At 35.0% G+C, this 72,089-nt stretch overlaps 1 protein-coding gene across 4 annotated transcripts; it reads left to right on the forward strand.

The window, feature by feature from the left end:
• The first annotated feature begins 14,525 nt into the window (after nt 1-14,525).
• On the forward strand, nt 14,526-49,781 carry LOC149532115 (bifunctional protein FolD 2-like). Of its 4 annotated transcripts, XM_089811502.1 has the most exons (7): nt 14,583-14,708; nt 14,833-14,934; nt 26,251-26,515; nt 43,698-44,017; nt 48,441-48,677; nt 48,864-49,031; nt 49,117-49,781. In XM_089811502.1, exons 3-7 carry the CDS (start codon nt 26,326-26,328, stop codon nt 49,285-49,287), a joined length of 1,086 nt encoding a protein of 361 aa, XP_089667628.1. In that variant the 5' UTR covers nt 14,583-14,708; nt 14,833-14,934; nt 26,251-26,325; the 3' UTR covers nt 49,288-49,781. The 4 variants fall into 4 exon arrangements, with proteins under 4 accessions (XP_089667626.1, XP_089667627.1, XP_089667628.1 ...); XM_089811500.1 differs by having other exon boundaries at nt 14,526-14,934; XM_089811501.1 differs by having other exon boundaries at nt 14,551-14,884.
• Nucleotides 49,782-72,089: the final 22,308 nt, after the last annotated feature.

Below are 72,089 nucleotides of genomic sequence, written 5' to 3' on the forward strand. Positions count from 1 at the left end.
GGAGTAGAAGATGAAAGTAAGAAGGATAGCTCTAGTAGCAAGTCTTAATAGGAAAAGAATGAGGAAGGTAAGGATCGAGAAGCTGACAAGTTGACTAAGGTGGCAAGTGTGGAAGCGAAGAAAGGGACGGATATGGAGGAACACCCAAAGATAGATGATCTAATGAATTCCCCAGTAGTGGGAGAGGGTATTGTCAACCATGCTCTAGAGGAGGGAAAAATTGGAACCCCTAGTGGTGACCACAAGGAGGAGGAAATTGCTGGCAATGCTTCTACTGAGGGTCAAGTGTGCCTGACTAGGAAGCCTTTGGAGACCCCAAGTTCCCTAGCTAGGAAATATACCACAATGTTGGTGACTCTTGCTAAGAACTCCTTACCACTAATGGAGGTCGGAGGGGGTCCTAATAATGGTGAACCTAATACGTTAGGTCACTGGGAGAGTTTTACCCCAAAAAGACTCAAATTGGTGTCTCCTAAGGAAGCGATGTCTAAAGTCATAAGAAGCATTAAGGAGGCTGAGGGAAGGATGGCTTTCTCAACCCCATCCTCCCCCCCCAAATGAGTTTTATAGGTGAGTGAGAATTTCCAAAGAGGAAAACTAGGGGTGGCAAGAGGCCAGATGTGGGGGTAGCTAATACAGTGGGTCATCCTAACAACATAATGACTCAAATGAAGCAAGAAACAAGGGGGGTTGCCAATAGAAGATAGCTTACACTGGAGACGATTAAGAAAGGTAAGAAATGAAATTCCTCTCTTGGAATATAAGGGGGTTGAACAATGCCCAGAAACAATATGCTCTTTGACAATGTATCCTTTTTGAAAGGATTGACTGTATCCTCATTCAAAAACTAAGATGACCAACCAAAACTTTACTAAGTTGGCTGATAAGTTATGGCCTAGGGTTGCTCTCTTTCATTCAAAAGCAGAAGGAACTTCAGGGGGCCTAGCAACTATGTGGAACCCCAATGTCCTAATGGGCAAGGAGGTCCATAAAGAAAATAACTTCATGATTATTGAGTTCAGCAATGACAGAATGGTGTGAAATTTGGTAAACATTTATGCCCCGAATACTAGGGTAGGAAGAAGTAAAGTATGGGAATGGGTTGGAAGAGAGGTGGGAAATATGAAGGACAAAAGCTTTATGTGTATGGGGAACTTTAAACACCCCCCTATACCCTTCGAAAAAAGCTCAGGGTGGGGGGGATCAATGACTTCTCAGAGAGTATGCAAGATCTTTTGGATTTCATTAACACCTGTGATCTCATGGATGTGGACCTACAAGGTAACCCCTTTACTTGGTCCAACAATAGGAAAGGCTAGGACTTGATCCAAGTCAGGTTGGTCTGACTCCTGGTTTCAAGGGACTGGCCTCACATCATCCCCTCCTCCCTGGTCAATCTTTCAAGAACTATTCTAACTACTCTCTAATTTTGTTCAATTGGGAGAATGAACTTGTGAGTGGGCCTAAACTCTTTAGATATAAAATCATGTGGTGATCCCATCCTGACTCCAGGAATAAAGTGGAAGAATGGTGGAATATCCAAGTGGATGGGACTGCTATGTTCCAACTGACTTAGAAACTAGATAATGTAAGGAGGAATGCTAAGGATTGGGCTAAGATATCCTTTGGGGATGGTGTTTAAAATCAAAAAAGAGTTAGAGGAGGAGCTCAAAAGGATGCAAAGAACCATGGCATCAAGAGATTACACTAAGGCTACCACTCTAGAGGAAGAGAACTACATGAAGAAGTGGAAGGATACTATTAATGAGGAGATCTTTTGGAAGCAAAGGTCTCACATTTCCTGGTTGACTGAAGTTGATAGGAATACCTCCTTTTTCCATAGATCTGCTTCAAAATGCCAAAAAACAAAATACCATTACCTCTCTGGAAGAGGAAGGACCCTGAAGGAGTAGGAGGAAATGTGAAGACATGTGGTGGAGTTCTTCATAGATGCTTATAAAAAAGAGGACAAGAGGAGCAACAATTTAATCAAGAGAAGTATGCTCAATAACATCCCAACAGTCTTGGAGGATGAGGAAAATGATAAGCTCAAGGAGAAAGTATCAGAAGAGGAAGTGAAGAATGCTATGTTCTCTATGAAAGCCTTAAAGGCTTCAGGCCTTGACGGCTTCCCACCAGCCTTCTTCCAACACTTCTAGGAAGTGATAGAAAATGAACTTATTTGGGCCACTAGAGACATGATCAGAAATGGGAGGATGCTAAGGAGGATCAATAAAACCTTTATTATCCTTGTGCCTAAGATCCAAACACTAAGAACCATAAGGGATTTTAGGCCAACCAACCTCTGCAATACCATCTATAAGGTCTTCTTCAAGGTGTTGGTCAACAAGATTAAACCCTTTCTGGATATGGTTATTGGAAGCCCTTAGAAGGGGTTTGTCCTAGGTTGTCAAATTATGGACATTGTGATTACCACTCATGAAATCATCCACTCCATGGAGAAAATTGGAAGACTAGGTATGGACCTTAAACTTGATATTTCTAAGGCCTATGATAGAGTTAATTGGACCTTCCTTTATGATGCACTGGAACAAGTGGGGTTCAATAAGGACAATGTGAATATCATAAAAATTGCGGTAGAAACCACACAATTTGAGGTACTACTTAACATGACCGATTGGGGAAACTTTGATGCCGGTAGAGATCTAAGAAAAGGTGACCCTCTATCCCCTTACCTTTTCATTATCATGGTTGAAATGTTAGGAAGGTCGATTACCAGACTGACTATTTTGAGCAACTTGAAAGGTATCTAGCTAACTACTACAATGACACTTGAGGTTATTCAACAATTTGTGGATGACACTTTTATTTTCGGTGATTCCTTTATCTAGGAAGCTTGAGCTTGGAGGACCATCCTCATCAATTATGAGAGTTGTTTAGGTCAAAAAATTAACCTTGTAAAAAGTAAGATCTATTTTTTAATACACCTAACATTTTATAGGTTAAGGTTAAAAATATTCTTGGATGCCAGTTAGAGAACCTCCCAGACACCTACCTTGGTCTTCCCTTGACTATCAAGGAGGTCTCTACCACCTTTTGGAACACTATCCTCGAGAGAATGCAAAAAAATCTTGTTGAGTGGAAGGTAAATTACTGAATAATGTGAGAAAACTACAACTCCTAGTAGCAGCTCTACAGGGAATACCAATCTACTTCCTCTCATTATTCAAGATTAACCAAAATATGATGAACAAATTTGAAAGACTGCAAAGGAACTTACTTTGGTCTGGCACAGAGGAGAGAAACAAATGGAGCCTCGTCAATTGGGAGACTGTGTGCAAACCCAAAGATAAAGGGGAGTTGGGAATAAGAAGAATTGCTAATATGAATAAGGCACTACTCACTAAGGTGGGGTGGAGACTGGTTGAAAATAAGATTGGTTGGGGAAGAATCATGAGGGATAAATACCTAGCCAACACTCACTTTAGTTATAACCTCCTTAATAATGATCTCCCCAGTGGCTTTAAGATCTGGAACAACATCCTCAAAAGTAGACCCCTTCTATAGAAGGGTGTGAGATGGCTAGTTGGGAATGGTAAAAGAATAAGATTCTGGAAGGACAACTAGATAGGGGGGGAACCACTCATCTACAACAAATGCAGTGGCCTCCAAGAACCTTTTAAAAGAAGGCTGGGAATGAAGGTGGAGGACTATATTGATGATCAAAGGAAATGGAAGTGTTTATCCACTTTGGATATTCCTAATAGAAAGGATCCTCTGATTAAAGAATTGGAGGATATGATTTGCCACCATACTCTTCCTATGCATACCCAGTTAGATCAAGTGATTTGGGATAGGAGGACTAATGGCCGGTTCTCGGTTAATTCTGCCTACCAACTTATTTTTGAGAAAGATCAGACCTTAATCAACTAGTGTAAGATATGAAATAGTCAATTATTGCTAAAAATAAATTTCTTCTAGTGGAGTGTCATGCATGACAAGATCCTTACTACTGACAACCTCTGAAGGAGAGGTATACCAATTACCAGTCGATGCTACCTCTACAAGGAGGAAGATGAAATTATTTTTCACCTCTTTTTGGAGTGCCCCTATACATTAAAGGTATAGTCCTACATCTGGAATAAATTCCCATTGGTTTGGGTCATGAACAAAGGTATGGAAAAATTCATGGGGAACTGGAGCTGCCCCTTCTTCCACCCATGCCTCAAAGTCCTATGGAATCTCTTCTCCCCACATGTTTTCTGGAGTGTTTGGAAGGAGAGAAATAACTAGGCCTTTTGGGAGGAGAAAAGGGGTGAGGAGGTGGTGGGAGAGATTTTGGGAAAGTTCATTGCAAATAATTTTATGGTGGCTAAATTCATGGTGCCATAGGAAATGGAATATTCTCCCTGACTTCCAAAATTTTGACAATTCAAAAATGGTAGCTAGAAAAAATACCCTTTGGATCCCCCCGCTAGGTCCACAATCAAACTTTGATGGTGTTAGGGGGGCAGGGGGTGGGGGTTAGGTGGCAGTTGGAGGTGTGCTGGGAAATGAAAAGGGTGATGTACTAGTAGCCTACTCAGGATGCTTGGGATTAGGGAACCAATAATGTGGCAGAGACCACTGCCTTACTTTGGCGGCTAAAATTTGTTATGGAAATAAAGGTTAGAAGACTAACCATAGAAGGGGACTCTAAACTCATCATCGACTCTATTTAAGGGTGTACTCAACCAAGTTGGGCCCTACAATACATATTGGGTGACATATGACATTACCTCATGACCCTTGATCATTATGACTTACAACACACTTACAGGGAAGGCAATGCGGTGGCTAACGCCTTGGCAGGATTGGGGTTTGATTTCAAGAACATAAAAAGCTAGAAGAGTGCTGAAATGTTGCTTAACTATATAAATTACCTCATTAGTATGGAAAAGACTCCTCTAAATCAGGTTTGATGACATTCTAATTTTGGAGAATGGGCGATTTTGGCGGCATCGCTATCCTTATGATAGTTAAGATTGTCTTGATTTTGACAAGATGTTTTACAAGGATTAATTATGTGGATCGCTTCACGAAAGGGCACATAGAAGGGGATGCAATAAATAATACCAACTTTATAATTAGCACCATCATTATTCAGCCTTATGGCAGGATTACAAAAATAATTCACATTATTATTAAGGCCAGATCATTAATGTGTTACATGCAAATTTTTCATACTCCATGTAATGATATTTTAAACTGGTTAGTACATTCTGGAATTCATAGTCTCATGAAGCATAAGAAAGAAAGCATCTCAACCATTGGTTACTTCATTTTTAGCCTTGCCTTGGTGATTTTTTGGGTATAAATGAGAACTAATGAGATTGAGGAAGGAGATATCATTGAGGAAGTTGTTTACATGGGTGGGGACCTTAATAGATTGGAGCCCACAAAGATGAAGGATTTCTCCAAAAGGCAGGCCACTTTGATTTTGTTGAAGGAAGGAGGGTTTTGTTAGTTTGTGGTGACTGATTAGGAAAGTACTCTACATAAAAAAAATTTGGGTCATGGCCGACGTATGGCCGACATATGGCCAACATGTTGTAACCCTAAAGCAGCATAAAATTACTTGTATAAAAGGGCTTAGGGTTAGGGATTGTTTCATAGTGGTGATGCAAAAATTGGTTCTTGTGGTGGTATTGAGCTATAAGGGATTACAGATTGTAATCAGGTTGTAATCATTGGATCGTAATAATATTGGACTTGCTATTTGGTGAATGTAACCCAGGGATTAGGTGAACCACGTTAAATTTTGGTGTCTTGTGTTCTTTTATGTGTGATATATTATTTTCTGTTATTAGTTGTATTTGCATGTAATTGTTATTTCTATCCATGGTTTAATCCTAACAAGTTTGTCCCCTAAATGTAGGCTATGGCAGGCTATGACGAGAATTGTTTGTAATAATTTGTTGCTAGCTGGAAGGATAGGCAGGTGACTATTAATGGCATTATGTTTTAGGTGAATGAGGAGTCCATTTCCATGGCGATGAGCTTGGACATTATGGGCAGGAAACGACAGAAGATTATGAAGGTGGTAGATGAAGCTAGTCTAGCTAGTTTCTTTAGAGGCAATGAGGCCTTAGACCAATACCACAGTGGTTTTAGGAGGGATAAGCTTTCAAAGCCCTAAAATGATGTGCGTTTGATGATTATGAAATACTTGATGTTGGAGGGTAGACATGATGTGTATTAATTTTACCATTTCCCTCTACTTAACCATTTTTGTAATAAGGAGTTAGTTTGCATTCCCTTCTTCCTGATGCACATCCTTAAAGAGACCGTGATGCATGTTAGAGAGAAAAGGAAGAAAGGGGCCAACTTCAGTATCCTTCACCAAGGGCTCATATTTCATCTTTTTTAGTTTCACCTGGCCCTTTGCCCTCCTCATGTGATTGTCATTGACAATGTCCTCCCCTTTGCCCCCCCCTGCGTTTAGAGTTTGCGGGTGCCAACTATGCCCCTACCCCTCAGCCCTCCCCTAGCCAAACCCCTATTAAGGGTAGAAAGAACAAGAATCTAGCCCTAAAACTGACTGCTAATAAAAGAATTAAAATGGATAGGAGGGTGGAGGTGGAAATTGGGGATTCAGATGAGGAAATTGGAGGCTTGGCAATCGGAATGATGGTAAATTAGAACACAAACTTTTCATTAACTGGGTCAATAATCAAGTTGATAAAATGTTGAAGCCAGTATTTCTGATTTGGGCAGCCATTATTGAAGCTATTTCATCTATTTTTTCTTATGTGTTTTTCTTTCCCCTTGTAGATGGGAATGAGCAGTGCATTGGAGACATTATGTGGGCAGGCTTTTGGTATATGGTATATTCATATGTTGAGTGTGTATATGCAAAGATCTTGGATTGTTTCCATAGCCACGATAATTACACTTACTCCTCTTTACATATTTGTTGGGCCAATACTCAAGGCATTTGGACAATCTGAAGAGATTTCTCAAGTTACCCAGAAATTTTGCATTTGGATGCTTCCCCAATTCCTCACATTTGCAATTTATTTCCCAGTCCAGAAGTTTCTTCAGGCACAGAGCAAAGTGGTGGCCATGGCATGGATCTCTCTAATTAGCTTGATCCTCCACATTTTTCTCTATTGGATATTCATAGTAAAATTGGGTTGGGGGTTAGTGGGAGCAGCAGTGGCGCTGAACATATCATGGTCGATAATAATAACATTATGGACATTTCTTCAATCATTAGTACTGGAACCAACTAATATACATGATGTTGAATACGAGAATGACATAGAAAGAAAAAATGTAGAAGGAAGGCAGAACCAACAATATAATGTATTACATGTAAAAATTTATATTTAAAAAATAAAAATTTGACAAGTCAAAGTTTCAAAAAAATGTAGAGGGAAGATAGAACTAACAATATAATTTTTTTGACCATTTTACACCCCTCTTTAACTACAACCTTCTACATGGTTGCCCCTCTTCTAAACTCAGCTCATTGATTCAAATTAAAAGCTTAGCTTTTTCCTACACTTAATTTGATCAATGCTTGACCTATATATATGAATTCAAGCCCTTCCTTCATAGGGAAGATTCATCACAAGAACTTTTGTGAAAGTAGAAGGCCAGCCCAACGACTGAACCTGAGAGCTTTATAGTTTAGCCCACTCCGTCTACCGAACATATTACACCATCAACGAGGGGTTGCTACTCCTATGACAAGAAGAAAATGGGGGCCGGGTAATACTCCAATCATTATGACTTGACTCTAGTAACTTTCCTTCGCTTGAATTAATTTAACCCACAATACGCGTCAGGACTACTGTTGACGTCTTTGTCCTTGCATATTTATCTATATTGGTTGATACATTATAATTTGTAGATTGTTTTCAGAGGTTTGAATTTGTGTGCAAACCTCTATATTGCGTTCTCATATAGTTTGCTTGGTTAAAACTTAAACACAATAAGTTTTTTTTTGCAGGAGTTTATGAAATATCTATTTTAGTAAAGAAATCTGGCAAACTGGCAAGACAAAATCATTTCTAGTTTTCTTTGTTTTAATACTCTTACATGGCTTGAATTACCTATTACATGTTGGCAGAATTAATTTCTTCAATAGCAAGCCGTTAATAGTAGACAATAGCTACCCATATTCTATGTAATATATTAATATATTAATAATATTATTATATATTTAGTCAATAGACTATTATAGGTGGACATTCCATTTAAACCTATTTAACACTTAAAAACAAGTAATGGTTTTTCTAAGTGGTTTACAATTTTCATTAAATGTAGCATCGAACACATGCAACTATTTAATCTGATTGTAGTAAATGCTAGAGATCTTGTATCGTATCTATACTTAAATGTGTACTTTGTGCCTAATTGGACTGCCTCATAGGTCTGAACCCTCCATAAAAAAATGTGTACATTATAAAACTGTTGAAAGCATAAGTTAGGATGATGGGGAGACTAATCAGAGTGTTACTTTTGGCATTTGACGTTGATCATTTTAGCAAGGAGATGTGGAAGAATCTCACTTTGGACTCTTGAGCATGCTCATGTTTCATTGTTTCTATTATAGCATGCGACTATCATGTAATACTGGAAGTGGTCGGTAAATATTTGCTTGGTGGAATTCTCTGGCTGCAATATAATAGTCATGTGTACTATAATATATGCTTCCTTTTCTCTGTGCTCCTTTCTATTTTGTACCATGATTCCTCCCTTATCGTTCATTGTTGGTTCTATATTCCTTCTACATTTTTTCCTTTCTATGCCATTCTCTTATTCAACATCATTTATATTAGTTGGTTCCAGTACTAATGATTTCTTTTATAGAAATCTCTTTCAGTTCTTACTTTTAATCATTAAATGTTAATGCTTTTAGCAAATTGATGGAGTTCTGTTCAATATAAATTGTTGCATATATTTATCCATTGTTGAGTAGATGGACTTGATTCACGTGGATGGCTACATTTTGTTTTGTTCATAATCTCCCTTGCTGCATTTGTTATATGAAGTCTATAATTTATGGATGCCCAATCCAATGAATATCATTTATCTCTACATCCTTACACATTGTTTCTATTCTTATATATGTCTGAACAGAGCAGATATGACATGGGAAGTGAATAAGAATAAAGTATTCAATCTCAGTCCCCATTTCTTAATTTTACAAATCCTTTTATAGTTGAGAAGTCACATAAAGAAACACACATCCCAAAACTACCTATCATCTTTGCTCGTACCTTTTTAAGATTAAATAAAGTGGTTTCTAGACTTTTTATCATGTTTGGAATTGAGTACATATTACTACCTTATAATCAATTTCTATTATTCATTATTATTTAATTATTTTTAATAATTCTTTATTATTATTATTTTCCTAAAATTTGGAATTAGTTAATTGTAATATCTTTGTTTATAATGATATATATTATGTTAGAAAATTATCATATTCATTAATAATTTTATTTTGTATATTATTCCTTTCTAATCTTAATAATATAGTTTAAAGTATATAATATTTGATTAATATTATTTTTATTTATTAAATTATGTTTATTAGTTATTATTAAATTTTATTCTAACAGAAGGGGACATTACAAGAATCTTTTAGATATTTTAGACTATGTAAAAAACAAGCAAAAAGGAAAATTGTATTTGATTTTATAAGTTATAAAATATTGAATAGTAGTTTGAATCGCTTTTAAATCTTTTATCTATTTAATAAGATTAGAAATTAGATTTCCACCATGTAATACAAGGTAATTTAGACAAGAATAGGATGAAGGTAGTTATTCATTCCTTTTCTTTTGGATTGGTTTAATTAGGAGGACTTATTGTACTTGTCATAGACAATGTACTATTGTATTCAGTTTGAACAATTTTTGAATTAGTTTTGAACATACCAACCAATCAAATTCAATTATTTTTAATTGATTTCATTTTTTCTTAAGTTTGCATATTTTATATCAATTAAATTTATCATGAAAAATGATTTATCTTCATTATAATTGGTTCACTTTTTTGGGTGTTATAGGACCCCTTTTTTCGGACCTCCCTTCATATTCCATTTTTAACGGCAAGATTAAAGGAAATTTATGTATAAATAAAGATATGTACATATTGAAATTAAATATTGTTACTTGATTGCCTTAAATTTTTCTACATCCTCCATATTGCTCTGAGATTTTGGTCTATTTTAATGTTTAAAAATATTTATCTTATCAATATTCATTTCATATGATGAAAATATTTATGACTAAAATTAAAATTATTACTTAATTATTATGATCTACCTAAATTATTCAAGTAACTAGATTCTATAGACTAAGCTTCCTCAAATTTTAAATTTTATCTAAGTTATATTAATTTAACTATGTTCTTACACAAAAATATCATTGAACAACTACCATATTAAAATACTCAAACTAAAAGTTGGAAGTTAGAAATATATTCTTGTGATATCAATATAATTTTTAATTAAAATATAAATAATTGCATATTCATTAAATAAAAAAAATTTAATATTTTAATTAAATTGAATATACATTGACAATTGTACAAGAAACATATATGAAGAAATGTATCCAAACTTATCTTCTAATCACTTAATTTTTTTATAAGCATTTGAGTGATGGGAAAATTTCTTAAAAGACACTACAAAACTATTTAATTATTTATAAAATATGACAATGTTAGTTATTATCAATAAAACTAAAACTATAACGACAAGTACTAGCCACTATGTGGCACTTGTTTTATTTGGAGAAGAAATTTGATAGTAAGTAAAAATTCTTGTTATTATTAAGGATTTTGAGATGATTAGTGTAAATGTCTAATATTTTAATATTGTGTTGGGATGGGTGATCTTTTGGGAAGACCTAATTCTTCACCTTTGTCAGCACCACCTAGATGCAAATAAGTGCTAAGTGTTACATTCATTCTTTTGAGAGATGGGGTTTTCCAAACCATTACTCATGAAAGAAGAGCCAATGAATTTTACTTGACATTGATCAATATAGCTATAAAAAGATTAGAATTTACTTATGTAAATATAGAAATTTTATATTTTAATCATATTATCATTTATATGATTTTTAATTTATTATTAATGCTAATGTAAAAGAAATAAAAGAAACTCCAAGTCATAAATCATCCAAACCAAACTGTGCATTAATTGGCTTAACACTTCCATATTGCTAAAGCAACCTCATAAGGTAAATCAAATAGGTTGTTCATTAAGAGCTCATGTAAACTAGATTTATAGATGTAAAACATGACATTATTTGCTTTCATGTGGGGATTTATGTTGAAACTCATATTGATTCAAATAATAAATCAACTATTTTATTTGGACTACATGGCATATATATAAAAATAGAAATAAGTTATATTAGAATTATAATTAAAATAACACATGATACCCATGTTTATTATTTGAGTAGGAAAATAGTGTATAAAACCAAACATACCGTTTTTGTAGCTACAAGAACATATTAAATATAATTTGGCTTGATTGAAGAAATCATTCCTAATGACAAAAGAACAATTATGTTGTATTTGGGCATTTGAACAACCACAACTTATCAAGACAAGGTTTATGTGTAGAATGTTGAATACATAAAAAAAACTATGAAAATTACACATTTATACGTGTAGTATAAAATTCTGCAAAGATCAAAAACTACCAAGAGTAGACCACTTCAACATAATTATAGACAAAAAGTAATGAAAAGTTGTCGCATGGTTGTAACAAAAGCTTTTGTTTAGTTTAGACTATATAAAAAATAATCAAAAGGAAAATTGTATTTGATTTTATAAGTTATGAAATATTGAATAGTAGTTTGAATGACTTTTTAAGAACCTTTAAATCTTTTGTCTATTTGATAAGATTAGAAATTAGATTTCCACCAATACAAGGTAATTTAGAAAGGAATGGGGCGAAGGTAGTTATTCATTACTTTTTTGGATTGGTTTATTTAGGAGGATTTCTTTTATTTGGAGAAGAAATTTGATAGTAAGTAAAATTTATGGTTATTGTTAAGGATGTTGATATTATTATTGTAAATGTCTAATATTTTAATATTGTGTTGAGATGGATGATCTTTTGGGAAGGCCTAATTCTTCACCTTTGTCAGCACCACCTAGATGCAATAAGTGCTAAGTGTTACATTCATTATTTTGAGAGATGGGTTTTTCCAAACCATTGCTCATGAAAGAAAAGCCAATGAATTTTACTTGACATTGATCAATATAACTATAAAAAGATTAGAATTTACTTATGTAACATTTATATGATTTTAATTTATTATTAATGCTAATGTAAAATAAATAAAAGAAACTCCAAGTCTCATAAATCATCCAAACCAAACTATGTATTAGTTGGCTCAACACTTCCATATCACTAAAGCAACCTCATAAGGTAAATCAAATAGATTGTTCATTAAGAGCCCATGTAAACTAGATTTATAGATGTAAAACATGACATTGTTTTCTTTCATGTGGGGATTTATGTTGAAACTCATATTGATTCAAATAATAAATCAACTATTTTATTTGGACAACATGAATATATATAAAAATATAAATAGGTTATATTAGAATTATAGTTAAAATAACACATGATACCCATGTTTATTATTTGAGTAGGAAAATAGTGTATAAAACAAAACATACCATGTTTGTAGGTACAAGAACATATTAAATACAATTTGGCTTGTTTGAAGAAATCATGCCTAATGACAAAAGAACAATTATGTTGTATTTAGTCATTTGAACAACCACAAGTTATCAAGACAAAGTTTTGTGTAGAATGTTGAATGAATCCTCGTAGGATTCATCCTTTGTTTAATATTCTTGAAACTCATTTTGAATCTACTTCTAGAAAATTAATCTCAGTTCAAATGGATGAGTTTTATCTTACATGGGCTGAGGGTGGCTGAGGATACAAGCACCAACTTATTGGAAACCTAAAGAAAGGAAACTGGTTGTGATTCACAATCAAAATGACTTTATTTTGTACTTTCATTTGAATGGTTTACTTAATTAATCTTCATCCCTCATTTTTATCGATTTGTGACTTGGTTTCCAAGCAATTCTATCATTTCAAGGCCTTAGATTGTCTATAGTAAACTAAGTCTTCATGATGTTAGGAATAGTTGCAAATACAGTAAACAAATTATAAAACCATCTTATGCAAATCTTTTTTTTTTTTGGGCAGGTGGGTGCGGGAGGGGGGGGGGGGGGGGGGGGGGGGATGGTCATTCTGAATGCTTCAATAAAAAAACATGTTAATAAGGAATCTATTTGGTAATGTTGACCATAAACCTTCGTAACAAGTATATGACTTGCCAAATAATATATTCTAAATAATTTGGAGCGATTTGAAATTTTTACATAAGATCTTAGAAGTGTGAAATTAGGATGCTCAACTACTAGGTTGTCTCCCTATCCCATAGTCTATCTTTACCTTCACAAACCTTAGAACAAAATTATTTCTTAAAGAGAAAATTAAATAGGCCTAAACTAAATCTAAAGAGCACATCAACTACAATTTTATGTAATCTAGAGTTAAATCACTACACAACCTTCATATAGAACCACCATGGTCCTTTGGTCTATATTCAAGAATGAAAAATAATCTACATATACAATTATCAGACAAAAGGAAGAGTCTTGATTGCAACAACTCTAACTATAGTGCAAAAAATTACATAACTCATCCTTTCCCTTATTATACACGAATCTAGGTATTTTTCCTTCATCGCTATTTAATTGGATACATTTAATCATTTCAATGTCCTCTATCCCTTTTGAATAAAGTTGTTTTGTTTTTCATTATCCCACTACAAATCATGTTTCTACGAAATCCATTTTTTCATGTTCCAGAAACAATCTAGCCATTAACTTGTTCTGCATACAATAGATTAAACTTGCAAACAAAAAAGTGTCTACTATTTTTCCTCCCATATAGTTTAGTTCGTGGGAAAAACACAAACCAATTGAACTATCTTTATTTTGTGTATTCCTCTTTTACATTTCTTTTAGTTTTATAATAAATGTACATATGAATTTAAGAATGCCTAAATTAGCCTATTTCAAATTAACAATGTTTAATTTTATTTTCAAGCTTTTTCAGTTTACTTCGCTTTGTATTAAATGCCTAACAATGTGTGTGTAGACAACTTTTTTATATAGAATTGTGCCTTTTGTCACTATCAACGAACCCCTTGCTCCTTTTAGTGCAAGTGCTAGTAATACCATTAAGATATCAATTTTAGTGTCTAATTGTCCAATTGAAAGATAATTGTGACATGTTTAAATTCAAAGATATATATAAAATATTTGTAGTATATGTATTAAAATTCAATGTATTGATCAATCAAAATTCCTTTCTAATCCATTAATTAATTATATCTTATGATCCGCCTAACCATTACGCCTCCTCCTTCGAAACAAATGCTAGTTCATAAATTATAAACTAATTTGTAATTCCCTGATATCCGTAAATTTGAAGCCTCACACAATGATAATGGTTTGTTTTTATTGTATTTCTGGTATATAAAACTGAACGTAATCTAATAAAAAAACAGTTTGGGAAGAATCCTGTTTCGAATATTTGGAATATCTACTTATACTGAATAATTTTGAATATCTACCAGAAACTTTGGAGGTTCTCCATGAAATCTTTTATTATTTTGGTATTACTGTCACACGTTGGAGTATGTTGCTCTCTCTGAGACCATGATAAAATCCGTTGGAAAAAATGGGGAATGTTGCCCGGTTTTGTAGAAAAAGAAGATTTTGTGGTTTCCTAATAGATCAGACTCTTGGGCTCTGTTGCAGGTTTTGAAGACTTTTATCAGTAAATTGAAGGATTGTTTACAGAACAATACAAGTAAGAGCATACCGAACGTACTCTGCAATTTGTCAGGAACGAAGAAACAAGCTAAGCACCTTCTTTAACATTTTTCTCTTCATTCTTACTAGATTAACCTCTTTAACTTTCAAAAGTGGACGCTGCTTAGGAAGTTGTAAAGTTATTTGTAGGGAAATCTCTCCCAGGCAATGAACATTTTTTATTCCGTAAAATTCGAACTGCAAACTTTTAGTCAGACCTCTTGGCATTTTACGTAGGGCATTTATCCTGTTTGTGTTTCATAGACTGAAACTTTTCATGGGATTGCTCCACAGGATAAATAGAAACTGTATCTTCCTTCATGGAGTTTGATTCCGTAAAAGGACTCCTTAATTTGCAGCTTCAAGAAAATTTAAGATTTATGCGTCACTTGAGTTGGAGCAGTAGCCGATTCCATGGAATCCGTTTCCAACGAAAGGACTCATAAATATTCTTTCTGCGTTACATCTAATATTTAGCAGCTGTTATCAGCGTTGGCCTAATGACAAATGCGATTTTCCTGTTGTAGTACAATTAAGTTACTGCTAATTTCCAAATTATCTCAGTGGGTATTACAATCCTTCAGACCCTCTCTCAAAAGCTTGGCTGCTGGATTTTAATCTTTTATGGAACCACCTGCATATTAAAATAGGAGCAGCATCACCTTGAATGAGACTGCAGCTTATGTCTATTCAAAACCTGCAAACATGGTTATAAATCACACTTTTCAAACTTGGTGAGTTCTCGCTAAACTAACAAACGTGGCTAGAAACTTCTGAGTCAAATCCATCAGAGAATCTCGAGAATTTCTTGGCGAGATTTGCTTGAAACTCATGAGATTTCTTGGCAGACTTGTTTACCAAAACTATATGCTGACTAGTGATATAAACACTGATATCTTTTTCATCGTATAGTCTTCAGCGATTAGGATCTCAGTGGCATGAGTTAGTTGCGTGGTGATTAATAGGATTTATTAACGGCTGGTTAATAGAAAATAATGAAAAATGACATGTTCCATAAAATTTAAAACATTTTCGGAGGTTCTGGATATGACTCTGTGAGCAATTTGTTATCAATACATTAACGCCATTAACACATTTTACAATACTGTTAAAACAATTATGCAAGTGATAAGAATATTCACACATAAACACATGAGAACGCCAGATTTATGTGGAAACCCAAAAAGGAAAAACCACGGCAAGAAAAGCTGCTTGGAACTTTTGTCGCAATCCAAGCTCACAAAATTATAAGGAACTTACAACAATTTTGCAAGCACCAAGCATAGGAGTTTCAACCTAAGAAGGAGACACCAATCCCCAATCAGCTTTGCAGGCAACAACCTATAAGAGATACCAAACCCTAATCCAAAGAACTGAGCACTAACTGAAATTACGAGGCACCAATATTAATCACAAAGAAGATACAAGAAATATAAAAGATATGTCAGCTGGACCTTCCAAACTCAACATTCATCATCTGTCTGATTTGATTTGCTTCAGAACACTCTCATAATGTATCTGGAATATGCATCAAGTTTGCACACTTCATTTCATATGAACTTCTCTTAATGGAGTATATAGTTTGCACAACTTCTGTTATTACAACCAAACATTGGAATGGAACTAATTGGTCTTATACATGCATTCCTATAATATTTACGTCTTCATGTGGGCCTAGAATCCAATTACAATGTCTCTAAGTCGGCCAAGGATAAATTCCTGAAATCAAACATATAGTTGGCTCAGTCGTCAAGCCAATGCGTTCCACTAGGAGTGGGATCACACTATGCAAGCAGCAATACCCAACATGAACTCAACTGATCCCAAACTACCTTCACATGCTTCCTTTAGCTGGTGCACATTTTCTTTTCTCTGGTGCATCCAACATAAACTCTTGAATGGTCAACAAGCTTACATAGTATTCACACTGTCTCTTCTAACTTTCTATCTGCTTGACCAAATCCTCTGAAACTTGGATATAATTCCAGGCTGCAAGCCATAACTGTCAACTATGGTAGAATGCAGTGCCAAACTATGACAATGCAACATAATACAAATATTGTCTTTGAGCAATATAACTCAAAAACTTACCGCAAACAGTTCCAAACATCTGCAAATACACTGGACAATTAGGAGCAATTAATTCTGGCACACATCGATACATTAAGAGAGCTATCCAAACATTATTAGACTGTATTTTAGCGTTCTCAGATACTCTGACATACTACCGCCCTCTAGTGCTACTATTGCCATTTATGCAATTTTATTTGTGTAATTTGCTTGCTGGGCTCTTCCTATGTTTCCCGTTGTTTTGATTTCCGAGCATTGTCTATATGACTCGTGAGGGGTGTGGTAGACCTTGAAAATTTCCATGTCAAATTACAAATTTTCAATTTCTCCTTAAAAAATACCCTGGTAGACATCTTTTCGCCATTTCGGAGGAAGAGATTAGAGGTACCCTCGAAATAGCAAAATTTTGCTATTTCGGGTGACACAAGAAGAGCACCTTGTGAAGGAGTGAGTTATTGCTGTTTTAAACAACTAAGGATTAAAAGCCTGCGAAGTAGCGATTTTCGCAAGATTGCACATACCGATACAAGGTGACCACTAAGCAGCAAATTTCATTGTTTCGGAGATATACTTGAGAGGGGAGTGCGAAGTAGCAACTTTTGCCGTTTTGGAAGGGGAAGATGAACAGTATAGTGAAGTTACGAAAAGGGATTAATAAACATTTAAAAGGGTGAAATAAGTCATTTTATGTACATCAAAGTACGAGTCATTAATGATAGAATGTTTGAAATGATGGATGAGTGAAATAGAGAAGTGGCCACTTATGTGAAATGTTTGAAATCATAAATGAAGAATTAAAAGGTGAATAAAGGTAACTTATCTAAAGTAAGAAGCCATTCTCTATGAATACCATTCTAAGCTGCAGAAGGATATGAAGAACGAGTGAAGGAGCTGTGAAACTGCATTGTCAAGCCTCAAAAATCCGTAAGTTAAATTCTCTCTCTAAATTTGAATTCCTGCTCAAATGACACCTAAGAAAGAAGCTACCACTAAGAAGGAAGTAACTATTAAGAGAGACAAAGGTGAGAACATAGAAACAACCATACAGAAGACAATCCTAGAGTTATTTCCCGACTCTTCAGCTACTGATACTATGTCTATATTCTCTGATGAATTCAGTGTGTGTATGGATGCAACTTTGCCAATTTTATCGTAGGTCGTTGTTCTGGTATTTTTATGCAAATAAGGATGAAAAGGAACCTAGGAACAATGCTTGGCGGCTTGACCTAGGAAAAATCATTGTTCCGGATGTATATGTGGACATAGAACTCATTAATATCTAAGTTGAATGTTCTGAACCAGCTACAAGAACAGTCAGAAAGCCAGATGGGATGACCCTGCTGGTCATAACTAGGTCTCATATTGAGGATTGTTTCGGATTGAGCACACAAGCCTAATTAAGATAGACAGGACCCAGTTCAGTGTTGATTATGAGAGGACAATGAAATTTAGGCTGATCAAAATCGCACACTGAATAGGGGCCAAAACAACAGATTAATGCCGGTTGAGAAAATGGGTCCTCATTCCATTGACAGGTTTATGATTTTTTTTCAAAAACACTTATTATGAGTGGGCTCAACTGTTTGGAGAGGATTCTAAAGATAAATTTCCCTTTGATGACATGTACGTGACCATGAGAATTCAAAACCCTCATTCCTATTTAGAGTTTGATTTTGCTAGTGAGATTGAGAGAACCCTTCATACACAGTTGGCTAGTTGGAAAACTGCTAAATCATTCAAGAATTACTCTCTGTTGTGCCATCTCTTGCTATTCCAAAATGCTGACCAATTTAGGAGTTCTCCAAAGCTCACTACCACTAATTACCAAGGAAATCCATTACCCATTTAGATGTGGTGCAAGGCCTGGACAAACATGGGGATTTCAAGACATTTAGGGATGTGTTTGTTGTATGGATTACTAGATTGCTTGGAGGTTCCATCACCAGAATCCTCAAACAAATCAAGGTAATGCTGAGGTCAAAGGAATACCTACCTGATGGAAAATATGAGTTCAATTTTGGGGACTAGATATGCAAACCTAATTTCAAATTGATTAGGTCGTATGGATGTAGGCAGCAGCCCCACATGCCACCTCAGTTTGTGTTTGAGAGGGTAGGTTTCCTTGAGTTTATTTGGCAACTGATGTGGATTGAAAAGGATGTTGCACAACCTACGAAAAAGGGGAAAAACAAGCCCCATTTTATGAAATTTGATGGTTTCATAATAGGATAGTCAAACATAAAGGAAGTTCAAGAGCATATTATGAATAATATTGGTTTCCAAAGTGCAAAGGCAAGGCAATATGATCCTAAAGGACATAACAAGTCTTTTGTTGCAAGACACAATTATCAATTCAATTTTGAGGAAGACATTATAAGGAATTGTGATCATATTCCCGAGATTATGCAGATGATGAAGAAGTGGGGTATTTTGTTAAACATTGAGAAGCAAAGGTTAAGTGCAGGATTTCCCCATTTTTACGATGAAATTGAATTAGAGGCCATCACAGTTGATATGTATTTAAAACTTTGATGAGATACATCAGGAGTATATGAAACAGAAAAAGGGAAAGGAGGTTGAGCCACCTCAAGACTCACCCGCTCAAAAGAAGAGGAAATTGTTAGCAGGGAGTTCATCTTCAGAACCCAAGACAAGTGTGTCTGAGGAGAGTAGCACCCCACTGGTCACTTATGAAGATTCAGATGATGGAGGGTTAGAGGAAGTTGCCCATATACTGAAAATTTTGAAAGAAAGTACCACAGTTAAAGAACCGGAGCCTGCACCAGTGTTCAAAGAGGAGATGCATGGGTATCATGCATTAACAATGGAGAATGACACACCAATTGACACTGAGGATGAGAGGGAGGGAATTTCTCAACAGTTCATTGAACAAGAAGACTTCACTAAGACACAAGAGTTTAAGGACTTCTGGATCAAGTACAAAATGAAGGACTTTGATGGAAACAAGAAAAAGCCGGAAGGGATTGATGAATCCCAACATTCTACTGTGATCCAACATATGCTAGATGAATTGCATCTCGATGACATGAACTGCTGAAGAAGAAGCCTGAGAGATCATACACAAGAGTGATATCCTCATTGTGCCTGGCCTGACACTTAAGGAATGTTCTTGTTGGACCAAGTAAGGAAGCAGGATGACACTACATTTGCCACTGAAATTGAAACTTTGGAGAAAATAGAAGGGTCAGGATTTGATCCAAAAACTGAAACCTTGGCCACTTGGGTCACCTCTAAAGGTGATAAGCCCAAGTTAATTGACATCTCCAAGGGACACGGGGAATGACAGTTGTCCAGACTATAGATAATACTAATCCTTTAGTCCCTGCAAATGAATTTATGCATAAAGCCATCTTCAACAGGGCAGAAATAAAGCACATGAAGGAGAGAATTGAGGAATTGCAGATAAGAGAAATGGACATGAATGCAATTATTAATAAAATGCACACAAAAGCAAGAAGGTTGGAGAGTCAGCTTAATAGCATGAGAACCCTTCCAACACCTGAAGCCATTGTTGTTCACTAACCCACAGTACCCACCATTGAAATAAAACAAAAGCATATTGAGGAAATCAGAGATTAGGACATACACAGAGAATGCACTTATAGGAACCTTGAGGATATCTTGGCATTCGGGATCAAGATGATTATGGGAAAATGCAATGAAGTGTATGAGGGGTTTCAATTCTTGAATAATATGATTGATTTCTTAAAAAACAACAAGGATGTATTGCTGGAATTGGAAGCCTTCACAGTTCGAGTTGGACAGATTATATGAGGTAACCAAGAGGGATCCAGATGCTCCCTGACTGATTAAGGATATAGTAGATGTGTTGGAAGCTATACAAAAGAACTTGGCATATTTGGAATAGGAGCAGTAGAAAACCAAATAGAGGGTAGTGCTCATCTCCTGTGTTGAGCATTGCATCATACCTTCTCTATTGGACAGTGATGGACATACCAAAAGCTTGGAGGAATGAAAGGGTGAAATGATGACATTGCCACAAAGGGCTATAAATTGCTTCAAGGAGAAGGAAAGCTTCCAAATAAATGATTTCCATGCTCTATTGGATAAGATCATTATTCCAGAAAGCAAGTTTACTAAATTTCAAACTGATATCCAAGTTACTACAGGGAAGCAGTGGCAAGACATACAAAGATTCATCCCCGAGGTCTCCAGATTCACATGGCCTACTTATGCATAGATCTCTAAGTGGATCAATGACTACATGACAGTACCTGAACCAATGCAAGTGGAGACAACAACTAATGAAGAGGAAGAGGCCGCCGCTGCTGCAGAATGAACAACAAACAACCCTTGTTAAGTTAATCTCTAGTTTATATGCATTAGTGCTTAGTTAGTTATGGATAGTTATGAAATGAAAAGATCCAAAGCTTTGTTGCACCCTTTCATATTGTATAAGAAAGGGTACTAGGATCTTATAGAATAATATAAGAAGATACACGATACATACAAATTTTTTATACAGTTCGACATTTTGGATATATTCCCATCTTTATGCAATATTATAAAGTAGTTTGAACTTTAATGTTTGATGCAATTTCAAGATCTATGCAATCTTCACTGTTTTACTGTTGTTCCTTATTTCATATAGCAGTATAAGATACTTTCCTTTGATACTCTATTCGGATATTTGGATGTTCAATAACTCATCTTTTAGTATAGTCCTCTTGAATCTATGTTATTGTTGATGGATTGAATTCTATATATATCTTTGATTATCAAATGTTTCATGCTATGTAATATTTGTCTAATTGGTCTCCATCACTGGGGTTAAATTCACTTAGGCTTGGGTCCATATTCCATAAAGTTCTCTGTCCAATAATTGATGGCGTGCACGCTGTCTTCAAGGGTTTGATGATACTTTGAATTTTTGTTTACTCTATTTAGTATTTACCCAGTGGCAAAGGACTGGTCTAGCTATTGTTAAGTTGATCAACAATTATAATTAGTAAGGTTCTCTATTTGATTACCAGCATCACATTAAGTTACTGTTACCGTCTCCATCGTATTTCACAACTAAAACATTTATCTTAGCAATCAAAGTATTTTACCTTAAATTACTGATTTCTCTGTGGGAATAACTTGCTATCCCAAGAGTATCAAGCAATAAAATCTGCATAAGCTATATCAGAAAGTTTGCATTAGGTATACCCACCTCGGTTAGTAGATCCTAAAGTGAAGAGGGTTTGGTCTCTTAGTTCAAATCCTAGTTGTTGGCCAAATTGTGTTGGATTTCCCAGCATTGAGCAAGCAAGGCTCATAGGTTTTCCAACCAACGATTTGAGGAACCAATAGGGTATTTTGTGAATAGTGTATTATTTTATTTTAATAGAAATAGACACGCTATTCATGAAAAAAAAAACTTAATCTTTTTGACATCAATGACAAGACTATGTGCAACATAATTCCACTTGTGAGCTTTCAATTCCTAATATTGTTAAAATTTTACACTCCAGGCTTTAATTTTAAGATCATGCTCAAAAGTATATAAACATTGCCAATTCACCTAATGATATATGGTTGGAAGCTAAGAAGTAAAGCCTATTTTTCATTTGCTCCACTTTAACTGCTGTATTGTATTAGGAATCTGAATAGAGAAGCAAACATCATTATATGTGTTGTGCTTAGAAGGAAATTCTATGCTTAGTGTAGACACCTATATCTCATTACATTACTAGGTAATCGTATTTAGTTATCTCCTAGGACATTATTGATTAAATATTTATCATTTAATTAATTAATCGTCATCCCCTAGTTAATTAATTAATTAAATTAACTATAGTCCAATTGATAAAATCAAATGATAACCCAAAATCAATTTATTAATTAAATCCCTATTCCTTTATTAAATTAAATAAATTCTCAAATCTATTTAATTTAATCCCATATCCCCATTTTATTAAATAAATCATTTAATAAAATATCTAAACCCTAAAAGCATCCTTAAACCCTATCCTAACCCCTAATCCAACCCATTCGCCCATACTAACCTTACTTAGCCACCTAACTAACCCATCCTATCAAAGCTAAACCACTTAAACCCTAACCCCCTTTCTAAGCTAATCCTAATCCCCCTCCTAAACATATGCACAACCTTAAGCAAGGGTTAATACTTGCTAACCCAAGCTAAAGTCAACAAACTCATCCTCACTCTCACCCTCCAACATTTATGACTCTTAGATCCCCATTTATGACTCTTACAAAGCAATTATGAGCATTTATGGAGCCCTTATCTCTTGAGCCTCCTTTGTTGACCATCCACCTTGCCCTTCCCTTTATCCAATCACCCTGTGACATGTGTCACTTCCCTATTAGCCGTAAACAAGCACAATCCATGTGCTTCCTTTTGAGTGCATCTTGACGCTCCTTCACCATTTTGTCATCTTTGCATCCTGACCATCCATCTCTCTACCCCTTAGCCTATAAATGGAACTCTCTCCCTTCACAAGTATCATCCACCTTTCATGCAATGTTATAATGCTATTTTGAGAGCTTGAAAACTACCAAAATACCATTATAATGCTAAAATCCATCTCCACCTCCATTGTTGAATCCTCCATTTGCCCTCATACTCGATAATGACTCATCCATTGGAAGCTCGAGCACATCGTGAGCATACATCCGCTATCCATCAGGTACATAGCTTTGTCATTGTGGGAAACACTTGAGGAGCTTACCATTTTTGGTCTGCTTTCCTCCATGGTGTCTTCTTTGGTTCAATCTAAGTGTTAGCTTTGTTTAGTATTGAGAATGCTTGTAATAGATTAGTATTCAATTTGCACTACTAGATAATAGGTGATACACTTAGTAGATGCTATGTGAATTTATGTAATGTCCCCACTATTAGGGTTGATTTGAAATACTAATACCTTCAAAATAAATGTTAGATTTAAATACTAACAATTATAGATGTATTATTCTTGCCATAGTTTTGGCCATTATCTCATTCTCATCTAGCCATTTATACAAGGTTACTCATCTCTCGCACTGGCACGATATCCATTTATATGAGGATCTCACTTTTTGCACTGGCACTATAAGATTCCATCAATCCCCATCTTAGCCATTTATATAAAGACGACTCTTGACTCTATACTGGTACGAAGCCATTTATATAGGCAAGCAATGTCCTTATACTGACACTATGGGTTCTTAATCATTTTGTAAGAAATATATGTACTAAATAATTAATTAACTTATATTCATATATATAAATAAATTTATAAATATAATTAAATAAATATAATCTATAAACATACCTTTCTTACCTTATTCTTAGTCGGCCTTTCAATTAATTATTCCTTCTAGATTATCTCAACTCTATATTTACTTTCCAAAACTCTTCATTTTCTAATTATAAGGAAATGAAAAAATATACTTTTTCATTTCTTCTTTTCCAAGAGTCACAACCTTTCATAATACAAATCCTTTGAAAAGTCACAACTTCATAGTTATAACCGTTTTGAAAAGTCACAACACCTCATAACTAAAATCCTTTGGAAAAGTCCCAATACTTTATAATCAAAATATTTTTGAAGAGTCACAACTGTTCATAATTATGACCCTTTCAAAAGGTTCGCATCCTTTTAATATCATTGATACTTTTTCAGAAAGTCATTTATTTTTTTCATATTACTTTCCTCTTCCGTTTTCCCTTTTTGAACTCCTCTCCTCTTCTCTTCCCTTTTTTTTCCTTTTTCTCTCTAAAATAAACTCTCCTCCCTTTTATATCTTAATTTTAAGGAGTCATGTCTATTTGTTAAACGTCTCTTGACTTTTCATTAGATTTAGTTAATTTATATTATTCTATGTTATATTATTTATTTACTTACTTATTTGTGTTTATTTTATTTATTATTAAATTCTATTTAGGAAGTTAACATACTTTCTACAATATTGTCTCTTGTATTTTATTTTATTTCTTTCTTTACTCATTAATTTTTTTTTTTAATAATTATTTAAAGTATCATACTAAATATTATTTTATTAATAATATAGATTAAATAATTATTATTTCCTTGTTTTATATTTTAGTATTAGTTCTAATATAACTTTATTATTTATTTAATAACATTATATTATCTAATTATTATTAAAATTCTATCCTAAAATGGGGATATGACAATTTATTTTGCAAAGGTGAAGAATTGTTCAGCAATTATACACTTTTATAGTTTGTTGAAGTATTAGTGGAATCGAATATTTTGTGTGACAGTCTCTATTGATGTATTTTAAAGACAGTTGATCTTCGATCTAGCAAGTTCATATGATGAGTACACGATAATACATTCTCTTGTTTTCCAATCCACATCACCATCCAGTTTGTATGTATGGGAATCATGATTTGCTAACGATAAAGTGAAGTTGATTGAGTTGTGTGTTGGTAAATAAGATCTCTTGTGAATGCCCCAGTCTTGCTGGATCTAATCTGTTCTAGTTTCTTCCAGTTGTATGTAAACTTTAAATGGAGTGTTCTTGCCACCTATCAGGGGTGTTATTTTTATAGATGAAACACAACCTAAATGGCTGAGAAAGTAGCTAAATTTCAGTTATATTTAGCATAGACTTCTAGCTGGACATGGATGCTAATTCTGGAACAATCAAAATGTTTCGATGGTTTATGCAGTAGAAATGTAGACTGGCTTTAATTTCACGTATTTCACCTTATTTTTTCACATTCTTTTGGAGTGTTAGTTCATTAGAAAGTGGGATTATAGCCCTTTTATGAGGGTTGTTTGGAATAGCAAATTCTGAGATAGTCTTCTATAATTCTGTAGACAGCCATGCACACTCATTGGTCATGAGAGATTAAACTAATTCAGTTAGAGGCACTTTGTAACTTGGTTTATGGTTGTTTGAATTTAAAGTCTTATTGATTGCCTTAAGCTTTTGTGCTTGTCGTGATGCAATTAGGGGCTTTAAAAATGGTGGCAGACAAAATTTAAAAGTTACGAAATTTGACTTGCATGGTAAGGCCTCATAAAGTTAAACCCTAAACCTTTACCAATTGAGTTGCCAAAAATTGATTCCAATGAAAAAGATACCTTTGTAAGATTTTTTGTTTACTTCACAATCTTAAATAGAAAGAAAACATTTGTCTTCGTCTCAAAATACACCTTAACAAGCTTAGTTGCTTCTTTAGTTGCATTGCATCTTGAAATGAGACTTCCCATGTAGATTTTTAAATGTTTAAAAACAGTTGAATTTACATCAGTATTCTAGAGACATGAAGATATATTTTATTTGATGTAGGTTTGGAGCAGTGGAATGCTGTCATGATAGAGTATGGATGAGTTACTTCTTAAGCTTACATAGCATTTAGAGTGGATGCACTTTCCATTGTGGAGGAGATCAGCAGTTGCAGCAATGAGAGTGCTCTCACGGAGTGTGACTGCATTCCTGATGGCACCACGTTTTCTTCCTACAGCAGCACTCAAGCAGATATTACTTTCTGATTCTCCTAACAGCAGGGTCACATGGGGAAGCAGAGGAACAGCTACAACTTCTGAAAAAACAGGTTGTGTACCCTTTCTGGAATGTAATAGTCCTAATAAGTGAGCTAGCCGTCTCAGCTTCCTCCTGTCTTACATTAAAACTTAAACTAACTTTGTTTAATCTTTATTGTCCCTGGAACCCTTCTTATGTGGATCAAGGGTTCAGTTCCATATTTCTTTCCGAGCTTAAAATATAAGCTCTCTTTCTATATACAGATGCATATGCAAATACATACATAGATATGTACATTAGTATACACACATATCCAAGCATTCAAACATATGTACATATAATATCAGAAGGCAATGGCTTTTTAAGGTTCAAGTGTAGACCACAGGGAATTTGTTTTGTTGTAATGGCCTTTTCAATCCATCCACACCCTCAAGCTGATCCATTAACATCCCCACGGTAGATGGATTGGACTAAGTGTTGTTTGATAAGGATGGATTGTTGGAATTTAATGCTCCAACAGGTTGGAAAAGGGATCAAATGAAATTTGTAGATCTTTGCGTTAGCTGTCACAGTCTCCAGGTAACTGTCAATTGGTTCATTTAGTTTTCAATCGTATCTAGTTTATTGTCATTTTTATTAGCATAATTATAAGATCTCGTGGGAGTCAAATGGATCTGTATATTTTTATTCTCCAATGATGAATAACTAGCTGTGAATTTGATGTTTTGTTTTATGTTTGTTCTTCATTTTTCTGCATGCAACTATTTTTAATATGGTATCAGACCCTGTTGATCTGCATCAGCTGTTGTAGTCATAGTCTGAGTGGTGGAAGGGAAACAAGGAGGTTTTCCTGCAAATAGAAGCATTGATTAAGAAAAAATACTGTCAAATGAGGTCTGCAGAAAACCCACAAAATATTGAGAGTTTCATTGAGGATGAGGGCATTTGTTTTATTTTGAAGAGCCCAACACTTTGAAGACAGGGAAGGATGTAGTAGAAGATTTAGATGCTTAATAGTTTGAGGTGCTAATTGTAGAAACGATACCTCATTGGGATTATGAGACATACATGTGAGGATTGAAGTCCAATAGTTCTGTGGAGATCTGAACATCTGGCCTTTACTAGGGTAATAAGACACTTCATGTACATATAGTGTTCATTGATTTTGGGAGCTTGGATTGTAGTTGTATGACCACACCTATAGCTGGGGAGCAGCTTGCAGAAGTTTCACTTGTCCAAGAATTACCCTTAAAGAAAAGTTTGTGCATAAGTAATTTTATCTTAATTTAAGTTGAATGTCAGTTTGATATTGTAGAATTAAGAGGGGGTGTTGGAATTTTATACTCCCAACAATTAGAGTTTGAAAAGGATTCCACCATGCACAAAATCTTTTTCACTTCAAAACTTTCCAAAACTACACCTCCTTCATCACCTTGATTTTTGCTTCACACCTAGACATTTTAATCACCATCAAAATTGAGGCAATCGTGCGGGGTGGAAATTCCTGAGTTAGAGGAATTTCCATGGCGGAAATCCTCTTATCAGAGAAATTCTGCCAGAATTCTTGGCACTTAAAACCTTCCCAAACTTCCTAGTCATCCAAACTTCACCCATATCTTTCAAATTTGATCCTTTCCCAAACCCAAGGACTTAGATTGTACCAAGCCTTTTAGAGATTCCTAAAATAGAGAAATTTCCATGTCGGAATTCCGCTAATTAGAGGAATTCTGGCAGAATTCTCTATGTACGTAATCACCCCCTTCTCTTAGATTTAGTTGTTTTTTCTCTCAAGTTTTGCCCAATGCTATGGCTGGAAACAAGGCTATGGATTGGGCCTGAGTGTATATTCTTTTCATTCTTAAGACGAAGCCAAATTGCCCCCCAGCTGCCCTCCTCTTTATCTGATCGTCCATCCCCCTCATGACTTAAACTCTAAAACCCAACTGCTTCAAGCTTTCCCACCTTGACTCCACTCTACCTCCTACTAAGGCCTAAAGACCTAAAATTGTTGCTATTTTAAAACCCTAATACCACCAAAGCCTATTGGCAAAGCAAAAAGAGGAGTCCCCATTTGCAATGGGGCAATGGTGTAGAAACTGTACAACAAGCTTTACAAATGGACTTGGGCAGACTTTGGGCAAATTTGTTGCCCAATGGCAAAACTGGGCTGACTTTAGGCTCAAAACATTTTTTTTTGACTTTAGTTAAAGTGTTTTTTCTCTAGTTTGGACTATTTGATCCTCCAACCCTAAAAGAGACCACTAAAAAAGCCAAAATGGTCGTTATATATGCCATTTGCGCATTTGTGAACGAAAAAGAAAATTTCTTGCCTCTATTGCTAAACTTCATGCCACAACCAGATGATGATCTTTGATGATATGTGATCAGTGATGGCTGATTGTTAATGTTGACAAAAATTGAACATAGATATGATGGTGTATTTTGGCATTTTGTATGTCAGTTGGACTAAAACATTAATATATATGGTGGTGTATTTTATTGTGTTGCTTTACTATTAGCATATTGGTGTATGAAATTATTTGTTGCTGCTATATATATATATATATATAATAAAATTATATATATTTTCGTACAAACGAACCCATAATGAATTCGAACCCAGTCCCTAAAATATTTGATTGAATTTCAAACCCAAACTTGAACTCGAATTTGAACTAGCAACTTAGACTAATACCTTAAAATACCTAGCAAAATGAATAAATAAAATTTATTACACTTTGAAAAAGATGCTTGAATTAGGCTCCCTAAAATCATTTGCAGCTGAAAATCACAAAGAAAAGACAACATAAATAAATAAAATATATTTTGGTGATGCAAGATTGGAATACACCCTTGGATGCTCTGCATCAAACACTTAGGGTAAGTGAAATGTATTAGGATTATTTAGACAAAAAATAATAGTTACATGCAAATATAACCAATAACACAAAAGAATTTAACACACAAATGGAATAGAAGACACAATGATTTGAAATGGTTCACCCAATCCTAGACTACGTTCACCAAACAAAATCCAATATTATTATCCAGTAACTTCAACTTGCTACAATTTGCAACCTCCTTTACAACTCAATACCATTGGAAGAAGCTATATATTCTCTTTGGAAAACTGTAACCCTAAGCCAATATTACATGACTTATGTCGGCTTAACAAGTTAACCTTAGACATACTTGACGAGTCAACCTTGGGAAATTCTTGACGAGTCAACTCAAAAATGCTTGATGAGTTAACCAGTTCTTTTCTTTTTGGACCGTTGGCCTGAACCCCACGCCTTATGAAAAGTGTATTGTACTTGCCTGATTAGTCACCACAAATCAATCATCTCCCACTTGGGGATTGATCAGGCTCCACACGGAACCATCTCCCACTTCTAGATTTGTCCTGTAGCCACACCACTACCCTTGAAGCTCCCATTGGATTGATGCACCCTGGACTTTGTTGTTCTTTTATTATGTTTAGTCTAGAAGACCAATCGAAGCTTAGAAGACCAATCGAAGCTAAAGAGGAGTTTAGCTTCTCCGTTGGCACCACTTTGTAAGCATATTTGCTTGATTGTCATCTATATGGATCTTTTCCAGCTTTAATTGCTCATCATCCAAAATTGACCAAAAGAAATGGTACCACAACTATATGTGTTATGTCTTTGAATGTAAAGCAAAATTCTTAGCAATATGAATGACACTTTGGTTGTCTGTATACAAATAATTTCTAGTTTGTTAGTGTCCCAACTCTTCCATGAAAGATTGTAGCCATATCATCACCTTGGCTACATCTGTAGTAGCAACATACTCTACCTCTATTGTGGATAAAACATATAACTTCTGTAATCGAGAAATCCAACACACTACTCTCCCACCAACAGTAAATACATATCATGTAGTACTCCGCTTGGTATCTAGATCTCTTGCCAAATCTGAGCCAACATAGCCTTGTAAATTAGTAGTAGATCCCCCAAAATGTAAACATTTGTTAGATGTAGCTATTAGAGTGGGGTTGCCATTGCACCAAAAAACAGATTTGTCAATGCCCAATACAACCACTCAACTTATAGTACACAGGATGCGGTTAAGCCCTTGTCACAAATCCCGAGGGGAGCATTGAACAAATTTTTAATGATCTCCCTCTTAGCGTTACTCGAGGGTTTGAGGATTCAAACTTGTGACCAAGCTCTGATACCACTTGTTAGAGTGGGGTTGCCTTTGCACCAAAAGACCAATCTGTCAATGCCCGATACAACCATTCAACTTATAGTACACAGGAGGCGGTTAAGCCCTTGTCACGAATCGTGAGGGGAGCGTTGAACAAATTTCTAATAGTACCTCTCAAGTATCTAAGAATCCATTTGACTATATTCCAATGCTCAATTCTAGGATGATTCATATACCTTCTAACGAATCCCACAACATGTGCAATATTTGGTCTAGTGCATACCGTGGCATATATTAAACTACCTAGTACTGAAGCATAAGGTACCTTAGACATTTTATCTTCTGCTTCTTGTGTCTTGAGACAAATCTCCGTAGTCAATTTCAAATGACTATGCAAAGGTGTGCTCACAGCTTTTGCATTCTCCGTATAAAATCTCTGTAACACCTTTTCAACATAATCAACCTAAGATAGAGTCAATTTCTTGTTCATTCTATCCAAGGATTTGTTTTGCCGCCCCAAATCCTTAATTGCAAAAAAAATTACTAACTGTTATTTCAACCGCTTAATATGATCCATGCTAGACCCTGTGACAAGCATATCATCAACATATAAACATAAAATAATGTAGCTATCATCATCCAACCTCTTAAAAGAAACACAATGGTTTGAATACCATTGATTGTATCCATGCTCAGTTATAAAACTATCAATTTTAATACACCACTCCCAAGGTGTTTACTTTAAGCCATATAAACGCTTCTTCAATCTGCACATTAAATTCTCCTTACCCTTGACCTCAAATCCCCGTGGCTGTTCCATATATTTCTCCTTCCAAACCACAATAGAGAAAAACTGTTTTAACTTCAAGTTGTTCTAGATGCAAACCTTAAGTAGCCACAATACAAATAGAAGTCATTTAACAACTAGAGAAATGACATCAAAATCAATGCCCTTTTTCTGTTCAAATCCTTTTACAACTAACTCAACTTTAAATCTTTTCTTATCTCCATCCTCTTCTTTCAGCCTATAAACCTATTTAATTTGTAAAGCCCTTTTACCTACACAACTTATTTAATGCCCAAGTCTGATTTTTCAGCAAGGAGTTCATTTCTTCTATCATTACACCCACCTGCATAGCTTCATCATATCCTTTTGGCTTATCAATGTTTTCTAATAAAATAGAATACAAAGAGGGAGAAAATATTTCAGGAGGTCTACTTAGCTTTGTTGACCGTCTAACATTAACTAGAGTTTGTGGTATTTGTTGTTGCAGATCATGAGGGACTATTGGAATAGCATCTTTTGGAGTATCATCTAGCACTACATAATCATTTTCTTTCTTCTCATGCTTTTGCAACAAATCTTTAGACAATACTTCTCATTGAATATGACATCTCTGCTTCTTACAATTTTATGATTTTCAAAATCCTAAAATGTATCCAGTTTCATCAATGCCATATCCAACAAATATACATTTATTTGACTTAGATTCTAGCTTAGTTCTATTTTCAGAATCTATATGTGCAAAAGCTTCACAACTGAAGGTTCTAAGAAAAGAATAACTCACCTTCTTACCTCTCCATGCTTCCTCTAGAATACCACAACCCAAAGGAGTAGAGGGACCTCTATTAATTAAGTAAACAACAATATTTACAACCTCTGCCCACATGTTTAAGGGCATTCCAACATGTAACTGCATAGTCCTTGCATGCTCCATTATCGTCCCATTTATGTGTTCAACTACTCCATTTTCTTTTGGAGTCCTTGGTACAATTTTTTGCTTACGAATACCATCAGTGGAACAATAATCTTCAAAATATTTTCTTGAATACTTACCACTATTATCAGATTTGAAACATTTTAGTCTTTTACCAGTCTCATTCTCAATCAAAGTTTTTCATTTAAAAAAAAGTTTCAAATACATTAGATTTATATCTAAGAAAATAAATCCATACTTTTCTAGTTGCATCATCGATGAATGTAACATAATATAGGGAGCCACCAAGGGAAGATACCTGAGCCAGTCCCCATACATCTGTATGCACAATTTCTAATATCTCACTTTTCTTTTCCTTCCCACTCTTCAAAAAATCAAACTCTCTTTTGCTTTCTATACACACAACTTTCATAGGAATCAATATTGACACATTTTAGACTAGATAAAACTTTCTTTGAATGAAGCAATTTCATACCTTTTTTCACTCGTGCCTATGTCTGTTGCGCCATAATGCTATTTCAGAATCTACAAAAACTATTTAATGTTCTTCTTGCTTAACTATAGTAACTGTTCCTGAATATTGATTTTTCTCTGAGTATAAGGAACAATATGACCTATACAAAGATATAAGGTGCCTACTTTCACACTTTTTGCTACTACGAAGGAACCTTTTGAAATCTTTCAACTTTTATTATTAAAAGTAATTGTGCAACCTTCAACACCTATTTGCTCTGTTGAGATTAAATTCCTACTCAACCTTGGAACATTCCTTACCTCTTGTAGTAGCCAATGATTCCCATTCTGCAACTTAATCTTAATTCTTCCCTTTCCAACAATCTGATAGGGTCCATCATCTCCCAAATAGACTAGCCCAAAATCCCCTCAGACATAATCAATAAAATAACTTCTAGGGGGTGTAGCATGAAATGAAGCCCTTGAATCTAAAATCCATGAATCTTTTGCATTTTCTAGTGAAAGCAACAAATTATCCTCTTCAGAATTATTACTTACAACATTTGCCTCTTTATTGCCTTCGTGTTTATCTCCTTCATTAGTCTTCCGAGACCAACAATCTTTGTTCTTATGACATGGTTTCCTACAGTTCCAGCAATCTCTTGGTCCTTTGGATTGAGACCTCTTTCCCTTTGATTTTTCTCTTGATTTCCCAAGATTTCTAGAATTATTTCCTCTTTGTCATTCTGCCTCTATTTTTGGCATTGAAAACACTACTTGATGTAGATTCACTTGAGCTTTTCCTACAAATTTCCTCCCTCAAGATGTTACATCCCAAATTTTGCCCTAATTTTTAATTTGATCATAACTATTGGTTTAATGAATTATTTCTTTTCCTGATCATGTGAAACGAGTTAGTTAATTATATACGTTGTATCAATTGTTAACAAATTATTTCTCTTCTTGATCATGTGAAATGAGTTAGTTAATTATATACATTGTACCAACCGATAACGAGTTATTTCTTTCATGATCATGTGAAATGAGTTAGTTATTATAGACGTCGATGAAATAACTAGTAATCTATAACTGTCATTAGATGATTAACAATTGTTTGATTTGAATTAGCGATCAATATATTTTGAATTAATGTGTTGGCGAGAATGTTTTGCTTGGGTGATTGCAGGAGAAGACTGAAGAGAGGGGAAGCATTGCTAAACAGGATCATTGGAATGGGATGGTCATTTGGTCTAGTCATCAGGATCGATAGGTATAACCTAAGACTTCCTTGGAAAGGATATGAAGACTTGACCACAGGTTACATTATGGACCACATGAGCTATTAGGAAAACAATATAATAAAAACATTAAATAATCTAAATTAAAATATAATTCTCACCTTCAGAGATTTATTATTGAATTTTCTTATTTTATCATTATTACAAACACTTGAATACGAACACATATAGATAAAAATGAAATGGCACCAATAAATTATAATAATATAATCTAATGAAGTCACCTCATCAATATACATACGTGAATGTATATAAGAGCATATAATAATAATAAAATATAAATTTAAACTTTTCAACTCCTTATTTCTTTTCCCTTTTTATTTCTCTCCTTTTAAAATCAAATTTATGATGTATTCGAAGAGTCTTTTTGGTAACCGATGGTAGCGGAGTAGTCACGACTAACCATTAAAAGAATACCATGAATCGATTTGGGAACAACTTCTTTTCCTTCTGCATTTTTTTCTCAATCTCCCTTTCCCATCTGCTCTGTTTTCTTTTCAAGCCGAGTGAGAACAATCTCAGAAATATATAACCATTCAGAAGTTCTTAATTCCGAATTATTCCTTTCTCCCTTCAAATCTATCAATGATAGGAGTTTAGAGAAAAGAGATACACAACAGGTGACCAAGAACTCCGGCCGTGGAAGGAAGAAAGCCGATACTGTTTGCAGGTCACGTGCCTTTCCTTGCTAAGTCCAAACCGACTTTGGTTGGCTTTCTTTATTTTCTCTTTTTGAATATCATACCAAGAAATCAGTGTTTTGTTTGAAAACGTTTACCTTTGAATATTTTGTTGCTGCTGTATAATATAAACAGCAGACTGAATGGAAAGTGTATTTTGATGCATAACTTCCAACCTATCATCCATAGTCGGAATTTCATGCAGACCGATACCTTGCTAGTACATTGGGACCCCTTTCTGAATTCCATCGTTTAACCATGGGATTGTTGCAATTTTGAACTCAATGATTGAAAACTTAATTGAATTTACATGAATTAATGTGAATGCAAGTGTTATCATTCCGAATATTTGCAACATCGAGGAATTCATTGGCAAAGAAGCCATGAATGGTGAAGAGGTGTAAAATAAATAGAATGATTATAATCTTTCAAAGGATTCACTGGCAAAGGAGCCATGAATAGTGAAGAGGTGGAGATAACCTGCAAGAACCAAGAATGAGATCAAATATAAATAACTATATAAAGAAAACACATAATAGCTCATGCATGTCCTGATAGTGAAATCTGTTATCAAGTCGAGTGGTGGAGATCGGGTTTATGAACCCAAATGAAAATCCTTAGCCAAGGTAGTTATAGGCATATGTGCCAATCATGAGTTTTTTTTGTTTGTCCATTGTTGTCAATTATATAGGTATAACTGATGACTTAAACCACTGGGTAGCTCGGATGGCTGGACTTAAGAACATCTCAAGCCCGATCCCGAGGTAGGGAGGGTTGTTCTATTATGTTAGAATGTGTGGGGATAAGTATGGTCCGAGGTTGGGAGGCTAAGCCTATGTCAATGTTTCTCCTCTCACTAATGTCGAGGCTTGAACAACATGATAAAGGGATTCCTCCATTATTTCTGTATGTTTTCTTTTGCACTTTTACCTTTAAATTCATAGAAGATTAAATGGATAGTTTAGTTTTCTAATAGCATAAATTGAATGAATATATTAGTTGATATAGAAGATAGTTGTTACTTTATTTTCAGCTGAACATGTTATCAGTTAGCAATGGTTAAAATGTTATCAATGTATTCATTTATTATTTCGTTATATCAGCTGAATATGATTTGCAGTTAGAATAGAAAACAATTACTTTGTCATAGTTAAATTTAGTTAATGGAAGTCATTGTCATGTGAAATGGAATCAGTTACTTATCAGATAATTAGGTGTTTTAAGTTGGTTATGGAAATTCGTTTGTTACACAGGATACCACCACAATATTATTAAATTTTAGGGTATTTGAACAAGAAATAGAGCTACTAACAACCATTACCAAGCCATTCAAACTATTAGGCAAAGAACATAGAGTTAAGAGAGCCCTAAATTCTTCATCAAAATTGACATTTACAGAAGATAATTGACTAGTAACTCTATTAAACTCATTTAAATGCTCAACAATATGTAGGATTTGAGTAAATATGCAAATTAAATCCACGAAGCCCAAGAACACTTGCATGTACAAAACCTGTCACGGAGAAGAAAAAGACAAGAAGAGTAAAGGGTTTGATCTGAAAAACATGCAAATTGTATATTCAGAATAAGAAGAGATTATTCAAGAGATTAATTAATTACAAAGAGATCAATCCTTATAAAAGGAGATCAAAACTCAAAAAGGGTAACCTAATAAGTTACAAAGGGTAACCTAAAGGTGAAAGCTATTTAATAATTAATAATTATTAAATAGAGAAAGCTAAAAAATGCATAAAGCGAAATCTTAAGAAGGGAGAAAAGGTAATTTAATAAATGAAATTAAATTAGCCTTCTTCTCTAACACCTCCTTAAGATGAGCAACAATGTAGAAAGCAAACTTGGGTCCCGACAACAAGGCCTAATGAGGTACCCAATCACAACAAAATCTCTATAAAACGGAGAAATAGAGAAAACCTAGTGAGAAAAACTCTACTCCAAATAAAGATAGTAGAAAATCTAGTGAAGGACTGAAGAAGCCTCCAATTAGAGGAATGTTCCAGAAAATAGGAACAAAGAGTGATCATGAAGGACTTAGGAAACCACTGAAGTATGAAGAAGCCGCAAACTCTATCAAAAGGAAACTGCTAATCTGAAGAACCCCCTTTGAAATAGAACGAAAAGAAGAGTGCCTATATGGTAGATGATCCATCTCACCGAAATGCATAGGTATCTAGCCACTGCAATCGCCTAGTACATAGGATCAAATACTGAATACATAGCTCACTCTAACGAACCAAGGAAGCATTAGGAACAACAAAAGAACCCCTTTTAATGTAGACAAGGGTGAGGTGACAGGGAGCTGAGAAAGTGGGCCAAAAATCTCCTACAAAACATAAAGAACCAGGCACATTGAGAGTGAGGGTACAGACACCTATAAAGGCACGTGTCACTAACACATCATGGGGCTAATGTCGTGGAAGGGACACTCACTTGACAAAGAAAGAGGGCACTAAATGGCAATCAACTATCCCCCTATGACACTTTATAATATAGTGCTAGTACAATAAATCACAATGATGAAAAGGATCCTGAAAAGCAAGGAGTGGCACTTTATCTCAATACATTTGCATAAAAATGTTTACAAATGATATCAACAATGATCAGAATGGGAAAAAAGCTGATACAATAGATAGTACAGCCCAAAAGAAGAGATCCCATTCTAAGAAAACGATCCCCAGACCTGAAATAGCCAGATATCCATCATAGAGAAAAAAAGCCAAAAACATGATAGAAAGAGCATGGAGCAGAATTTGGAAGAAATTACAGTATTTCTAAAAAGTAGAGAGAACCAGATTTTCAAAAATATAATGTTTTGGAAAAACGGATGTGGGACGCTCAAGATATGCCCTCCAGAGTGAAAAATTGACATCCGGCTTTGACTGCCAAAATAGGCAACCAAAATACATCAAAACCAAAAAACACCTGCACCAATATCTCCATCTCGGAACTAGCTTTCCGACGCATTTTTTTGGATCAAAAAAATACGTTCGTATGCTCAAGCTATGAAGAAAAAACCAATAGGGCCCCTGAAAAATCACAAAAAATTATTATTTTTAAAATAAAAATAATAATAATTAAAAGAAAAAATCCTGCACCGTTGGTAGAGTGGCAGCCAGGAAGTTGAGCGGCCGCAGGGTGGAGCCGCTAGGCGGGCTGCTAAGCGGTAACTGTAGTGGTGACCACAGCGGTTAGTTAACCACGGTGGGTAAAAACTTGCTTTTAAAAAAAAAAAAATTCAATTTTGATGAATTTCTCACCTCGGAATGCGTGCAGAGGCCATATGGCCCTACCAGGCAAATTTTTTTTGCCTCCTGAATCAACGTTGTCCATATCGGACAAACTTTATATGGAAATGGAGGTTTGGACACCTTCTGGATCCATCTGTGACATCCGTTTAGCCTCAAAATACTTCGAAAATCACTGACCCCCTTGTTTTCTTAGGAAATACCCGAAAAACACTAGATCTGATCCGCCAAACCCTTGTTCTCCCTTTTTCTCCAAATACCAAACAAGCTACACTAAATCTGGCTCTGATACCATCTAGGATTTGAGAAAATATGCAAATCAAATCCACGAAGCCCAAGAATACCTGCATGTACAAAACCTGTCATGGAGAAGAAAAAGACAAGAAGAGGCAAGGGTTTGATCTGAAAAATATGCAAATTGTATATTTAGAATAAGAAGAAATTATTTAAGAGATTAATTAATTACAAAGAGATCAATCCTTATAAAAGGAGATCGAAACCCAAAAAGGGAAACCTAAAGGTGAGGGCTATTTAATAATTATTAAATAATTATTAAATAGAGAAAGCTAAAAAATGCATAAAGCGAAATCTTAAGAAGGGACAAAAGGTAATTTAATAAATGAAATTAAATTAGCCTTTTTCTCTAACACAATAGACCCACCTTCTACCATCTTCATATTAAATAAAAGCTTCATGAGAAATACCTTATTTGAATTGGAAGGCTTTTCTTACAACTTTGTCAGGGTTTCCATCAACTCTCTCTTCACTTTTGTAATATTAAATACCATCGATTGTGCTAGGCATAAATGAATACTTCCAAGTGTCTTTGTGTCCAAAATATTCCAATCCTCATTGGACATATTTGAGTCTTTCTTGGATTTTCCTCCTAATGGCTGCCATAAATCCTTCTGGTAAAGATAGTCCTCCATTTGCATTTTCTATAACTAAAAGTTCTCCCCTTTAAACTTTTCAACCTTCAAATTACCCTCATTTGTCATTACTCCCACTCAATTGTGAGACTCCCATGCAATTGTGAGACTCCCACCCAACTGTAAGAACTTCTTGCAGAGGATAACTGAAAACAACTTGGCTTTGATACCACTTGTTAGGATTATTTAGACAAAATAACAATTACATGCAAATATAACCAATAACTCAAAGGAATAAAGCACACATAAATGGAACAGAAGACAGATTTTTTCATGGTTCATCCAATCCTGGGCTACATCCACCAAACAGAGTCCAATATTATTATCTAGTAACTTCAACCTGTTGCAATCTGCAATCTCCCTTACAACACAATACTGCTGCAAGAAGCTATATACTCTCTTTAGAAAATCCTAACCCTAAGCCAATATTACATGACTTCTGTCGGCTCAACAAGCTAACCTTAAACATACTCGACGATTCAACTTTGAGAAATGCTTGACAATTCAACTCGAAGATGTTTGACGAGTTAACCAATTTTTGTTTTTTAGGCCATTGCCTCAAACTCCACACCTTATGAAAAGTGTACAATAGTTGCCTAATTAGTCACCAGAAATAAACAAAATATTCCATGAGTTAGGAACTCATGAACACTTGAGATTATTGTGCTTCCTCTTCAACCACCTCTCTTTCTTATCCACTCATTGTTTCTTTTTCTTTACCTTTAATGAAAATTCCATCTGTTCCTTTCTCCTTCTTTCTTCTCTTTCTTCCTCTTATGAAATTCATCTTATTGTAATATGATCCTAGCGAAGCTCATCTTCCCATTCTACTTCATCCTCTTCATACATATAGACTGTAAATGGTTTTCCATTTGCATAAAAGAATTGCACAATCACTGCATCAATTGCTTCTTGGCCTTGCACCTCAGATAAGGCTTCCAATGGGGTTTGAGCTGCCAATGTGTGGTCTCTTGTGAGGATGTTGTCTTGCTGCATCTCTATAAGATACATCTACTTTTGTCTCATATTATGATTATGAGTTGTAGCACTTGCCCCTGTTACTGAAACATGAGAGGAGCTCATATTAAGACTTTCCACAAGCCCTTTCTTGATCTCTCACAACATCTTATCGTTCTACCTCATTCGGACAAGGACCAACACCTATTTTAGTTATCTGAAGGAAATGAGTCTTCACCCTTTTGTAAGTTCCTTGCCATGCCATTGGACAAAACTTGCATTTGATTGTGGCTGTTCTACCTGTACCATTTTTCCTTGAAACATGGTCACAATGGGTACAAAGCTTGCTTTCCCCCACCTGACATTCAACATGAAATAATAAAAAAATATCAGAGCCGTTTGACAATTTAAAACCATAGTTTCAGGCTCAGCCTTTTCATTTTCATCATTTTTTAATTTTAGCAGTCTAACTCTAAGCTAGGAAAAAATAATACAAACATCCCTGTCATGGTAGACATGTATGCAAATTTGTAAAACAGATAAGAGGAAATTTATCTACCTTAGTTGCAACTGTCCTGGTAGACATTATGCAGATTTAAAAATTTGAATGCATAGACAAGGCACATGAACTGTTTCAGTTTGACAAGGCACATGAGTACTTCAGTTTGCAGTTTGCACAAAATGGATTTGTTCGAACAATCAGCACTCATGGCATTCAAGAAGACCACATTTTTCTGAGGCATCTGGTTAAACATTTCACATGCCGTGTAAATGCCTCCACATTTTGCATACATGCCTGCTAGTGCAGTTGCTGTGAATTGTTTCAGTTTGCACAAAAGGATTTGTTAAAAAAATTAGAAGTACATGACATTTAATGAGACCATATTTATGAGGCATTTGGTTAAATGGTTCACATGCCTTCAGCCAATCTGAAGACCAAGTGAGCAACAAATTAGGATATCCACTTCAAGTGCCTACCTTAAGAGAGCAATCTCTAGGGGGAGGCCTAGCCAACATTTAAACAGAAACCCCAAAAGAACAAGACCACACATTCCAAACAGCACCATCTTGGAAACTAGCCCTAGAATCAACTGAGGGGTTGAGAATGAAGACGACTTCCCACTAGAACCAACCAGAATTGAATCAAAAGAGGTAAAAGCCTCATTCTGAGAAACACCCACACCAAGGGGGATTCCACCAACATGCCCAACCCATTGGAGTCTGCCCCAATAGCAATTGGAGTGGGCCCAACATCTATCTCAATTTTGACATCTCTAGCCTCAGCACCTGCCCAAGGGGCCATCAGAAACACTACCATTACCAGCAACATGGGAGCTTGCCCTAGTGGAAGAATCTCATTTCAGCTCACCAGTGCGATAAGATTCAATGATGGCATCACCACTATCAATAGGGGGAGTCGCCACGCTATCCAACACACCTCTGCCCCCCTGAAACAACATTTAAGTTGGGAGAAGGAGGGGTAGAGAAGAAACCTTCCTCAAACCACAGATAAGGGGAGTGGCTGCAGCAGAAGGCTCCACAAACAGAAGCTCTGTCCCATGACATGCCATAACATCCTCAGCATCACACAAAACCATCAGTTCAGGATTGTAATCCTCAATAATGCTTTGCTTATCATCAGAGACATCGTTTTCTACATCCAAGAGAGCAAAAGTGCAAGCCTGTAGCAAGATATCTAGGAGTATCTCATCCTCCTCATCTTTAAGCAACCCACCATCATGCTCCTTATTTAGCTCCCTGCTCAACCTCCATGCCCAGAAGGCCCTCCTCCATGGATGGCAGTTTGGGTTTTTACTATTTCATTTGCCCTAGCTCTCAAATACGTCTCCACCCCTCTTAATTATGCTATTGTTGAACTAAGTCCCATTCAAATAAAGATAAAAAAGAAAGTCAACTCACAACTCAAATGACTCAAAAACCTTGGTTTATATAGGCAATTAGAGAAAATAATTCATGACTCAATGCCAAGAAGGATGACATTTATAATGTGTTTTATAGTTTATGGTCTCTTTTCATCATTCCTAGAGAGCACAAAGCATTCTACTCTTTGGCACCAATGAAAAGTGTCCATTAACAATCACTGTGGCCCCAAATCACAAAACATGTACACCTATACCTTGAGAATATTCTAACAGCCTCCTTTATTTGCCACAATTCGTGCAATGTATTTCTCTTATCCTCCAATCAAAAGAAAGTGGTGTTCCTTACACACATGCCCCATTTTGTCTTAGCAAAATAGGGCACCCCTCTTTTGCTCAAATAGCTTCCTTTGTAAATTTAGGACTTTTGGGGATTGAATGTGTTATTACCCTGATATGTTGGTCATGCTCCTTTTCCTCACATTCCAAATCCTTTTCCTAGAGCCCATTATTCCTTATTAGTCCTTAAGAATCCCCTTTCATTTTGCTTATATGCTATTCTTGTATTATTTTGAGGGTCTGTCCCAACATATTTCTCCTAGTCGTGGTCTTCTTTTTGTCTCTTAGTTCCGTCATTGATATTTCTCTGTTAGAGAACTCATTTCAGTTTCTCTGTTTTCCTTCTACAAATCCTCTACCTCCTTATCTAATTCTCTATGTGATCTCAAATCTTTGATTTCTTTGTGGGTACATGAAATTGTGCTGTCTCTGGCATTGCAAGATGGCCACAGAGTTAAGGCCAGTGACATGATTATGACAAGGGAGTTCATGGATGTATAGATTTCTTGGACACTCCCAAATTTTGATTGTGGTAAGTAAGCATTGCTTGATCACAATTCAGGATATAATATTTTTAACTAGATATGCATATGTAACCATATGCCAGCTGCTGTGGATACTTCTGTTAACTGGTTACAAATTTTATTAGAGAGAACAATGATCAGATTGTTGTTGTTGATGTATTGGCAACCTTTCATGTGGCTACTCTTTCAATCAACTTATCAATGGAATGAACATGACTGCAAATGATTTTGAGAGGTAATCAACAAAGGTTATGAATCATGATGTTTCGGTAAGATTGTATCAATAATTTCATGCAGTTTCATCTTGTTCTATATTTCAGACTTGCTGATGATGTAGTGTACTTTATATAAAATCCAGCTTCTAAGAGTACAAGATTTTCTAGAAACTTTAAGTAATCCGTTTTGTCTTGGTGCCAAAATATCAGGAATAAATGCACAGACCCTTAGGTGCAATGGAGAAGAGTTGTCTCCATGAAGAAAAGATTAAAAAAGATTGTTATCAGTTTTGTGATTTTGCATTAACTTTTCTAATTTTTTGGATAATGTGCTGTGAAAATATGGTCAACTGATTGGAGTTGTGAGTCAATAATTTACCAGATAACCTGCAATAACTTGAATGTTGATGACCGGATCATTGAGTAGAACTTATCATCCTAACCAAATATTTGATTTTTTTGATATTCAGGTTAGGAGTACTACCTTTAACAAAGGCACTGATATTTTCAGCTTCTGAAATTTTATCTTTGAATATTATATTAGAACCTTTACTGGTTAGTTATACCATTCTTCAGTTTGAAATCTGTTTCTCAACAACTATCTCAGTCTGTTGCCTTGACAAAATGGTAAATGGATTGATTCACCTGCCCTTTGTATTATGTTATCTCAGTCTTTTAAGTTTGGTAAATTGATTGTCTCACCTATGCTTCATATCACGTTGTTAATAACCAATTCTTTTTTGGAATTTTTGTTTTGTTCCGTTGCCTTCAGCATTTTGTATGGTATTGTTAATGGAAGTTTTTGGACATGTTTTGGAATTTTCAGTATCTGTGGAGTCAATAGCAACAGTGATTGATGGAAAAGTGGCTGCACAAGAAATAATAGGTGAAGTCGCAGCTGAAGTATCCAGAATGAGATACACACTTGGCAAGGTCCCAGGTTTAGCTGTAGTCCTAGTTGGAGCAAGAAGAGATTCAGAGATCTATGTTCGCTGCAAGAAACAAGCTTGTGAAGAGACAGGAATCATATCACTAGGTAGAGACTTTCCTGAAAATTCCAGTGAAGATGAGGTACTGAGAGCTGTTAAGAGTTTTAATAATGATCCATCTGTCCATGGTGTTTTGGTTCAACTTCCTTTGCCACAGGTAGTTTAATAGAGCTTATAAATTGGTTTACTAAATTGATAGTTAAAGATGAATTTATTCACTTCTTGTTGATTATGTGCATGATCCATTTAGTACAATTTCTTATTGTCTATTTGCCCCACATAGGATTCTATAAAAGCATAAGTCCAATATTGATGATGATTCATTTGTACACTATTTACTTTTGTAGCAATTCTACTTTGAATTCAATATAGCATAAACATAATACAAACGACATTCAATTTGAGTTAATTTACGAGCGGTTGCACCTTGGTGCACAATAGATACGCCAAATAGGTCTGGTAGGTCAAATAGAGAAAAAAATGGGCTATTTATTGCATACACTTGTACAATACATGGGGTTAAAGGGGGGAGAGAGAGAGAGGCCAGGGGAGGGGGGGTTGATAAGGAGATAGGAGGTATAAAGATAGAGAGGGAGACAGAGATAGAGATGGAGATATAGAAGGGTGTGAGAGAAGGGAGGGAAAGACATCAATATATAGAAACGGAGAGAGAAGGATAAAGATATAGCTGTAGAGAGATAAAGAGATAATGAGATGGAGATAATAGGAGATATGCAAGAAGAAATATGGACAAATAGAGATAGAGAAGGAAAGAAGTATAGATATAGAGGAGGCCTAATAGATATAGATATCCAGTTCATGGACGTTTCCCACCCTACGTTTTGAAGTATAGTTTCGTTTTGGTTGTTGAGTAGTCATCTAGAAGTTTTTTTTTTTTTTTTTTTGGGGGGGGGGGGATAACGTAGAATAACAAAACAATGATGTAATTAGAGATAGTTAATAGTGGGTATGGGTAGTTAGGTAGCAAGGGGATGTTTCGGTTGGTCTCCCTAACCAATCGAGCACTTATTTAAGAACATTTGAGCATGAATGATGTACTTGTTGTTTTGGGTTTTAAATAAAGAATGCTATTTTCCCTTGCACATAATTGGTATGATTGTCATTGGTAATCATTGCACATGTTGATAGTGGTAATATTGAATTCATGTTCTGGTATACTGCACTATAACCATTCTATAGAGGGGAAGAGATGGACGGGTAGATAGAGGGATACATGATTATAAATAGAGAGGGAGAGAAGATAGAGGTAAAGATCTAGATAAAGGGAGAGGAAGAGGGAGAGAAATAAATAGATATAGGGAGAGATAAAGATAGAGGGAGAGTTAGGAAGACAAGGTGGAAAAGTAAAAATGAAGAGATAGAGAGACATAGAGGAAGAGGAAAAAGGATAGATAGACAAAGATATAGATGACAGATAGAGTGATATAAAGATAGAGATATAAGGAGATAAAAGAGAGGGGGCAGGGGAATCAAAGTAGAGAGACATGTAAAGAAACAAACAAATAGAAAGTAGAGATAGATAAATATAGACGGGGAGATAAGTAACAGAGAGAGGAAGAGAGAGAGGAGGGGGTGAGGGAGATGACAGTTCAAAATATAATTATTGTACATCCTTTTTTGTTTACAGAACTCTGCAAAGTGTTGCATGATTCCATGTTCTCTGATATTGATATCAATGTCAACTGTGAACCAAAGTTATTTAGTTATATTTGGAGTTCTGATCTACATTATTAAGATAATAATATTAATGTCCAACAAAAGACCACCAAAAGGTCTATGGGACTGGAGGATTACAACAAGAGAGCTGACAACAACAGGGGCACCAAACGGTGTCCGATACAAGCGTAGAACAAAAATAAGAAGAAAAGATACTCATCTTCAATCTTCCCTTGAACCATCTTGTCAAAAGTAGCTAAAGGCGTAGTATCTGTGTTATTGCAAAAGGAGGCCCATGACTTAACTTTCTATTCAGTTTCAGAGATAAGAGAAGAATGCTTTGATGCTATAACTGATTGTTCCTCTTTGATGGTATTAAGCCCATCAAGTTGCGCGATAATGGAATTGATATTGGTTTGTAGACTTGCAGTCTTGGAGGTGAAAGTATTAGAAAAGCCTTGAATCAAAGACGAGTTGGAGCTTGTGGTAGTCTTGAGTTCTGAGATAGTATCAGTCAAAGAGACAATTTTCTGTTTTAACTGCAGGTTATCCATCTCCAGCTTGGAAATCCTATCACAAAGCTGCTAATAAGTCAAATGTTTACTGACCTTGTGATGAGCAAGAGTCCCCAACGTCAGACATAGTTGAAACCCAGCAGAGAACACCAACAAGTAGCAACCAGTATGAAGCAGAGCTCACGTGTCAAACACAAAGAAACAAAGAAAACACCAACTCAAAAACCCGCAAACACATTGTTGTATGAAGAAGCAATCATGATAGGAATCACAGTATGAAGAAGCAATCACGGCAAGAAACACAATAACCACCAGTAAGCAACAATATCGTTGTTGGAAGGAGTAGGAGCAATCACAGCCAGTCGCAATCACAGCAATAACAACCTCGACCAGTAGCCAATCACACACTGTCATAAGAAGAAGCAATCACGGCAGGAATCCCCAGTAATCACTAGTAACGTTGTTGAAAGGAGGAGGAGCAATCACAGCCAGTCGCAATCACAGCAGTAACAACCTCGACTAGTAGCCAATCCGCAACCTGTAGCAACCACAATAATAAAAAGCCCGAGGTCGTCACACCCAACCTCGACTAGGAGCAATCCGCCACTAGTAACAATAATCATCGTGGGAATGAGAGACAGGACGTGGGAATGCGAGACAAAAGCCAGAAACCCTCGGATCCGAAGCAAGGAAAGGTAAGGTAAAACACGGTGATGGTAACCCACAACACGCAACCAGTGAGAAGAGCCACGAGCAAGGAAACAAACGATGACAGCCAATGCACAGACACCTGAATCATAGTGCACAAAAGCCATGGAAGACCGTGGGGAAGGTGATGAATAGGTGCGGAAGGAAGGAAGTCGCGTCGGAGGGAGAACATCATTTCAAATTTTTTGAAATCATTTGAAGGAAGTCGCATAAATGATTTCAGATAATTCAAATGATTGGAAATCATTTGAATTAAGAGCCTTAATAAATTAAAATTAGTTTCCTTCTGAAAATTGAAACTATCCAGTAAAAGAGGTTTGAAGCCATGTATAGAAATTAAATATGCAGGGCCAAAAACTGGGATACAAATGCAGGATGCAAAGCAACCAGAGGTAAGTGGGGTTCCTTCATTGATTTACATGAGGCTGCAGGGTCAGTTGCATGTCATGTCCCTTTTGGCTCCATTTACTTGGCATACTGTCTCTGTCAGTCTTTTCTTTTACTTTTCATCTCGGTGTGCATATTTTTGTAACTTGTTTCTCTTGCTGGCATCAAAATACTGGCCTCAAAAAATGAGTTACAACTTAAAATGATCAAAACATAGATAATTTCATATGCATAAATAACATAGCTTGCTAGATTTCAACCAGCAGTAGTGTTTAATAATTTTATTCTTTCAACTCTGTCTTTCTCTAAACTGCTTTTCAATATAATTAAGAGTTTTAATTTATATCTTTTATTGTTCACAATGATCTAGGTTTTATAATGTTTCCCAAATTAGAATCTGTGGTAACCTGAAACTAATGACAGTGTGTTCGAAGCCTATTACAATCTCTCTCTCAGGAGCACAGGCTAGGTACTTCAGCAAACGGGAAGGAAGAGATTTCATTAGAAACACCAATCTAATCTTATTCCATAAAAATAATAAAAAATCCAATCAAAGACCAGAAAAATGTAGCATAAATCAGATTGAAAGGCAAATAGCAGAGATGGCCATGCCATCAAAAACAGCATAACACATTTCTCCCTAACAATTGATTACTCTAGCTGTTCATGTGAGAAAGGTGAATGAGGTTGCTGCCAAGCAGAAGACAGCAAAGGCGGGCTCTGCTGTCCATTAGAAATTGGAAAATGAAGTTGATTTGACATATGTCAATCATGTTGTCTGTCAACAGAGAATAAAATGAATTGGCGAAAAGGTTCCAATGGCTGTAGACAGTGCAATCGTCTTGCATTGTCTATCTGTCAGTGTGGACCTTTGATTTTGAAGGCTACAGTGTGTCGGCGTACTTCTATATAATTATAGCACATGCATTATGAGACACCTGAACTATCTATCAATTTGGTACTTGCATTGCATAGAACAGATTTTGTAAAACTTGCTTCAGTCATTTGCTTTAATATTTTTTCCTGTGAAATCAGATGGTCCTCCTGGCCATGTCTTATGATTGTCCAAATATTTTCTGTAAACATATAAATTTATCCCCAAAGATGACAAAAAAGAAATTACTTGGATTGCCTAAGCATCTTAATTGATGTGGGAAAATGGGAAGAACAGAAAAGGTGGATGTACAGTTGCAAAGTTTTTTGTTTTGTCAATTTAATGATTTATTACCATTTTCTCATCCTTTATATTTGTCTGTTATCACGAATTTACTCATGTTGTGGGATAGTGAACAGCATATCAATGAGGAGAAGATTTTGAATGCTGTTAGCATAGAGAAGGATGTTGACGGGTTCCATCCTCTAAATATTGGATGCCTAGCAATGCAAGGGAGAGAGCCTCTATTTGTACCCTGCACACCAAAAGGATGCATAGAGTTGCTGCTTCGATCCAGAATAGATATGATGGGAAAAAGAGCAGTTGTAATAGGCTGTTCCAATATCGTTGGAATGCCTGCTGCTATTCTTTTGCAGGTGTGTTTTTTGTGAAATCAATTCCCTTCGACATCATGATATTGATACAACTTTACAATCCTTTGTCTTTCTAACAATTCTTATTTTGATTAATTTTTTATGAACCTTTATTGTGGCTTTCTTTATCATTATGTGGAATAACTTCACAGGGAGAATCCTCATTGTCGATTGTTTTTATTTTGGCAGAGGCACAATGCAACTGTTACTATTGTTCATTCTTACACCAAGAATCCTGAAGATATTATACGCAAAGCAGATATTGTTATTTCTGCAGCAGGTGTGCCAAATTTGGTTCGTGGTAGTTGGCTGAAACCTGGTGCGGTGGTAATTGATGTTGGCATAAATGTAATGGAGGTATGGCAAGTGTCGACCATCTATTTTCTACCATCAATTTATTTTCAAAAGATGTTTTTGATAAAGGAAGTTAACATTTTTCCAGGATTGTAATGATGAGAGAAGATACCGATTAGTTGGTGATGTTTGCTACAAAGAGGCTTCAAGAATAGCTTCAGCAATAACTCCTGTACCTGGTGGTGTTGGTCCAATGACTATTGCCATGCTTATGTCTAATACTCTGGAGGCAGCAAAACGAACATTTGGTCTGATTTGAAAATTTATCATTTGGTCAACCATTTGAAATGAATGGACTTCAGATTTTATATGATCACAACTCTTAAAACATTTAGTACATTATTGAAGTTGTCACTGTTTTCATTCTTGTCTTCAATGTCCTCCAGGTCATGAAGTGTGTTTGTTTAGGAAGTGGCATCCTTGAGATCATTGTTGATGTAACAGTAATTCCCATTCTCCTCTATCTGATCCATACATCATAAGCATAAGAATGAGACTAAATATTCTTTTGAGTTCCAATTTTTAAATAAGGTGGAAATGAAGGTGCGGGAGCTTGTGGAGAGAAGTTTTTGAAGGAGTGGCAAGTTACAAAGGAAATGATCTTTCCCATCATTTCAATTGCTGTCATGAATTTTTAACATTATGCACCTAATTGGACTTCTAAGCTAGTCGAATAGCCAACTTCAGTATGGAATGTTTAGCACTATTGATTTTGTTTTTATTGTGAGAATGATGGAAATTTGATTTTGATCAGTCAAACTTTAGTTTATGTGATATGTGTAAGTGCAAGCTAATGGGTTCAATTTTAGTGACGGCTTGAAAAACCCCCAATATGAATGGGTACCCAACTGGGGTTGGGCTCTCTAACTTCAATTTTTATCCATATGAAATGGTTACTTATTTTGATTTTTAAAACAGGTACATGTTTTAAAGTGTAGTGGGTGACAATATCAATTTACAATATATTTGTGGTCCTTCAAAAATGGGCACACATTTCATAAAATTTAAATTTTGAAACCTACAGTTTATTATTTGTTCTAAGCTGGAAAAATTCAACCCGCAACCTTGGATTTGCACGTACAACTCCATTAATACAAGAGTATTTTTTATTTGGTCTGATTTGAAATTTTTTCATTTGGTCAACCATTTGAAATGAATGGACTTCAGATTTGTTACGATGACAACGCTTAATAACATTTAGTACATTATTGAAGTTGTCACTGTTTTCATTCTTGTCTTCAATGTCCTCCAGGTCATGAAGTGTTTGTTTAGGAAGTGGCATCCTTGAGTTAATTGTCGATGTAACAATAATTCCCATTCTCCTCTATCTGATCCATACATCATAAGCATAAGAATGAGACTAAATATTCTTATGAGCATCAATTTTTTAAATAAGGTGGAAATGAAGGTGCGGGAGCTTGTGGAGAGAAGTTTTTGAAGGAGTGGCAGGTTACAAAGGAAATGATCTTTGTCATCATTTCAATTGCTGTCACAGATTTTTAACATTATGCACCCAATCGGACTTCTAAGCTAGTCGAATAGCCAACTTCAGTATGGAATGTTTAGCACTATTGATTTTGTTTTTATTGTGAGAATGATGGAAATTTGATTTTGATCAGTCAAACTTTAGTTTATGTGATATATGTGTAAGTGCAAGCTAATGGATTCAGTTTTAGTGACGGCTTGAAAAACCCCCAATATGAATGGGTACCGAACTAGGGTTGGGATCTCTAACTTCAATTTTTATCCATATGAAATGCTTACTCATTTTGATTTTTAAAACAGGTACATGCTTTAAAGTGTAGTGGATAACAATATAAATTTACAATATATTTCTGGTCGTTTTAAAAATGGGCACACATTTCATAAAATTTAAATTTTGAAACCTACAGTTTTGTTTTTTTGTTCTAAGCTGGAAAAATTCAACCCTCAACCTTGGATTTGCAAGTACAACGCCATTAATACAAGACTAATTTTTATTAGCTAAAAGCAGATATGGGGCTGCACTAGTTTGTATTAAAATTAAAAGTTATATCTCCTTACATTTAGACATGTCTTTCACAAGATTAAAGAGCATCAATGCAGTAGCAAACTGCAGCCAACTGTTACTAGAGAATTTGCTACCCCATCCAGCATCCTAGCACAAAAAGGAGCATCATACACAAAACTATACCAGATACTGACAGCCCCTGAGCTCCCGAGGACAGAATGGAGCTGACCACCATATACAAAGCAAAAAAATGGATATTTTCTAACTTGAAACCCTACACTTACCAGAACGAACCCCAAGATCAAATGCTGGGAAGCCCATGTTTCCCAGCAGCCAGCAGGGGTTCGGAAATGCATTCTAGGCCATAATTGACATGTTATCCAGAGTCACTGCATCATCCAAATCCTTCTACACACTGCCCGACTCACCCTTTTCTTCCACAATGTCCACATCAAACTCAGTCTCCTCCAACCTAAAGCTCTTAAAGCCCTCTTCCTTGAGATACTTTTGTAGCAAGCCATTTGTCCCTCCCAGAACAATCACTGTCATTATCTATGACACATTCTTTCCACAACACACTTCCTCTGTGAAAGATAGAAGGGTCTGGGGAATGGAATAGTGGAAACTTGGTAACCTCCTTCCCATGTCATTGAAGGACATAGCAATCCTTCGGCAAAGGAACCCCATGCTTTGGGTCCACATTCTCTAGAATGATGTCCAATCCATCCAAGAAATTGTTGCAATTCAACATCTTGCACATAGTCTTTGTTGTCGCCTATATTTCACTCACATTTCGCGATGTGGCAAGAAACATCGCTGAGAAATTAATATTCACCCTATGGTGATGAATTGCCCAAAAGAACTCATCTCCAAGCACCATGTTGATAGCGTGAACGCTTAAACTGTGGTTTGTTTTGAATATCCTCCTCAGCCTTTTGTAAGTAACTGCTGTTAAGAGCCACATTAGTTTCTTCTTACACACCGAATGCAATGGAGTATCCGTAGTTGTTGCTTTTTGTACAGTACCAGACCATCAAACTAGTGATTCATCGATATGTTGTCAAGAGCTCAGGGAAGTGATATAAATATTCTTAGACATGAATAACCCCATTTGCAATCAATAATTGACTATCTGCAACATCACATATGTTGGTGAACAGTTTTTCCCTTTTGGATATGAAATATCTAACTGGACTCTGTTTTATTAACAGGAAAAACAAATCACAAACAATTGAGTCCCTTGTCCTTGGGAACTCTCTGTGTTTGAAGGCACAGCTCCCTTCTAGAATGATATGGCAAGCAATCTTTATTTTGAAAGAATGATTTTAAACATGCTCTTTTAACTAGAAAGAACTTAAGGCTTTTCGAAACACTCTCATAAACATGTAAGAATGTGCAAAATGAATTGATTGTCTTTAAATAAGCCACACAACTTACTGTCAAGAACACTTATACAAAAGAGATCAGGCTATAACTGAACATAAAAATGAACATATACCATTTGCCATTCAACAACAAAAATAGATTGTCATAGCACGGGATTCCATTCCATACAAAATCAAAATCCCAAACCACTGATAACCATAAGATCACAGATGGATAACAATCTAAAATGAGAAACCAACTGATTTGTCACATTTATCATTAAACTTCAAACGGCATAGCAAAAATGATATCACCGAAAATAGTTTCAGAGGTAACTATAGAACAAGTATTCATAGAGCCGACCCTCTCAAAATCATAAAAGCATAGTAATATTGCCATGCAGGGCTTCCAGATTCAGTTTTTAAAACTAACTCCCACCGGAGTTTATAAACCTACAAGTTTAAACATAGTTTTTAAAACTTCTAACAAAAAAGTAAAGCATGCTATGGGCTATCAACCCCTAAGTCCTATCTATTTTGCAGCTGGGACAGATGGACCGACATTTTGATCATGGGCCACAGGAAGTCTTCCACCAGCTTCTTTCCACTCTTTGTGTGCTGCCATAAACCCGATCAGTTCTTTCTGCTGGGTTACACCCAAATGTCCCAGCCTCAGTTTCCATATATTCACCACTCTGTGGATATGGTCCATCTTTCTTTCTTGTGCTTTTAGGTGATCTCCGCAGATAATCATTATGGAATGAGTCTGTGCAACAGTAGTGAAATCCTTTACTGAAACGTCCTTAATCTCCTTCATAATCTTCATTTTATCCTGAGAGGCAGTCACTACTTCTTGGGTTCCTCAATCTGGCTGATCTTCGTTTTCCATAATTATGATATCAGTACATTTAATATCACTATTTAGGATTTCTTTGAGACATTTCATCTCTTTCAAAAGCTCGGAGCATTCCTCTAGGCTTTGATCGATCATTGCGTTCCTCCACTCTAGGTTAGCGTTGGCCATGGATAGGAAATCAACACCTACACCAGCATTAGGCTTTTCCACCAGAAACTTGGCTATGCCGTAAGTCTGAACTTCATTGATTTATATGATATATTCTTCCCTCTTCACTCTCTCTGCTTCCCACACATTGAGCTCTGATTCCAATTGGGCCATTACATTGTCTGCTCGCTTTTTGGTCTCGATGAAGTTATAAATGTAATTAACTCCATGAGACTTCACTGAATCTACCCAACTGTTGCATACTTGAGCAACCGACCTGTCTCTTTTCATCTGGTCCAAGAATTTCTGATTTGCAGGGGATGTAAAATCAACTAGAGGGGTGGCATCTGTCAATGCTAGGGCATCAGAATTCTGGAGAACATGAATGTAATTAGCCATCAACTTCAGGGACTATTTCAATTCTCTCTTTTCCTTCCACTCCTTCAAAATCCTTCTTGCAATCTTTTGACTACTTGTATTCCAAATCTTCATGTCTGTAGCTGTGGTAACAAATCCAAGATCGGTCCTCTCAACGATGTAATCTTGCGGCATGACCTCATCATGGTTTTTGTCACCAATGGGTTTGTAAACATCAGCAACCCAATGCCCTATTTTCTTATCCTATTCTTAGCTACCTTTGACTTTAGACTTTTTGCTCTTGGGTGTTTTACCTAAACACTTGCTTACCATATCTTGAACTGGGATGGTCACCGAAACTATGCTTCTCTTTTTATTAGCAGAGAAATTGAACCAATTAGGTGCAGAGGAACTACCTTTGGGCTGAAGTGTCTGAAAGTCTGATGGGTTACTAATAGCTAACAAACTCAAAAGTGTTAGCACCATCAATTGCCTATTAGTTCCCTTGGTCCATGGCTTCTGGAATGCTTTCAGCTATGGACTCTACTACTGGTTCACCTTTGTCCTGCTCTATATCCAAGTCAATCATGATGAGTTTCTGTGCCTTCTTTCTCTGGTTGCGTGAATGGGTAACCCTGGGTGAAGGTTGAACTTGAACTAACTTTTGAGCAGCGGATTCAGCTTTGGGTTCAGGTTCCTGCTTACCTACAGGAGGACATGTGACAACTCTATCAGTATGAGGAGGTAATGTAGGGCTAGAACTAGTCGAGCCTATCTGAGGACCCTAATTTGCTTGTCCCAATCTTGGCATCCTCTTCTCTTCGAGCCACTTTTCAGTTCTTTCAATGACAAGGAGGGTTCTGGCGTGAAGGCCATCCTCTTCTGGTCTGCTCCAATCCAGTTTAGGTCTAGGGAAAGCCTCAACTTGTTCAATAAATTCTAGGTCACCACCTCATTCTGCTCTTCTTCAATACTCATGGTGTCCATCTGCAACCTGAATTCCACAATTTGTCTCAAAGTGAATCTAGACCACCACATTTTCCTTCAAAGTCATCTTCACAGTCGGCCCCATAATTTTCTATTTGAGGTTCATGGGTGAAGGAGGGATGTAATTCAATCTGAGATTGTGCAAAGCCCTTATTGTTGAATTGGGAACGAGCCGAATATGACTTCAAGTTCATACTTTTTAGTTTAGATTCCAACTTGAAAGCATCTTGAATACTTTTACAACAATAATGATCCAACTCCATAGGGAAAGTGTATCCGGAGTCTCTTCTAGCTATGCAATTTTTATCAACATCTGCGACTTGTCGGCATACGTCAATCAACACATATTGGTCTAAGTAGTATCTTGGTAATTTCAAAGGTTTACCTTGGTACCCACCAATCCTCAAAATAGGGAATTGGATAAAGATACTACCATAGATTGTGATCAGCTGAGCTACTTCCTCTGATAATCTCCTATTCTCTTTTCCTTGTAACTTGAAAACCAGTTTGGCTAGGAAAGTATCCTGTACCCTTTTGAAATCTTTACGGTTCATCTTTTTCTGAAGTAGGGGGTAATAGTTATAGATGGTCATATTATCAACCCAGACTTGGTGAGGCAAACCCTACCATTCCCTACAACAAGTTAGAATATAGAACAAGTAGGATGACATATAGAAACCCATAGTTCCATACACTTGTGAAAGTTCTTCATGCAATCTGTCTGCTATTATTTCTGCCCAGTCAATGTGCTTGCCTTCATGTAGGATGGAATAAAGAAATACATCAAATTTTCCCAGAGCAAGGCATGTTGATTCCCTTTTATTCTGTTCAGCGAAAGGATAACATCCCTAATTTCTGGAATCATATGTCCTGGGTTAAGGGCAGGGGCAATTGAGAACCACCCCTTTTTGGTTTTAGCAGCCAGTTCTTGGCAATACTGTTGTTGAAATCCTTGGCATTCATGGTAAATTGGGAGTAAGATAGACTAATGGTCCAGTCTTCATATACCTCCTTAGGTGGGATTCTCAAAGTGCCTATGACCGTGATACGATTAACATATATTAGGACTTCACCAATATGGGTTCCAATATATTTTTCTGTGGCATCACACTTCTCCCTACATTCAAGAACCAACTCAGGACAAAGAATGGCTTTAGGAAACCTTGCGACTTGTATCAACCCACTTACAAACACCCTTTCAGCAATAGACCCAGGTCTGGATTTTTCAAATCTTGACATGATCCTTTCAATTTCCTTATCTACAAGCGTGGTGTCTCCTAATTCTGCTAGAAAACTCGTTAAGGGTGTGGGTTTCTTTTCTTTTGGCAATTTGGGGCGAGAAGTGGCCATGGGATAATTGCAGATTTTCAAGCTCCATTCAATCAAGGAAACGACAGAAAAGATGCCATATGAGCTTGTTTTACCAGAAAAGAAAATAAAAACAAGAGTTTTGGGAAAAGAAAATAAGATTCACTAAACTGAAATGCTCGAAAATCCCCTAATGAAAATACTAACCCGTTACCTTCTTTTAGCTCCAAAAAATGACAGAGCACTTACCTCATGCAATCATGGCAGAATAACTAGAAAAAGGATTTTATGAAAACATAGACCAATAGGACAACTTCACTAAATGATAGGGAAATTACCGATATCACAGGGCGTCATACTCATCAATGAATACCTTTACTTCCGCACGTACTAAATTTCCCTTCCGCTGTCATCCTTACCAAATGCCATTTAATGCCCGTCTTTTCATATTTTTCGGAAAGGTTAACTACCTCCGTACAACGATGTGTCTATGGACGACCAACTTTTTAGCTTATGAACTTTGAATCTTTGAACAATAAAATAGTTTGTTCAAGATTCAAGTTCAATCCACCAAGAAAATATTGGGACATAGTGCTTGCTAAAAACAGACTAAAAAAATGACTTAGATTAACCCCATGGAATTGAACTTTGAACTTGAACTGACCCGTTAAGGAGTTCGAAGTTCAAGTGAAAGCACCGAAGTCTGCTAGCAAAGAAAGCATTTCGTGCCGGGTACATACTAATACAAAGGTTGAACCTTTTGAACTTTAAACCTTTGAACCAATTGGCTCGAGTTTGAATTCAAGATTTTGGCTCGACATAAGATGAAAAGTGAGAAAATGTCCCGACATGAGATAAGGACATCTTTGAACCTTTGAACCCTAAACTAATTGGTTCAAATTCAAGGTTCAAGATCTTCTAAAGAACACTTTTCCGAAGACCATGAAAAATCAATTGAACCAAGTTCAAAATGCGGATAAAGACATACATCATCAATCACTAATGCAAACTCTTACGGGCCATCAATAAGTCATCACACAAGCATACTGAGTTCCAAGAGCCACATTGGCTAGAGTATCGACTAAATCAACCCAATCAATGCCATGATACCAATCAATCACCCACTTTTTAAACTATGAGAATTGGCACAACCAAGCCAAGCAGGCCTCAAATGAGCCTGGCTTGTACAAGCAGCCTCAATTGTAGGAAAAGTTTATTCACATTGTGTCCCCTCCCTCTCACACATATTTCCCCAGGGTTCCTATATATTGCCCAATCTGTTCCATCGTAACAATATCAGCCATTGTGACATAACAAGGCAAGCAAGTTGTTAAACCTCCCTCCACGGCTAATTGGATGCCACCAAATTACCTGCTGCTGGAAAATTTGAAATTACCAAAATCAGCAACTAAATCCCAAATCGGTTTAGTCATTTTTGCAATTTCTAATTAGGGGTGGCTTTTTGTTGTATCACATTCATCGTGATCAGAGAATTTCCTTTAGTGTAATTTGCTCACTTTCATTTCCACATTTTATCTCCAAATATGCCGCTCAAAATTCTGCATCATTATTAACTGTGATCCTCCAAGAATTCAGTTTTCTCACTCAATACTCTCTTCTTGTATCATCTTATGCCTCTTGGACCGAGGTGGCCGAATCTAATGTTATTTTTCTCCACAGTTGGAGAATCTACAAACTCAAACTTCACATTTGTCTAAAATACCTGTAATGTCAAAATGGCAAATCAATTGTTTATATATCCTATTTTCAGAACTCAACATTGTTGTGTGTAATTTTAAGATCTCAAAACTTTCTCAATCAATCACCACTGGTTCTCTTTTTAACACATTATAAAATGTTACAAGCTTGCGCTAAACAATTGTCTAAAATAACTAGAATGAGAGATCTATCATATTTTCAAAGCTCAACAGTTCTATAGTTCTACATGTATTTTGAAAACAGTTTTTTTTTTGTTTTTTTAAATATGAAAAGTGTGAATTCTCTTTAACAGAAGATAATATTATTAAAAAAATTATGGGAAAGCCACACTCAAGTTTGCCCAAGCCAAAACTGAAGAGCATCCTCATTATTCACTAAAATTAAAACCACAACAAATGGGTCCTGGCTAATCTCCATACAAAATGCACCAACGACTAATTCTTTTTCATATTCACAAAAACACAGCGAAATTTTCTCAATTTTTTTGTTTTTTTCGATCACAAAATATACATATCATGAAAATCAAATGGTGAAATTTTTTTTTAAAAAATCGTTGTGTTCTTGAATTTTTTTGAAATTTAGTCAATGGTGCAATGTGTAGAAAGGATAGCCACAGTGAACTTAAATTTTTAATTTTTCATATCTATATATTACTTATTTTACAAATCATCTTAATAAACAAATATGTTAAAGTTAATTATAATCAAATATTAAAAAAAAAATATTAATTAATTAAGATACTTTGATTATATTAAAACAACATATTTTAAATTATTAACAATCTTAAAAAATAAATTCTTCTTGTACAATTTAAATGCAAAAACCTAATAATAAGGATCAATGCGTCCAAATAAGGATGATACGGAGAACACATAACCAATGATATTCATTTGTTAATTAAAATATTTACAAAACTGATATTTTAAAATAATAATAACAAACAAATGAAATCCTCCAAGAGGGGGCCATCACTCACATTATTCCCAAAATAGAAACTTGCGATGAAATGATTGTTTAAATTGTAGTCAAAGATTGACACGGGAAATTCAAAGCCCTCGTGAAGGAGGAGTAATGATTTGGTAGCAAAGGATAAGTTTGACTGGGAGATAAGAGGGGGAAATAATTAGAGTCACTCATGAAGTTAAAAGAAGAATTCGTTGGGGTACTCATTGATGGAGACCAAGTGCTAACTACCAATCAAGTGTATTTTAGGGACAAAATCTTGCTTTTAAAACAGATCAATTGAGTTGAAATGACATTAAACTTGTATTCCCCTTTTTTGTAATGGGTGCAAGTGGTTTGGTACTATTAATTTGTTTTGAAATATGTATATTGCATTGAAGGTAAAATAATATAATTTGAATTTTTTATTTTTCATTTTTGAATAACAATTATTAATATCTTTTTATTTTATGATTGAAACTATTTTGTGAGTGGAGTTTGAAATTTTAGAGATCTTAATAGCATTTTACTAATATTTGTCTTAAATTCGATATGTATTCAATCATTATTAATAAATTCTATAATAAAAATATAAAGACTCTTATTTATTTTAAATATTGATAAATCTTGTCTTTGAGACTTCTTTGACAGGGCTTGCTAAGGTTATCCTACTCAATGTGGGGCTACTGTTATACTAATTTTTAACTCAAACATTTTTTAAGAAGTAGATTTGCACAAACTATAACAATGTTGTTAGTGTGCTTTTGGACATGATTGTGCGTAAGTTTTGAGCACCAATGTTTTGGATCATACTTCAAGATCCATCATTAGGATGAGATATTTTGAATTTTCCAAAAGCTCCATTTTGTGAAGAGCATTGATTAAATATAGTAAATTTCCACGGTCCATAACAATGTTGCAATTAAGTTTCTGGATATGATTGTGTGTAGTTATTTATCAACAACATTTCAGATCATACTCTGTGATCCATCACCAAGATGAGAGATTTACATTTTTCCAAAAACTCCCTTCCATGAAGGTCATCGATTAAAGATATCATATTTCTACAATCCATAATAATGTTGCAAGTATGTTTTGGGATATGATTCAATGTAAGTTTTGTACATCGCCATTTTAGATCATACTCCACGATCGATCATCAAGATGAGTGATGTACATTTTCCCAAATGCTTCCTTCTACGAAGGGCACTGTTTAAAGATAGCAAATTTCCACAATTCATACAATGTTACTAGTACATTTCAGGATATGATTGCGTGTAACTTTTTAACATCAATTTGTCAAATCACACTCGATGATCCATCATCAAGATGAGAGATTTACATTTTTCCCCAAGCATCTTTCTATGAGGGGCATCAATTAAAGATAGTGAATTCCCATAGTCCACAATAATTCTACTACTATATTTTTGGATATCATTGTGTGAAAGTTATGAACACCAAAGTTTCAGATCATACTCCATGATCCATCATTAGGATAAGAGATGCATGTTTTTCCAAATGCTTCCTTCTACGAAGGGCATCGTTTAAAGATATTAAAATTCCAAAGTTCATACAATGTTGCTAGTATGTTTCTGGATGTGATCATGTATAAGTTTTTAACATCAATTTTTCAAATCATACTTGATGATCCATCATCAAGATGAGAGAGTTACATTTTTCCCAAAGCACCCTTCTATCAGGGGCATCAATTAAAGATATTCCAGTACAATTCCACTGGTATATTTACGGATATAATTTTTGTTGGTTTGAAATGGTATAGGGGGGAGGGTGAATTAGTACAACATGTAAGCTACTAATTCAACATATCGATCAAACTTTTTCTTCCTAAAACACTAATCATATGATTGTTGTAACAAATAAATTTAATCCATTGATCAAACACAGTAAACAAAAAAATATAATGCAATCATTTTGGTATTGCAAAAACCCTTGTCAGAAGGTAAAAATTGTGGTGGGGATGATACCTACAAGCCTTTTACTGTAGTTAAAAGGTTGCGTTGTTAGGATCTTAAAAATACCCTTTCTGGGGGCCCACCCTGTTAAGAGTGTTTTGCACATTATTAAGAGTACAAAAATATCTCTTAGGATCTACCTCGATTAGACGATTTAGAACTCCTTCTAAGAGTCAACCTTGTTAAAGGATTTATAAGAGAAAATACCATTTAAGGGATTGCCCTCAATGTTGTTAGGTAACAACAAGTTGATTGATTTTCTTTAACACTACTTGCATGTCAGACCCTTTCTGTTCTACTCACACTATAGCTTCTCTCTACTCAATCTCTGCTCCTTCACTTGATACAATCACATACATTCTGCATTCATCTCTTGATGTGTTTGTTATGCTCTCTATTTCTCTCTATTACTTTCTATACTCATTGCTTGTCTTCTTTAACCTGTACTCATTCTTTTGCCTCCTAATCTCAATCCTTCATTCAAATTACAACATATGCTCATACCTTGTTCATTTCACATATCCATGTGTCCTTAACATGTTTTTGATCATTACCTTGATCATCACTAAGTCTTCTTGTACAATTCCCTAGAATAGTTAAAACATATTTGACCTACACTTGCTTCATCATATATTTATCACCTGCCTTGCTAGTATTACTGTTGAGTTAGTATTACTCAATTCAAGAAAATTCATCATCACTTCTTTGTCTTCGACTGCATCGATCATATTGATCATCCATCTGTCACAAGTAACATATAAACATATTACCTAATCATGTTCTGACACATATATTCTTGTTTTCCTCTCATCATTATGAGATTATGTCACAAACTTGATTTGTATAAATGTTATAGAATATCCTTCTATGATCACTCCTCTTAATTTGTGCTTTCTCATGTCTTCTCCTTGATACACCGGTCGTGACCAAGTGTCACCAATCATCTACCTTGTTTCCACCGCTAGTTCCTTATCTTAGTTTCCATTAATGATAACCTATCACAAATCATATTTGGCTTGGTGTAGCCAATCATCTCTTGTCAATTCCAAATGCCAATAATCTCCCTCTTTGACATTGATGGCCAAATCTTAAACCTTATAGTAAAACATTCAAAACCTTATGGTACTTGTGAAAACACTTTCCCTCTAGCTTCTTCCCCTTTCTCTTGCATCTTTCTTTACTAGTCCCTCATTGTGTGGATGCTCTCATAGCTCACCTTTCATTTTCACCATTTTGTTATTTTACATGTCTCACAATCTCTCACTCCCATAATCTCCCCCTATGTTACTTCTCCCCCTTTTTGTCAACAACGAAAGAGGTACTTCACAACCTTTCAAAGACTTCCTTGAAATCTTTCTTAGCTCACTCCATTGATTCCTCTAATGACTTCTTCAAATATGACAATGTGACTAATTTTTCATGCAACTCTATTACTTGTTCTTCCATTTAGTCCAAGGTACTCATATCTAGTAGACTAAGTAGTCTTTCTACATTCTTTATATTTGTTGCATTTTCTCCAAAATATGGGCTATTTTATCTCCAATAATATAGGACCATCCTCTTTCCTTCTTCAATTTGCATCGATTCTATCTTTTGAGTAATCAAATTTAAATTTGAGTTATATGTTAGATAAATGAGAGAGGGTGGGTGAAGTAGTTATGTCCAGTTATTCTATAGTCCATTCAAACACTTTAGTCCCAAAAAAACTTCATAGACATCATAAGAAATTACTTGGTGATCTCTTTTAACTTCTTATTTAAATCACTCAATTGATTTACTCAATCTATTCATTCACTGTTTAAGTTATTATCGATTGTCAGTAATGAAACTTAGCTATTACCAAATATTTAGTTGTTAACAAGTTGCAATAAAAAGTAAATAACCTATAAAATAACTTGCACATAACAATAATCACACATTTGAAACCCAAATTTTTAACGTGTAAACCCTATAAAGGGAAAAGCCTCCTAGGATCAACAACCCAAAATTTTCACTCTTTTGAAGTGAGCTCTACCAGGAGCCAACCTTGTTAAAGGTTTACATATATATCAAGTTAATGTGACCTTGTTAGAGGATTTACACAAAAGATCATCTAGACCTTATCACTCCTTAATCCTATCTAAAGAGTGGCCTTCTCTAAAGGACTTATAAACACCACTAATCGATGTTACCATAGGGGATATCACAAACTTGTTAGGTTCACTGGACTAAGAGATTTTTCTGCTACAATGATTAGAAAGTAATAGTACAAATTGATTTGTTAGGTTTAGCACTACCTTGCTTGTTCAAATCTCTATTATGCTCAATCTCTTTTTGACCTCTTTCTTCTAGTCTTTTGACTGGCTGATTCACTCCTTCACTCTTTCACTTTGTCTTAAATCTTCTTTACTCTCCTCTCTTCTTTTCTCGATTCACCTTACTTCTTTTAGCACCAACAATTTCACACTTTGATCTTCTTCTTTGATCACCATTAGCAACCAAAAATGTGTTCTGACTCCTCTTTAAATAGCAGTCTCCTTGCTTCCAGATTCTTCCAATTATTGTCACTTAATCATGATCATCAATCTCACATTCATTACATTTAGTCACTTAGAAACTAGAACTTTCATAGAACTTTGTGCTCATCCTTATCCTTCTTTAAACTCCATCATCAGATCTTCATTGTATTTTTCCAGCCATAAATCTTGTAAAAAACTTTGACTCGTGGCTTTGAACTTCTGGAACATTCTTTATTTCCACCAAAAGTTGGCCTCAGATTCCATCTTTACAAACTTGTTCTTCTTTCTATTATACGGTGAACATCACATTTCACTTGGGTAAAACATCACTCGGTCAATACTGAACTTACTCGATTAATATTGAACTTTCAACTTTATGTTACCAATTACTTGGTGAACACTATAGTCATTCAGTGAATATTGTCTTCCTTCTTTCACCATGTCACTCGGTATAGCTTGTATAGATCATTACGTTACAATATTACATGATTGTAAAAAATCAAACCAACATTACATTATCATTATCCAACTCATTCAAGTTTCCATTGAATACCATACTTATCAACTCTATCATCAACATACTTTCTTCAAATCCTCTTCAATCAAATCTTCTTCATCAATCAAATGTTATGACACTCTACCGAATTAACATAATGTCTAACCAACTAAGACTTGACATCAATGACAACATAACAATTGACATGACTCTTTCACATACATTCATAGCATCATCAATTGCATAATCAGTTGGGGCTAACAATGTCCTCCTTTGGCATTGATGGAAACACATAACATATGATTTTACATTACATAAGATAATCAAATTTATTCATTGACAACAATACAACTTCTCAGTTCTTTGTGTTCATTCTAATTCTTTGCATCAAATTTCCTCAATAGGTGTACTCAATCTGTATTCTTCAGCAACATCAAACATCTTCAACATTTATCCTCCTTAGGATATGATCTTTATCAATCTTTACTGATTCTCATTGATTTTCTTCATCTTAGTCATCTACTCCCCCTTTATTTGTTCTTCTCCCCTTTTGGGCATAATCTTCTTTTACTGACAATCTTTATTACTAATTTGCTTCCTCAGTATACTTCTAATATTCTCCACCAGTATCTTTTTGATATTCTCCACTAGTATCTTTATGATATTCTCCCCCTTTGATAACAATGCCAAAGGTAACTATAAGTTCCAATGTGAAACTTGTAAAACCTTGCAGTTATCCTTGTACCTTGCATGTACAGTATACATAAGTTTCATCACATTCTTCTTTACAACTTCAATAAATTCCTAAAGATTGAACTCTTGCATCAAATCCACAAAGATATTTTTGTTCATCCATGAATTGATGCAACATGCATCTTTACATAGTGAATTTTAGATAGGGGTCGAACCCCCAATTTACCTCTTAGATACTCAAAAAAATCCTTAGGCAATGATTTAGGAAATATGTTTGAAATTTTCTCTTTAGACTTCACATATGCAAGCCTTACTTGTTTCTCTTCTACTTGCAACCTCAAGTAGTGATACTTGATTGATCTATGCTTTGTTTTTGCATGCATCACGAGATTTTTTGATATATTTATTGCACTAGAGTTATCACAATTAATAGTAACAGGCTCACTTATCTCTTCTTGCATACCTTCCAACAATTGCTTAATCTATAAAATATTTGAACAATTGATTGTAGAAATAATATATTCATCTTCAATAGTAGATTGTGAAATACAACTCTATTTCTTGCTTATCCATGTAATCAATCTTTCTCTTAAAAAGAAAGCTCCACCACTTGTAATTTTTCTATCATCAATATTACCAACCCAACCAACATATGTGTACTTTAAGATTAAAGTCAGCATCTTGCTTATACCATTGGCCAGAATCTTTACTTCCTTTTTGCTATATGAATATCCTCTTCACAATAGTCATGTGTGCCTCCTTAGAATTAGAGGAAAACCTTGCAACTATACTAACAATATGTGCACTATCTAGTATACTATGTACAACATACTATAGTTTACCAATCATTGATATGTATTGTGTTTCATTTACCTCTCCAGTAGTCTCTTCCTTTGATAATTTTACTTCACTCACCATAGGTGTACTGACTGGCTTAGACTCATCCATTCCAAATGTCTTCAAGATTTCCTTTACATAATTAGATTGAGTCACATATATACCTTTCCTTGTTTGATGAACTTGTAAACCAATATCTCACCAAACATAGACATCTCAAATTCTGTACTCATTTGATCAACAAATATCTTGCATAACATGTTATTTCCTCCAAATATAATGTCATCCATGTATTGTTCTTCTCTATTTGGTCAATCTCCTCATTCATGGTACTTATCCAATCCTCATTATCCAATGCAACCTTAGCTATTCTTAGTTAAAAATTAGCTATCATATAGGTATTGTCTCTTAACTTACTTCTTGTATATACTCCAACACTACTGTCACCAATAATTTATTCACGAGAATGATTCTTTCTCACATATTTTTCCAATATAGGTTTAATTTTCTAATTTTCAGCATTCTTTCCACTTTGTAGGGGTTCAACTTCTTGCTCAAGTTGTATTCTCTAGTACTCGAGTAAATAATTTTGTAACTCAGTAGCTCTCTATTGTAACTTGGGCAATGTGCCTGGTGCCTCTTCATACACATACAAAAAATTTTTTTAATCTTTAGGCTCTTTCTTGTTTTTCACAACGTTCTTATCTCCATACTCATCAATCCTCACATTTGCAATTTCAATAATTTTGTTAGTAGCTTTGTTCAAACATTTAATAAGATTTATTCTTAGATTAATAACCAAGGAATATACCTTCATCTCCTTTTAAATCAAATTTACCATTCCTTGCATCCTTGTGAATATAATACTTGCTTCCAAATATTTTGAAATAACTTACATTAAGTGTACATGACCATACCAGAGTTCATAGGGTGTCTTATTCGTTCCTTTCTTCAACTAAACTTGGTTGAGAGTATAAAAAATAGTGCTAATAGCTTCTCTCTAGAATATATGTGCAACTTCTTTTTCTAGCATCAATGCCCTTGCACAATCTACAATTGATATATTTCTTCTCTCAGCAATACAATTTTTTTGTGGTGTCCTTGGTGGAGATAATGTCTCTTAATATTGTTATCAACACAAGAATTAGTCAATTTAATAGACATAAACTTACCATCTTTATCAGATCTTAAATATTTCAATGATTTACTAGTTTATTTCTCAACTCTACCTTTGTACCATTTGAGCATATCAAAAGCATGTTATTTCACCTTCATGAACATAACAATTATCATTCAAGAATAGTCATCAACAAACAAGATAAAATATATGTCACCATAGTAACTGTCACATCTATTGGTCCACATAGATCAGTATGCACTAGTTCCAATATATCATTTGAAGTGTGCGATTTTCTTGAAAATTTTGATTTTGTCATCTCACCGTACTGACTTCTTTACACATAGCATTCTCAAGTTTTTAAGATTCTAGAAGGCTCTAACTTTTTTCTTTCTACTCACCTTTGTCGTGTTTTTAAAGTTTACATGACACAAGTTTTTATGTCACAATCAAACATCCTCAACTTTAGAAAATAGACATGTGTAACGCCCCGCCAAGGGATCCAAAAGAATTAACCTAAAGTTTCACTAAGTTTGCTAAACATTTTTTTTTTTAAAAGTAAGAAAGTATGACATACACATCAAACAAATAGTAGTGGAAGCAATAACATGTAATCATCGACAAACATACATTGCAAGTTACATTTCTTAAAGATCCCAAGACGTTGAGTCACGTTTAAATTTAATTAATTCTAAGTCTAACAACTATCACATACATATAAAAGAATAATCAGAAACTCCAATGTCCATAATATACATTTGTTCCGAATGCTCCTTGGCAAATTAATTCGGAATGCTCAATCATCCACTGTACATGTCACAGGGTATGAAAGGCTTAAAAGAATATACATATGTAAAGATCAAGATACAACATCCTCAAATCCATGATACAAAGTACAGTAAAAATATATGAAACTATTCACCATACATGATACATCCATACATCCATAATCATAAAACATCTATCATAAAATCTAACCATCCATCATACTAATCCAAGAACATAGTGTAGGTAAATGCCAATCACGAAATCTCCAACCACGGTGACCACGGAACGGATCTCAATGGTAAGAGTAAAAGCACTACCACTCGACTGCGTGGAACCTAAATGGTCCACTCCCACCGCGCTGAGGAGATAGTCTCAAGTCCCAAATAGGATAACAAAAAAAACCTATAATCAAAATACTCTCTAAGTCCAGGAAATCCTATAAGTATGCTAACTCAAGGGTTCCTAAAAAGATCGACATCTAAATCCCAGAGGTACCACAGACACGTAGGAAACCTAATATGCAAGCGGGAAAGTGTCATCGCAAAAGTCACGTAGAAGTTACCCGAGCAATCCCTTAGGAATCCCGGGTCCCTACTGATCCTGCGGCCACTAGTATCCTCTCCTACTGACGAGGCATACTATGGAATGCAAGGTCGTAACCAAGCATTCTCTCTACCCCATCCTAGTCTGTACTAGCACTCATGGCATGGGAGAGAACATACAATTATCTTATTAGGTTCATTTTCTCTCATTTAGTGTAAATGTTTTCACTTATTAACAACGACTTACAATGGGTTTCTCAAGGCAGCCTCTTAGGGCTCCGACCCCCATTGCAAGCCACTCCCCGACTCTACACATAGATAACCTACCCTAGCTCATGAACTCGTAAATCAAAGAATCATAATAAAACCATCTCAGTCCTATACGAGCAACTGAAAAAACATCATAAAAAAGATAATCCACAAAATTACATCAGTTCTTCATGAGCAACGGATAACATCAAATAGTAATCATGTAATCACGACAGTCCTCTATCAGCAACTGAAGGCATCAATGATAAGTCACAAAATCCAATGGTTCTCTAATGAGCAACCAGAAAGTAATACAAGTATAACTGATCGAGACTCAGAAATGGTTATCAAATATAACTGATCGAGACTCAAAAATGGTTAAGTTAGGTATTCTCAAATACATACACCTCAGCTTCACACAAGGAAACTGGAAAGCAATAACAAACAGTAACCACAATCATGTCATAGAGCACTTCATCACATTACCATGGTCAGGTTAAGAAAGATCGAGACCAATTCATCATGACATCACATTCACAACCCCGAGCCTCTGGTAACAACCTGAACTGGTCAACGCTAAACCAATCTCAAAACATTCAAAGTATAGAGACAACATCAAAGTCTCAGAGATTGGATTTGAAAGTATATTATTTGAGTTAAGGTAAGGTTTATGTTTTAGTTTAATGTCGAATTCAAGTAACAAAGTTTTCACAACTACCCTTTTACGAATAATCCATTTCTATAATAACTTTCATTAAATCAATATCCAAATTTATAATTTAGTCAAATAAAATTCATTATTAATTAACTTAATTAAACTAATTTTAATTAAATTAATCAATATTCATTTGATCTAATTACTAATTTTAATCTAACTAATAATTGTTAATTTATTAATATTTAAGCAAAATTATTAATAAATTAAAATTTACAACTATATTTATGCATTTAATATTTATTTATTAAATATTAAAAAAAAAGTTTAATCTATTATAAAATTGAATATATTATAATTTTATTATTTAAAAATTTTAAATAAATAAAATTTGTTTTTAATAATTTTAAAAAAAATTATAAAAAAAATTTAAAAAAATGAAAACCAAGTTTTATCTTTTATTTTCTTATCACACACGTTTATAGCCCGTCGGCTTTGGCCGCAGGCCTGCGGTCGCAGAGCTTGCGGCGGTAGGTACTCTGTACCTGCCGTCGCAGTACCTGCGACGCAGGTACTGTCGACCTCCGACAGTGGGGGGCGGGTACGGGGTGATTCCCTCCCCCCCCACTATAATATAAATATATTTATATATATATATATATATATATTTTTAGTTTTATTTTATTTAATTTTAATATAAATAAAATAAATCAAGTTTTATTTTTAAAAATTAATTTTGTTTAATTTTCAATAAAACAATTTCTCCCAAAGGATAAATATAATATATATATATATATTTATTTATTTATTTTTATCTAAAACTTTTTAATTTCAAAAAAAATCAAAACCCATACTAAATTAAATGTTAATTTCTAAATCGAGAAAACAAGGGTTCTAAAAATTCATCCAGTCTCCATGGATACAGAAATTGTTGAAGAGCAATTAATAAAATTTACAATATTGAACAGTTAAAACTTTCATCACAGCGAATTTAGATCTACAAACCCCAGACACGAAGAAGACAGGACGGGATAATTGCATATTTAATGGATAGTCAAAACACAAGACCCTACCTGATCCTGATGCTATTATGAAATCTCCAGGAACTGTATGCGAATTTGCTCCTCTCAATAACCTTCCCCTCGAAGACTTTCTTCGTATCAGCCTTCTGAAATTTGCTTCCAAAATTTGTCCCCCAAAAATTCCCGTCCAAATTCCTCTATCTCCAAAAATGAACCCCCAAAGTTGTGATAAGCAATTTCTCCTCAAGTCGGGGCACTAATTGTGCATTTACTCGAGAAGACTCTTTGCACAACTCAGTTAACTCCAAATTAACTTTTAGTATCTTTTCTAATTCTTTTGCATTCAACTTTCATGCACATTAAGTTGAATAATTAAATAACTTTATTTAAAATTTCACTTGACTTCTATTCTTAATTAATTTATTACTTTAAATCTTATGTGCACTTTTAAGAAATTAAAATAACATTATTAATTTTTTATAATTTAATCTTTTAATTTAATTCTTATATTTAACTCATGTTTAGATCATGCGATCTAGAATTCTTAATAAATTAATATCTTTCAAATTTTTAATTTATTTTAGAACTTAATTGATAACATATTTAATTAATTTAAATAACAATAATATTTAGCATTTATTTAAAAATGAACTCCAAATATATTATTATTAAATTAAATTAATATTATCCTGTTCTAAATTTATCTTTGAACTTTAATCTCCAACTTTAATTATTTTATTAAATAAATAAATTAATTAAATATAAAGATATCATAATAATTCTTTATTAAATTAAATCATTAATTAATCTTTTTTAATTAGACTTAATTAATAGAAAATACACCAAGGACTCATAAAGCAATATACGAAAACCCATCATAGAAAAATACATACCAAATCAAACAAAAGGGTTATAATCACAAAATTACATCATTTGATGCATTCGGAGGGCACTTAACTTAGATACTTGTCCTAATTATCAATTAGGACAATTGGCTAAAGGGTTTAGGATTTGGACTTAAGAGTTTATCTCCCCTCTCTTACCATTGAGACAGTGCGATAGGGTACGCTCATCCTGACAATTCATGGAAGTCAATACCCGGTACCTGCAACCTGCATAAAATTCACGCATGTACAAACACAATATTCTAAGCTAAACAGGCAATGGCAGGAAGTGGTGCATCGTGTAGATCCCGACTAGCAGGTGACTACGACTCCCTTCCTTAACCATATCAGAAACACCATACATAAATAAAACAACACGCACACCATACACATGCAGTATGGGGTAAGTATCCATAAGAGGCACATGAAATAATAAGCCATCTAACTAATCATCATCGATAACTAAAACCATTGAATAATCATCATACATGCACGAAATATAGAGTACCGAGTAATCTCATCATATAATAAACTGAGTGTAAACATCCTCTGATAATCTCTAAAATAATAATACTACTCATCAAACATAAATTGGCCTAAAAGAGTTTGGCAATCATATCATAAATGTAGCTCGAAAAATGTAAACTAGGGGCAGGCACTACAACATGTCTCAACAATAGGATCAAGATAAAATAAGTAACCTTTTGTTTGCATCCCATTTCCAATCAAATTTCCTTCATCAGCATAGATCTTGACTTTCCTATTCTGAAACTCCAGTTTGCAACCTAAATTATGTTAAAGTTGTAGCTACAATCAGATTAATTAGATTTGAGATACATTATTGTTATTGGTAAATCATCATTTCCTTTATATAATTATTCATGTTATACCAAGTTTTTCTGTCACAACCAAACATCCTCAACTTTAGCAAATAGACATGTCTCAACAATAGGATCAAGATAAAATAAGTAACCTTTTGTTTGCATCCCATTTCCAATCAAATTTCCTTCATCATCATAGATCTTGACTTTCCTATTCTAAAACTCTAGTTTGTGACCTGAATTATGCTAAGTTGTAGCTTCATTCAGATTAATTAGATCTGAGATACTGTAATGCCCCACCAAGGGATCCAAAGAATTTTACTAAGTTTGTCAAACAATTTTTTTTTAAAACATGAAAGATAAAACCATTCATAACATTTGCGGAAGCAATAGCAACAATTCAAATAAAAATAAAAATAACATATATATATAACACGCTACATTCTTTAAAGATCCCTTAACGTTGTATCACATCTAAATTAACTATTCATCTAACATCCCATTCTTATGAAATAACAATGATACATCCAATGTACTTAAACAATATACAAGTGTCCTTTTGTAATTATATTTTAGTTTAGCTCAATCATCCACTGTACATATCACAGGGTATGAAAAGCTTAAAAGAATAAACATCCAAGTAAATAAAGCACATCATCATCATCTAATATTAATCCATGATGCAATAACATAAATGAAACCACATATCATACATGATACATCATCACAAAAGATATAAACATCCATCACAAAAGATAACCATATATCACAAACATAAATAACTAAGTGCACGGTTGCTCCCAACCGTAAATAGCATCATTAGACCATCGTGGATC

Source organism: Cupressus sempervirens, chromosome 11 (genome assembly GCF_028749045.1).
Source record: "Cupressus sempervirens isolate cs-2001-9-10 chromosome 11, ASM2874904v1, whole genome shotgun sequence".
Classification (NCBI taxonomy): Eukaryota; Viridiplantae; Streptophyta; class Pinopsida; order Cupressales; family Cupressaceae; genus Cupressus; species Cupressus sempervirens.

Coding starts and splice junctions, on each gene's coding strand:
- LOC149532115 (XM_089811500.1), top strand. CDS start 26,326: ATGCACTTTCCATTGTGGAGGAGATCAGCAGTTGCAGCAATGAGAGTG. Junction 44,018..48,440: donor TTCAACTTCCTTTGCCACAG/GTAGTTTAATAG, acceptor GATAGTGAACAG/CATATCAATGAGGAGAAGAT. Junction 49,032..49,116: donor TTGGCATAAATGTAATGGAG/GTATGGCAAGTG, acceptor ACATTTTTCCAG/GATTGTAATGATGAGAGAAG.